The 72,089-nt window shown below is 35.3% G+C and overlaps 7 protein-coding genes across 10 annotated transcripts in view; 3 read left to right on the top strand and 4 right to left on the bottom strand.

The window, feature by feature from the left end:
- Positions 1-4,462: 4,462 nt before the first annotated feature.
- On the bottom strand, positions 4,463-6,056 carry LOC109022002 (trans-resveratrol di-O-methyltransferase-like). Its single transcript, XM_019004768.2, has 2 exons — positions 5,273-6,056; positions 4,463-4,844 (listed from the first exon to the last, which is right to left on the bottom strand). Exons 1-2 carry the CDS (start codon positions 6,050-6,052, stop codon positions 4,536-4,538), a joined length of 1,089 nt encoding a protein of 362 aa, XP_018860313.1. The 5' UTR covers positions 6,053-6,056; the 3' UTR covers positions 4,463-4,535.
- Positions 6,057-31,529: 25,473 nt separating this feature from the next.
- On the top strand, positions 31,530-35,542 carry LOC109022006 (transcription factor VOZ1-like). Of its 4 annotated transcripts, none has more exons than XM_019004771.2 (5): positions 31,530-31,771; positions 32,421-32,683; positions 32,874-33,023; positions 33,849-34,371; positions 34,500-35,542. In XM_019004771.2, the coding sequence occupies exons 2-5, from the start codon at positions 32,456-32,458 to the stop codon at positions 35,042-35,044; spliced, it is 1,446 nt and encodes a 481-aa protein (XP_018860316.1). In that variant the 5' UTR covers positions 31,530-31,771; positions 32,421-32,455; the 3' UTR covers positions 35,045-35,542. The 4 variants fall into 4 exon arrangements, with proteins under 4 accessions (XP_018860316.1, XP_018860317.1, XP_018860319.1 ...); XM_019004772.2 differs by lacking the exon at positions 31,530-31,771 and adding an exon at positions 31,851-32,073; XM_019004774.2 differs by lacking the exon at positions 31,530-31,771 and adding an exon at positions 31,861-31,919.
- A 6,367-nt stretch (positions 35,543-41,909) lies between these two features.
- Positions 41,910-43,729, top strand: LOC109022005. The gene is made up of 2 exons (XM_019004770.2): positions 41,910-42,508; positions 43,323-43,729. Exon 1 carries the CDS (start codon positions 42,138-42,140, stop codon positions 42,501-42,503), a length of 366 nt encoding a protein of 121 aa, XP_018860315.1. The 5' UTR covers positions 41,910-42,137; the 3' UTR covers positions 42,504-42,508; positions 43,323-43,729.
- Positions 43,730-44,216: 487 nt separating this feature from the next.
- On the bottom strand, positions 44,217-47,229 carry LOC109022004 (ras-related protein RABA1f-like). The gene is made up of 2 exons (XM_019004769.2): positions 46,751-47,229; positions 44,217-44,994 (listed from the first exon to the last, which is right to left on the bottom strand). Exons 1-2 carry the CDS (start codon positions 46,969-46,971, stop codon positions 44,562-44,564), a joined length of 654 nt encoding a protein of 217 aa, XP_018860314.1. The 5' UTR covers positions 46,972-47,229; the 3' UTR covers positions 44,217-44,561.
- An 8,605-nt stretch (positions 47,230-55,834) lies between these two features.
- LOC109000923 (WUSCHEL-related homeobox 9-like) lies at positions 55,835-58,195 on the bottom strand. The gene is made up of 3 exons (XM_018977986.2): positions 57,919-58,195; positions 56,687-57,499; positions 55,835-56,201 (listed from the first exon to the last, which is right to left on the bottom strand). Exons 1-3 carry the CDS (start codon positions 58,028-58,030, stop codon positions 55,963-55,965), a joined length of 1,164 nt encoding a protein of 387 aa, XP_018833531.2. The 5' UTR covers positions 58,031-58,195; the 3' UTR covers positions 55,835-55,962.
- Positions 58,196-62,626: 4,431 nt separating this feature from the next.
- On the bottom strand, positions 62,627-64,480 carry LOC109000924 (rac-like GTP-binding protein RAC13). Its single transcript, XM_018977987.2, has 7 exons — positions 64,218-64,480; positions 64,049-64,136; positions 63,850-63,959; positions 63,686-63,749; positions 63,234-63,298; positions 63,076-63,141; positions 62,627-62,856 (listed from the first exon to the last, which is right to left on the bottom strand). Exons 1-7 carry the CDS (start codon positions 64,314-64,316, stop codon positions 62,758-62,760), a joined length of 591 nt encoding a protein of 196 aa, XP_018833532.1. The 5' UTR covers positions 64,317-64,480; the 3' UTR covers positions 62,627-62,757.
- A 4,279-nt stretch (positions 64,481-68,759) lies between these two features.
- Positions 68,760-72,089, top strand: part of LOC118348232 (glycerol-3-phosphate acyltransferase RAM2-like) — a 7,001-nt gene continuing 3,671 nt past the window's right edge. Inside the window, exon 1 of the mRNA XM_035689287.1 lies at positions 68,760-68,801. Coding sequence (XP_035545180.1) covers positions 68,760-68,801 — 42 coding nt within the window. The remainder of the gene's footprint in view (positions 68,802-72,089) is intronic.

Genomic DNA, 72,089 nt, shown 5'->3' with positions numbered 1-72,089 from the left:
ATCCGTTGTTCTAATTCATGGATAATGACATTAGTTTTGCCAAAAACACACTCATTCCACTCCCTCAAAGCCACCTTAGCCCTCTTTCAATTTAAAAGACAACTCATGAATCCTAAAGCCAATACACTCCTGCTTCCACACTCCCTCCATAAAATTAAGAAAATCCATATGATATGTCCACATGAACTGAAATCTAAAGGGGCTAGGTCCATACCTGAACGGGTCGTCTCCCATTTGTATCAGCAAAAAAGAGAATGATATGAAGTAATGCACGCTAAAACTTTATAAAAAAAAAATTTAGAAAACGAGTAAAAAAGTTAGAATCAATAAAGTATCTATTTAACCTTGCCCAGCTTCTAGCCAAATTGCCTTGGCCATTACACCAAGTCATCCTTGGTCCTTTAGAACACATCTCCATCAAGCTGCAATTCTGAATACAGAAATTAAAATCTTCTATCGCAACAAATTGACAAGGATTTCCACATCTTCTCTCGGAGTCATATTTAATGACGTTAAAGTCACCACAAATAATCCATGGCATATTAACATTGCCACTCGCCTCCAAATCCTCCTAAAGGACTTTCCACTCTAGTTGACTCCACTTAGCATAAACAATAGTGAGAATGAACACGTGGCCATTCTCCTTTGCTTGCACAGTCACAAACTAATTAGAACCTGCCACCCAAAGCACTGATACTGTCGAGTCCCACAAAAGCCTTATTTTACCACCACACGCTTCATTTGTGAGGAAAGAATCACAAGAAGATTTTCTCAAACAACTAGGAATTCTGTCCTCCAGCAGGAAGGGCTTAGCCAAAGCTAAAATATTCGGCTTGTACTTAGAAATGATATTTTTCAACCGCAATTGAAAAGTTCCGACTCCCCTTATATTCTAAAATATTATAGGACTAATCATAAGTTGAATTTTGAAGGACGAATCACCGACCCTTGTGGAACTCCTTTTCAAAAACTTGCCATATGACTTTTTTGGAATTTTTGAATCTGTACTGTAGTCTTTTTGCATATCGTCCCTAATCTTATATGTCTCGACTTTATATTCTGAGTGAATATCTTCCTGAGCCACATCACTAACACCCTCCAAAGCACTATTCTCACTACCATTGGCTTGTGTATTACCCATATCAGAGTAATCTTCAGACCCTAGATGCACACTTCCTGACCCATCCTCACCCACTCCCTTAACATTTTTCAAACCTCCATTTCCTCCAGACCCCTCTTGCTGAGTAACACACATCATGACTAACCTTTCTAAGTGACACGTTCCCCTCTTGCCTCTGCAGATCCTTCAAACACTGGCCACGATCCCCACCCGATAAAGTTCCCATTACTTCACGGACATCACCTGCAACACTTGCTTCACCGATCTCCTACATGTCATGTGCATGGTCCCCACCCAAAACAGGTTTTACAGTTTCACGATCAATACATGCACATGTCAGAAATTCTTGCCTATAACTGTTGGGCACAACAAACTTGTCTCTACTTTCCTGCACATTATCACATAAATCCTTAGCCTTCTCCACTTCACGGACATAAGGTTCCTATTGAACCCCGAAAGAAGTCAGAAATTCTTGCATGCAACAGTTGGGCACATCTGACTTATCTCTACTTCCCTGCGCAGGATCACATACGTCCTTATCCTTCTCCACTTCTATTATAATTTCATGGCTACCAACCCGCACTATTTGATCTTCTGCAATATTTTTTCCCAGCACATCATCACCAACCTGTGACACGTTCAAGGGCCCCTACTCTATCAACAACTGCTCAAAACCTTCTTTGCACTCTTCACCCGTCACCACCTTTTCCCTTTTCTTCACCCACACCTACTTTCCCTTCAAAATTTTTTTTTTTTCAGATTTTCAGTCCCCATTCTGCATGTTTGCTGATTATGTCTCTGCATTTTACAGTTATGGAAATATGCAGGAAGGGTCTCATAGAACACCTCTTGTCGCCTACTACGTTGCAATCCAGGTCTCCCTATCCAAAAATGTGTAACTGATTCTTTAGAAACATCAACCTCATAGCAGACACAGGCTCCATTCGTTCTCGTCGCACAAAGGTAGGATTATCCCTATGGATGAACCTACCATTCGGCGTCGTCAAACTTTTGAGAATTGAATTATGATAGAAGTTAGGAGGCAAACCTGGCAAAAACACCCACATCGGCACTCGTGTAGCTTCATATTCTTCATCGAAATCCAGCGTCCAAGCAAAGGCCTGATACGGCACACCATGCACCTCACAAGACTCTCTGGACAGAGCCTTTTTAAAATCCATCTCATTTGACGACCTTTTAAAGACATTCCTCAGATGTCTCATGGTTGAAACCACAGAAAATCGAAATGGCTGTGCCATTTTTTCTATTTCTTCTGTAAAGAACGTAAAATAGAGTTCTCCATCAATTAATTTCGGTGCTCAGAAGGCCACGTCCATCTCTAGCAAAGGCTGCGGCACCGCTGAAACCAGATCAATGAATGACCATTGAAGGCCTGCCGTGGACGGCAAAGCCTCGCTGGCCACCATGCAAACGAGAAACCTAATAGGAGGAAAAAACTACAAAATCTAGCAGAGTGTATGTTATTTTGGAAAGTTGAAAATATACATATACTATATAAAATAATATAATATATATAAAATAACATAATATATATAAAAAATATTTTAAAAATATATATACTAATTCGGTTGGTTCCGGTCTGGTCCAGTCCGATCCATAAATCACAGGCCTCGGGACCAGACAAAAACCCATTTGTTCCACCATCTGTGGGACTGAAACCGACCACTCACATTTTCGATCCTAATTGCCATGCCTATCGAAAACGGTGTCCCTAAGTGTACCGATCAATGTATTTATATATTTTTTAGCATTTGTGTGTGTGTGTGTGTTTTTTTTTAGGTATACAAGATTCGAACAACTAAGCATTATCCATTTCTTAATTAATGCAAGTCCTCAGGACTGCATATAGGCTTGCTCTATCTTTAAATCCAAGTTTTTGTTTCCTAATGGTTGTTGTCGAAAGACCCATCACTGTGCTTTCACAGATGGTGTGACCTCCATAGCCCATATATTAAAGTATAACTTTAATTGCTAATTAAACAAAGAGCCTTCCTATTAGAGGTTACCCACGAGCTGCAGTAGAAACACTCTTCTTCTCTTTTCATTGTTAATAGTAGTAATATACTTGAAAACCTAGATCCATGACCAATTATTCCTAATCTTGAAAGCATTATTTAAGAGCATTGTTAGAATGGTAGCTTGATTTCCTATTAAAAACACAATTCCAGAGACTTGGCATGACTGTGGCTCGACCTTGCCTCAAACAAACTTTGGCTCAACCTTAGCTCTAGCGAATTTCAGACAAATTGCTCCCTTGAAATCTGCTCAACAATCCACTTGAGTGAACTTTAGACAGATTTTCCACTCGACAATCCACTTGAACAAATATTCAGAAAACCTAGTTCCTGTGTCGTTTTATATATAAACATATTTTTGTAAATAGAAAAAGGGTGAGTTGCAGCCAGAAAGAGAGAGAACTCCTTTTGTGAGATTTTGAGAGCTCATTTGGTGCATTAGGGCTTTTGAGATTGAGGAGTGATTTGTGATTGCTCTCTTGTACTCCATCTTTGTGATAGTGAATTCATTGAGATCGATTCTGCCAGTGGATGTAGGCTATTGTTCAAGCCAAATCAATTAAATCTTGGTATTCTTTGTGTGATTGTTGAATATTTGTTATTTACTTATGCTAATCTATTTCAAAGTAGTCTCTAGATATTTAGTTAATCCTAACAAGCATCAAACTAGAAGACTTTGTTCAACAGTGATCTTGCGCTTTGACATTAAGAGTGACAATTTGTCTTTGCGGGTCGTGTTCGTGTTATATTTAGTCATAGACATTCAATTATATGGGTCAACCTAAACATGACCCGTTAAGTTAAGCGAGTCAAACCTTTAAACCTTAATACGATCTATTTAAATAACGGGTGACATGACACGAATCGTTTTGACCTATTTAATAGTTAATAAAAAATTGTTCAACATGACACAACCTATTTCAACCCGTTTTATGTAATTGGGTTGAACAAACCCGATAACTCATTCAATCTAATTAATATAATCTCATATAAAAGTTAAAATATATATTTATTAATGGCCACGATATTTAAAAAAACAATAATACTATCTACTAACAAAAAGTACAAATATTCTTCATATTTTAATTTATAATAAAATCAATATTACAAACAACAATAGCAAATATGAGCATAGGTCTAAAATTACAATCTCAATAATAAAAATATAAGCATATTGAAAAATACCAATATTACAACACAACAATAATAAAATTTAAAAGGGTTATTGCGAGTTTATTTCGGGTTAAGTAGGTTGACTCGTTTATTAATATTTTCTTAGTAGGTTAACCCATTTTGACCCGAACTCGTATCACATGTTGTCATCCCTAGTTATTTGACATACATATATAATTTGGTAATCACGAGTACCAGTTTATGATCTATGAATTAGGATAAACCTCGATCAGGGACTTCAAGCCATATGGTGCCACTATTTTGTAGTGGCTAAAGCCAGCATCCAAGAAGAGCTTTTCCCACTCTTTCTTGGTTCTCTCTTTTCCAGTGACCAAAATCATCATCAGTGCGTCCAAGAAAAGCTTTGCTTTTGTAATATCATGTTGTTCCTCCTCCTCATTTATCACTACGTCTATGATAATTATCTTTCCGTCCTTACCTTTGCTCCTAATAGCCTCTTTGCATCTCTTTAGTATTTCGACACATTCCTCATCGCTCCAATCATGCAAGATCCACTGCATGTCAAATTATATAACATATATATCAGAATCAGTACATGCAGATCATGCCTTAAAATATGTAACTTCAAACCCAGCTAATTAATTTTGAGCTCTGGCCACTTGGGAATTATAAAAGGATCAGACACCGTGATAGTTGTCTTTAATTTACTGATCGTGTAAGTTCGCATAAATATTCTTATATATGTTCAATTTTGGTTTCAGATCCCTTAAAATACAAACACACGAAGTAGGTCCATAATATTATTGAGCTTTGCTGGAAAAAATACACTCAAGCAAGTACGACCAACACGAATGGCGAAAACAAACGTACGGCATGTAGCATATCCAGCTAAGAAAAATAAAACATAAAATTAGATAGAATATTTTTTGTCTGAATTGAAAACAAAATCGTGGACCATTAGGCAAAGAAATATTTTGCACACCTTCATTAGAATGGCATCTGCAGCAGGGATGGACTGAAACATATCTCCACCGACGTATTTCAAGTTTTTATCATCTGGCAAATTAGCAACCACATGTGGGAGGTCAAACACCGTGCATTTGATGTGAGGGAATGCCTCAGAAATGATCCTCGACACTGTCCCACTTCCACCTCCAACATCAACCAACGAATCCAAACCGTCAAAAATGGTCTTGTAGTCCTTGATCACCTTGCTCATTAGTCGGGAATCGCTGGCCATCCCTTCATCAAAAGCGACACCGTATTCTGGGTTTTGGTTGCAGTAGTCAAAGATGCCCATCCCGTGCGCTTTCACAAAAGGTGTGAGCTCAGTGCCTCGAAACCAATCTCCCAAGGAATACCATGAGTTTACAACAGCAGGGTCAAGTATTGCTTGAACCAACGGTGACAGGCCAGTGACCTTATCTACGAGGACGACCCTAGAAGAAGCTGTGAGAGCATAAGCTTCTTCTTCTTCTTGATCTTCATGAACTACTGGGGCCGTTTTAGTAATGAAACCGGAGTGTACCAGCAAACGCATCAGCCTGTGCATGCATCTGGTTTTTTGTGGGTGGATTCGAAGCTTAGAAGCCAGCTGTTTAAGAGTAATGGGTTGGCCATGGTTATGGATGATTTCAGGGATACCTAGCTGAATTGCACAATAGAGTGACATGGAATCTGTGAAGCTTAGTATATTTTTGTACAGATGAGACTGAAGTCGAGACAACTCATCACTTGCTCCCTGGCCATTGACGAGATCCATCTTAATTTGGTGCAGATATGCCTCTTGTACATCTTGCGTCCAGCATCAGCTTCTTATATAGATGTTCCTGGAGGGTGCCCAATCCATTACAGGACAAACGAAAATATAATGGGATTCGGGACTTCGATTTAGGGACGTGGCCGACCCCAAAGTCGGTAACGTGTGACTCTAGGGGGATAGGGGCCCAAAGTTGTCCTGTGACAGTATAAAGGAAAGAAAAATGCTGAAGACAGTCGCCCGTGGTAGACGCCGCGCAAGCGGCTGCTGATGTGGAATCAGTGTTTCAAAATGCACCGTCTCAGTCTTTCGAACAGTTATTCAAAATTTTGGTCCTCATCGAAACGCACCGTTTACATCAAGCTCCTCCCTCTTCATTTTTTCCTTTCCCATTCCCTCCCTCTGCGATTCCACTTTCCTCTGCGATTCCACTTGAAGTCAAAGCAGGAGATGACGATTCCATCCCTCATACACATGAAACAAGGGCAAATAAAAAACATAACTTTACCATTGTACACAAGTTTCAATTTTTTACTGGGAATACTTGAAGAAAATACTCGCACAGCTCCACTTGAAGATTTGAAGACCACGAAATGAATTGAAGACTACGGTAAATTCAGGGAACAAATAGCCACACTTATTTGAGACATTTCATGGAACTTTGCACTGATATGAAGTCGAAGACCCACACAAGGAAAATGACCCACGCAGATAGGTGAGCACATATTCACTTGAAGACCACAACGATGTGTAAAAATTCAATACCTTTACAGAGAGTCAACGCACCGTTTTGCTGGACGTCTTGATGTGGTGAAGTCGAAGACCCACACAGAAGATGACCCAGGCAACACGGAAGATTACCCAGAGCACCACGCAAGCTCAGAACTTCTACGTACAGTCGATGGAAGCTATCTCAAAAACCAGAATACTAAACCAAAGCCAGATGCTATGTTTTTCGTTTTTTTTTAATAATAAATAAAAACTGACATGGCATTATTATATATGCCATTTACGCCCCGTTTGCACGGGGCGACTGTACGTAGAAGTTCTGTTAAGGAAATTGTGAAAGAGGCAATGAGACCATATGCTAAAGAGAAGCTTATTTTAAGGGATAGCTTGGTTGATTATGGGAATCTTGATCCGTGATTATAGGAGAATGTTATGCGGTGTATATTGTACATATTTTGTACAGCTTTGATTTTGTCCATATTTTTACAGCTTTGATTCACAGTGTATAGGACTGTACTATTTATCTATAGAAAAATATTATTTTATCGATTCAATTGGTTTCTTATTTTGATATCTCATATATTTTAATTTTTTTTTTTACTTAATAGTTAAGAAAGTGACTATTAGTATATTGATATAGTTTTATATTTTTTTAAAAATATTTTAAAATGATAAAAAAATAAAAATAAAAAAGTTGAAAAAAATAAAAATAACCAACTTAACTTAACGGTCACTTGAAGTGGTGCGACTCAACTTATATTTATAAAGAAAACACACGCAGAACATTTCCATCATCTTGTTAATTAACTTTTATAGACAGCAACCATACCGAGGAAAACTATAGAATATTTTGAAGTAGTTTCTTTAATAAGAGATAGATCATACATGAATTGTTGAATAACGAAGCCTCATGTATTTCTTCAGATCATGAGTACTTGACTCCTTGCATGCAAGACCTAGCTGAGTACTTCTAGTCAAGACGTGGTGAACAGGCCGGGTTGGCCAGTTTATGGGAGTATCAATTCATCCTATACAAAATTATTACGAGTTATTATTATTATTATTATTATTATTCATTCTAAACTTTACCATTTAAACTCACATCAATTGGCGCGACACATGATTTTAAACTGTATAAATCAACTACTTAAATTAAAAAGTTATGCGACAGCTCATAAAATATTATGAACTAATTATATTTTAAGATAATCGAATTCAGAATTAAAATCAAGATTAATGCTGTATTAATAAATGAACATTAACCCAGGCCTGCATGGCGCAGTAGCTAGGCGCGCGTTGATCAATGAATTATATATATATATATATTATTTATATATAAACCCCACCTCTCTCGTAAAATCAACTTATTAATTGTAATTTCTTTCTTTCCTGATTGCGAAGACCGAAGATTGATGGAGACTCGAGATCGAGCATATAAAACACGTTTAAGAAAAGTAATTAGATTCGTATAATTAAATACCTGATCCACTCATCTTAACCTAATAGCCAAATTAAATTAGAGGAAACATGATATTGATCCATTAATCCCGTATCTAGTTAGTGCATGGTCGATCAGCAAACCGGCCCGCCCCACTTTGAATATTGTTTATTAATTATTTTTATATCTTTTATATAATATAAATTATCCTCCTCCACGTTTCCAATGACTTTATAACGTGAATATTCCTATCATAAATATTAATGGCTCATGCTGCATGCTCACGTCAATATCTTTAATTCTTTGTATTAATTTACTCATTTTGACGGCCACCATGCCTAGCTAGCTAGCTGCCATTCAAGACCTAGCTACCATGCATATTGATCACGTGATGATCAATGCCCCTAATTTGTCTCAAATATGTATAGGATACAACATCGATGTAGTCCAAGAAAATTTGATTATGTGATGACGTCGTGTTTCGCGGACCTGGACAACTCCTCACTTTCGGTACGCAAGCTCGATCCTACACAATCAAAAACGGAGAGAGGACCTCGTGGTCCATTAATCTTCCAAAACTTGAGTTAGTACTCAGAGAGATAAAACTAGAGAGAGAGAGTTAAGAAGAGAGAGAGAGAGTATCTTTTCATCACCTTTTTCGTTATTGGGTCGCCCCCTATTTATAGTTACCTTTTAGAACCCCCTGTGGTTGGATTTTGTGTCACGCGAGACAATTTGCCCCACGAGCCGTGTTGCCGAGCAGCTTATGCGTTATTTCCTCACCGAGCGGCGATTAAGCCTAACTTTTTCTATGTATCGTTCTGGTCTTGGGTCGCATTTAATGCCCCACGAGCCGTGTTACCGAGCAGCTTATGCGTTATTTCCTCACCGAGCGGCGATTAAGCCTAACTTTTTCTATGTACCGTTCTGGTCTTGGGTCGCATTTAATGCCCCACGCCCCGCACTCTTGAAGGCATTTAATGCGACGTGACCTCTGTTCTGAGCTGCGTTAAATAGGATTTGGCCTCTGTTTGACGTCCCATTTGTTTGGCGATGTCGGCCATAGTCCTTCTTTCTTCATTTCCTAGTTTTTGAACCCCTGCCTTGGTGTTGGTTAAGGCCTCGTCTGGGTTTTGGTGACCGAGTTGGGCTCTGTGGCTAGCCCAACCCCTGCAACAAACCCTTTCTACTTTCTTGAGCCTAAGGTAATGATTTTCTTCTCATCACAGTATACAAAGAGAAATATAAAATATTTGAGACAAGTAGTATTTTTTAAAAACATCGCAGAGAAATTTTATGTACAATTAATATAGTCAATTTTGACGTGTGTGAAATCCAATTTTAACATGTTGTATACCATGAGCATGGATTATGTTGAACATGAGCATGTAGAGTTTTAAATTATATATTAAAGTTTTAAAATTTAAATTATGTTTATGGCCACATAGTTAAAGTTGCAGTATATTTACTCTATTATAATAAGTGATTATCTAACTGTAAATAGTAATTTTTGTTATTTTTTCATTAAGTCTTGTTTTACCAAAAGGTCGTTAAAACTCTTGATCAATTGACATTTAGCTCTATTATAGAATTTAATGAATGACCCTGTTTTATCAAAATGTTCTTAAAACCTTTGATCATTTGACGTATAGCTCTCTTGTAGAATTTAATGAATGATCATGTTTTATAAAAAAATCCTTAATAGCCCCACGACTCACATGAATTGACGTCTTTTTTCATGTCCTTTTTGTTCTGACAGTATAGTACTCATTTTCTTTTCTTTTTGTTTCAATTTTTTTAAAATAAAAAATTAATAATATTTTATAATCATATAGAGAGTAAATAGATAATCTAATATGGATGCAGATCAATGCTCATATTTTGTTGAAATTTAGATTTTTTTTTAATTTAGATTTTTTAATCTTTTTTTTAACCTTGTATACATTTTCTTTTTCCAGATAAATGAGTTATTGACTTTTTTATTTTTTTTATTTAAATCATTTTGTCAAGTGTATTCCGAGGCTAACGCACCTGGGGCCGTTTTCTAGTATTTTAAAATTCGTATATTATATCCATTATAAAAATAAAAAAATTCTAAGAATATTATTTTTTATTATTATTTCTTACTATTCAATATTCTATTATTATTATTTTTATTATTATTCATAGAATATCTAAGAATACTTCATTATGCAAACGCAACTAGATTATACGTGTCCCGCAATTAACCAAAAAAAGACAGATTATTACACTAAGAACAGGAAAAAAATATTTCTGATTCATTTTTCGATCATTATTTTTTATAGTTTTTTAATAATTATTATAATTAGAAGAGGAATATATATATTACGTAGACTTTATTATATATTCAATATTTTAGAAGTGAAATGAGAATTTTTAATTTTAGATAAAAGTTTAAAATACTATTATTGTTTTGAAGTTTTAAAAATTTGAATTGAGATTTAAAAATGTTAAATTATTTATTATATTTTATGCGACAGTTTAAAAAAATTATAATAATGAGATAAAATATTATGAAAATTTTGCACCTCATCTCCCAAACATATCCAAAATCGTTTAACCGTTGATGACAGCCGTTGTTGTCTTAAATCAGATGAATTTTTCCAATAACAAAAAAAAAAAGTTAAAAGTTAATTTGTCAAATTGACTAACCTCGACTTTTGAGGGCTTCATAATTATAGTCCCCTATCTATCTATCTATCTATAAAGTGCGAATCCAAGAAGAACAATATATTCATCTAACATTTTTTTCCCATTTTATCTCTGCTTTGTAGACGTTATTACGTTTTTGCCGGTTCCTTTTGCTGCTGCAAACTATAGTGGAATTTTCCCTTTGTATTTTTAATTAACAAAACAGCCTCTAAACAGACTGTGGGCCTAGCCTGGAAGAGATACTAAACAAGACTTTTTATGAAAATTGGTTTTGCTAATAATTATTTTAAAGTACAATAATTTTATATTAAAAAAAAAACCGACATCTTAAACTCTAATTATTTTATTCTATTTGCAAATAGATAAACATCCATAGCATACGGTTCATTATTTTTATCTTTAAAATTTAATAAAAAAATATATTTTTTCTAAATTTAAAATCTTCTTATTCATAACTTTACATTAAATTAATTATTAGAATCATCAAAATAATAATATAATATTATTTTTTTAATAATATTTTTAATTTATACTTTTTATATTTTACAATTACACAAATTATATGTTAATTAATAATTTAATTTGATATTTAAATTATTATTTTCTAAACTTAAATATATTATGACTCAAAATTAAATATATTATGACTCAAAATTAAAAAATAATAATTTAAGTAAATAAAATAATGGTTATAAAATGTGAATAATAAATTTTTAAATTTAAAGATACATTAGAAATCATTGTAGTTCAAAATTTTAAATTTTAATATTTAATAAGTTTAATACAATAATTTTAAATATAAATTTATCAAATTTTAAAAATTGAGTTCATTTAATAAATTCAATATCAATACTTAGACATCGTTCAATAAATGAGGTGGGATGATTGGTTGTAGCATTGGGAGAAGAGAAAAAGGGGATGCATGCTTGTTACTTTGGTGGGTTATTTTAAAGCAGCCGACAAATGTCGGCTAAGTCTTGATAAATATATTTACGTTTGGCTACTAAACACCTCCTGTTTCCAATATCCAAAAACATTTCTTTAATTTTGGAGTGAATTTTGGAGTATTGTTTTTCTTTTAATTTACCAACTTTTCAATAAAAGGGATCGAATAAAGATAAATAAAGAAAGTAATTTTTTATTAAATTATATTTTGATCTGCTTTAATAATTTACAGACCAATAATAATAGTTAAGATTGCAATTTCCTGACATTACTCAACTTAAGAGGATAAGAAAATAAAACAAAGATATATCACATGATAAATAGTGAATATATATTTTATCGACGACAAGTATAAAAAATAAAAAGATATTTTCTCTACTTTAATTTCTCTTCTCCCAATGCCAACAACCCACAATAAAATATTTTTTATTGTTATAAATAAAATCTTTCATGGATTTTTTTTCTATTTTTTAAAATATATTATTACTTTTTTATTTTATATATTAATTTTTACAATATATTATATATTATATATTAATTAATTAATTTTTTCTTTGTATTACTCATTTTGACGTCCACCATGCCCAGCTAGCTAGCTTCCATTCCAGATCTAGTTACCATTCATATTGATCACGTGATGATCAATGCCCCTAATTTGTCTCAAATATATATAGGATACAACATCGATGCAGTAGCTAGGCGCGCGATGATCAATGATTTATATATATAAATATATATAAAGTACCCCACCTCTCTCGTAAAATCAACTTATTAACTGTTTCTTTCTTTCCTGATTGCGAAGATCACCGACAACTGATGGAGACTCGAGATCGAGCATATAATAAAACACGTTTAAGCTAGAAAAGTAATTAGATTCGTATCAATATCTCCACTCATATATATAATATAGAAGTCTTGATTTCTCATATTTCAAATATGACAAATACCAATCGATAATTCATACGTGGAGCATTCTCATCATGTTTCTTGTTTACATGGTGGAATTAATTAAGTATGAAAAAGGCACATGCAGTACCATATGTTTACGTGATGAAGAGTCGACCATGTAGATCATCCCTTAAACAATGCGTACGTGATGAAGAGTCGACCATGTAGATCATCCTGGGTATGTTTGGCAAGTGAGAGTACTATTCACTACTATTCTTTACTGTATTATTACTTTTTACCTACATTTTTACTATTCATTACTTTTCACCTACTTTTTACTACTATTTAATATTTTATTATTATTTTTTCATTATTTTTTTACTACTATTCACAAACATTCTCAACACTTCTCACTATCCAAACATACCTTAGTCTCTAAAAAATCAACAATTTCATTTATTCTAGGAATTAGCCTAATTTGCTCACTTACCATATGTGTATGTTTCTATACCTGTCTCTTGTAAGTCTATTTATTTGTAACTCTATACACATAAATATGTACACATTCAATACAAATAATTCTCTTCTCTTAATTTTAACATGGTATCAGCCTAATTTATCCCTAAACCCTACCCATATGGCCACCAACTCCAATCCATCTGTCTCCTCACCCTATGTCTTTCACACCACTCCATCCGAAAGCCTAGCCATGTCTGTTTGCACTCCTGGACGCCCAAAATTAGTCTTCAAGTGCACGGTCTGCAGGAAGGAGGGTCATACTCGCGAATGCTGCTAGACTGTCTTTGGTTACCCACTTGGCCGCAAACTGCGCTCCAAGCCGCGACCTTTGATCTTAATAACCCTCTGACATAACCAAGCTACCACCACCACCTTGGCGTTGAGTCCTGTCCTTGGTCTCTCACTGGAGCTCTATCAGAAATTGCTCTCCTTGCTAGTACTGGAAATTTCTTCCCCTTCGATTTCATCCTTTTGCATTTGCTGCACAACCCATCGTTAATAAGACCTTATGGCATCAACGTCTAGGTTATCCTTTCAGTTTTACTATTTCTAGTCTTTTTTAATTCTCCTTATATTATTTTTTATTGCGACATTTGTACTCGTTCTAAGCAGATTAGATTGTCGTTTTCTCTTCCTACTAATAAAAGTGTTTTTCCTTTTAATCGTATTTTTTGTTATATTTGGGGTGGCTATCATACTTCTTCTTTGTGCGGGGCTCATTATCTTCTCACAATTATTGATGATTTTTCCCGCACTAATTAGATATATCTTGTGCGTTTTAAATCCGAAGCTTATACCCATTTAACGCATTTTTTTTGCTCTTGTCCAAAATCAATTTAACCACTATTAAAATCATTCGAACTGATAATGGACAAGAGTTTCTCTCTCATAAATTTCAAACTTATCTTTGAGATCACGGCATCATTCATGAATGTACCTGCGTTGAAACTCCTCAACAAAATGGCGTTGCAGAGCGTAAACACCAACACCTTCTAAATGTTGCTCGTATTCTCAGATTTCAAGCACACCTACCTTTAAAATTTTAGGGTGATTGTGTTCTCACTGCTGCATATCTCATCAATCGCACTCCCAGTCGTATTCTAAAAAAGAAATCCCCATTTGAGACACTTTTTGATAAAATACCAAACTATAATCACCTTCGTGTGTTTGGGTATCTTTGTTATGCTCAAACTCTTCGTGCTCACCATGACAAATTTTCTCCTCATGCTACCAAATGTGTGTTTCTAGGCTACCCAAGTACTCATAAAGCATACAAGCTCTACAATATTGACACTCAGTACATTTTCTTTTACCATGATGTCACATTTCATGAGCAGCAATTTCCTTTCCAATATATTCCTGATTCTTCCTCCCCCTATAATTCCCTCATCCCTCTCCCTATACCAGAACCCATTGTGTCTTCTCCTTCATCCTTTGGCTCTCTTGCCACCTCATCTCCATCACCTTCTTCACCTCCACCACCTACTTCCCCTCCATCCCCCTGTCCCTCATCCTTGTCGCACAATTACTCGACCTACATATCTTCACGACTATGTCTATCCGATCTTACATACGGAGTCCACGACACTCTCACCTGCTCCACTGGCCTCAGGTACTCTTCACCCTTTATATGTTTTTCTTTCATATTCCTGTTTTTATTCCTCTCATATCTCTTATTTAACTGCTGTTATCACTTGTATTGATCCCTCATGTTATTCTGAGGCTATCTACCACTCTCATTGGCATGAGGTCATGTCCTCTGAAATTCGTGTCTTAGAGGACAATTCGAATTGGACACTTGAGCCACTTCCTCCTGGTAAGAAATCCATTGATTGCAAATGAGTTTTCAAAACCAAGCTCAAGGTCGACGGTTCCATCGAGAGGTACAAAGCTCGACTAGTTGCCAAGGGCTATACACAGGTTGAAGGCCTTGACTATCATGAGACATTTGCTCCGGTTGCAAAAATGACCACTGTACAATGCTTGTTAGCAATTGCCACCACCAAACATTGGCTCATTCATCAACTTGACATCAACAATGTCTTATTGCATGGAGATCTTGATGAATAAGTTTACATGACCCCACCATCTGGATATTGCACTAAGGGGGAGATCCGTGCTTGTCGCCTCAGAAAATCCAGTTATGACCTCAAACAAGCGTCTCGAAACTGGTTTTTTAAACTAACCACTGTGCTTCTTAATGCAGGTTTTCATCAGTCTCAGACAGATCATTATTTGTTCACTCTTGTCATCCGCACCAGCATCACTATTGTTCTTGTTTATGTTGATGATATGTTGGTATAAAATAGTTTTAACATGATCAGTAAGTACCCGAAAGGTTTTTATGATCTTTAATTTGATATAAACTAACCTTTTTTCCATACCACCAAATTAAAATTAACTTAATGTTTTCATATTATTTCTGGCTATTTTCTGATATATAAACCTCTAAAACCATTATCTTATTGTTGTTTCATATATAATATATAGTGCAGTTTTTCTCCAATGTAGTTCTTTTCATTGGAGGCTTATAACTGCTTTGGAAGATTGAACACACTCATGGCATATGTAGGTATGGCTTGAATCACTGCTTTGATAAGGATCTCTTTACTAGCTTGGGTGAGAAAATTGTCCTTCTAGTTATGCACTTTGCTCCACACTTTCTCCTTTATTCCCCTAAAGGCTTTATATCTTAACTTCCCAACCATTGATGGCAGCCCTAAATACTTCTTAGAATCCCTACTCACCCTAGCTCCTTACTTTCTTATAATCTGATTCTTGATATCCTGCTTGATGTTTTTCTTGAAGAAGTTGTTAGTTTTTTGCATATTGAGACTTTGGCCAGAAGCTTGTTTATACTAATCCAACATATCTACTACGTTCCTCCATTCCTTCATGATGGCTATGCAAAATAGAATGCAATCATCTGCAAAGAGGAGATGATTAATCCTTGTTCCTCCTTTTACTATTGTTATACCACTAACAGCACCTCTAGCTTATGAGAACTTTATCATAGAGCTAACTCAGCTAAGCTCCCATACACAAATAAGGAAAAGGTAAGGTGATAAATGATCACCTTGCCTTAATCCCTTTGTAGATACAATCACTTCACCTGGCTAACCATTAACTAATAGTAATATTGAACTATTGACACACACTGCATTATCAAGCTCACTCATCTTTATCCAAAGCCCATTTTCTGCATAATTCCTTCCAAATATACCCTTTCAACCCTATTATAGGCTTTGGAGATATCTAATTTAATGGCCATGCATCCTTCTTTGCCTTTTTTTTTTTCACGGAGTGTAAAGCTTCATATGCCACTAATATATTATCTATTAAGCCGGTTTAGATTGCAAGGTGAGTTGAGATCATCTCAATTCATCTCACTATTATTCATAAATTTTAACTCACAAATCTCATTATTATTCACAAACCATTTCAACTCATCTCATCTTATCTCTCAATCCAAACGGGGCTCTACCAAGAATGAAGGCACTTTGAAACAAAGAAATCACATCAGGCAGCACTTTTTTCAATCTGTTTTCAATAGTTTTAGTAATGATTTTGTACAAAACATTGCACAAACTTATGGGCTTAAATTCACCAACAAACTTAGGATTTTGCACCTTAGGGATCAAAGTTATATAAGTGGATTTTATATCAATACATAAAGGCTCACTATTTAAGAAGATACGAACAACTGAACTAACTTCATCACCCAACACTCCCCAATAGGATTGATAGAAACAGGCCCCAAACCCATCAGGACTTGGGGATTTTAAAGGGGCCATTTGAAAGAGTGCTGCTTCAACTTCCAGCCTAGTAAAATCCTTCTGCAGCTCCTTGTTCATCTCTATTGTTACTCTTGCATCCACATGCTGTAAGCAATTATCAACATTTGCTTTGGAATGATTCATTGTTTGAAAAACCTCTTTATAGTAATGCTGGAAAGCTTGTTGTATCCCTTCTTGATTTGTTCTAAGCACTGCTTGAGAGTTAAGAACCTGAGCAATCTGATTCTTCTTCCTCCTTTGGGTAGCACATGCATGAAAATATTTTGTATTTCTATCACCTAGCTGGTACTTGTTATTTTTAGCCCTTTGTCTCCACCTTAAGTATTGCTGCTCTAACAAAAAGCCTACCTCCCTTTGTAGATTCTTAATCGAATCTACATTCTAAGCCCCCTCTATTGCTTGCAATCTGCTAATAAGTTCACACTTTTCATTTAGAACCTTCTCACTGCATATACTCCTCTGTTTATTCCATTTGAAAAGAAAACTGCTACATTTGTTAAGGGCAGCATGAACTCTCTTCAGAGGAAGGTTAGGTAAGACACCAGAGTTCCACTATTTCTTTATAATGTTTGCACACTCCCCCTCTTTGATCCACTTTGCTTCAAACCCGAAGGCCTTCATTGTTCTGTATTGCCTGTTAAAGCCCCTCTTAAAGGATACTAATAAAAGTTTGTGATCTGAGCTAACTGCTGGTAAACCCTCTATCCTTACTTCTTTATATAGTTCTTTCCACAAATTATTGGCCACTATCGTGTCCAATCCCTCCTTTGTAACACTCACATCTGCATGTTTATTACTCCTCATATACATATCTCCAACAAAATTCAAATCATACAGATTATTTTCTTCAAGAGCTAATCAGAACCTTTCCATCTAAGCTTCTGATCTTGCTCTTCCCCGTTTTTCTCAAATTGAAAAAGGATTTCATTAAAATCTCCCACCACACACCAGGCTTTATTAGTTGGCTTAAGTCTCTTCAAAAGATCCCAAGACTCATTCCTCGTACTCACGTCTGGATGACCATAAAAACCAGTAAGAAGCCACTTAGTTTTTACCCTGTCATCATAGACCCAAACACTAATATGCCTCAATGAGTAATTGAAGACTTTCACTTCCACTTCCACCTCTAACTTCCAGAGTATTGCAAGTCCCCCACTCCTACCTACTGGGTCAACTACAAAACAGTTATCATATCCCAATTTCTTTTCAACCTCTCCAATTTTGGTGACTTCAAAATTGTTTCCATTAAATACAGCACCCTAGGCTTTCCCTTTGCCAAAAAGTAAAGGTCTTGAGCTGTCCAAGGGTTTCCAAGCTCTCGGTAGTTCCAACTAATTATATTCATTGGTCCCGGCAGGGCTAACTAGCAGCCTCCGTCGATGCCAAATCATTTAGGAAAGCCTCTGATCCATTAACAACCATTGATTTCTTCCCACCCTTCCCAATGTTATCATCTTCTATCTACCCCAAACATGGTCATTTAGTAAGATAGGATAAGGTGGTGGACTCACCTATACCACCGATACCCCCCGCCCACCATTTTCAGCTCCTCCTCTTCCCTTCCTCTGAATTTCCATCTTGCTTCTCATAGTGTTCTAATCCCAAACCAACTCCATTCAACTAATCAACACTAACGAGAGAAGAGACGATGGACGGCAATACCTTAACGGGCCCTTGTTCACTAAAAACAACGTCTGGGCTTTGAAGTGTGGACACCTTTAAGCCCATATTTGCTTTCACCTCTACTAGCCTTTCTTCACTTCCCTTATCCAATTCATCAGTCAACCTCCCACTAATCTCCTGAACTGTCTCCCATACGACCTTATCATAATTACTAGATAAGCCTTGATTTAAACCCTGCGTTATCATCTCTCTTCTTTTTGAATTCTCCATTATCCCTCCCATACCGTCGTAATTCTCTCTAATGAACATTGGCTCCATTGACCCACTGTGGTCTCGTCTGCAACCAACGTGCCTGGGTTTTTAACTTGATTCAGATGGACTATCTTCCATCGCTTTTGATGTTTGGGGATGTTCACTGCTTTCCTTTAAGCCTTCCACTCTACGCCGACTGCCATTATCCGCCCAAAACCATAGCCCAAATTGGCTGCCTTTGTCTATACCAAATCTCGTACTTTGATCACCGATCAAACATCCTTTATCACCATGAAGATTTTTTCCACACCTAAAGCATATCTTAGGGAGCTTCTCATATCGAATCGGCACCCACATTCTTTGTGAATTAATGTTGATTGTACGCCGACGAGCCACAACCTTTCTCAAATCCATCTCTACTTTTACTCTCAGAAAACTACCCCATCCAACATCGTCATTAGGCACATCCACTTTCAGAACCCTTCCAATTGTTGATCCTATCTATTCTCCTATATCTCGGTTCATACAAAACATAGGAAGATCATACAAATGAACCCATAATTGTTCCTAATTGAATTCCATCAGATGTGGTTGAATTGTACCTTTAAAATGCTTCAGTACAAACAAGTGGTTGTCAAACAACCAAGGGCATCCTTCCATAACTCGGTCTCTGTCCACTTCATTTGCAAATGTTATAACAAAAGTGTTCGATCGAATCTCCTTGAAAACAACATTGTCAACCTTCCACAACTTTAGCATTATTGATCGAATTACTTCTTTACTTATACGACGTTCTATACAAATTTGACCAATCAAGCTGCGGTTCTACTTAATACTACCCAATCCACCAAAATTAATTTCAATTTCTGTTTGTTCTTCATCATTGAGCCTCAACTTATCCCACTTCACTCCCAATTCTTCCATAATAGCTCCGCCACAATCCCCCACTCAGTGAAGGAAAAAAAACTCTACTACTGAGGAATAGACAGTGACTACCTCTTCTCCTCCGACGTCACCAAAGAAATGAAAGTGAGAAGACTTTTATGACACTAACTCATGTCAAATTAGTGGTAAGTTTATCATCTCTCGTCTACAAATAATGTTAGATACAAATTAGTTACAAAATCTTTTAAAGTATTTTTAGTGAGTTTTTTTTTTGTTTTTTGAAAAAAGGTTGAATTTGACAAGATTTGTACTCCTCGAACTTACACAAATAGTTTTTTCTAATCCTAATCATACTTTGAACTCTTAGTAGGGAGAAAATAAATTCATAGTAGATGTCCACATTTTTCTTCGTCGCATGATCTAATTTCACGTAACCATTGATTAATTGCAAGCCTAATTCTCTAGTGCCTTGGGTGTGTCTTTTCTTTGACACCCTCGTCTGCCCTCTTTCATCAAGAAACGGAACCTCTCTGATCCAGTCCAACAAGTAACAAACAACAATACCAACATTGGCCACAACCCTTTTTATATCCCACCTATTTTTAGTCAATCATTTTCGAAGCTCCCATTTCCTTAATTGGGTTCAATTATATAGGCCATATATCAAGCATTTGGTGCTCGTCTATTACTATGGTACTCCCCCTATTAAGCTAGGGACGCTGGTCTTGAAGACTCTCAACAAACCCGTGGCCAGCAGACTTAAGCAATAGGCTGCGTTTCATCCGAAGTTCCACCAGGTCATCGTTGACATCGCCCAGGTACTAGATTACTCGACATCACTCGCTTACCCGTTACAAATGCATATTTTTAATCTCCCTCCATCAAGAACCGGTCATTGTACGTAATTGAATTGAATAGCATTCTAGACATGAGTAAATTGTGCACTTATGGCCATGACCCATCTAATTATTTCATAGTTGTTGTTTTGATATTAGTGTTTGTGGTTGGTATATTAGAGAAAAAATGAGAAGTCCTACTGCACTATAAAATTCATTGTTTTCACCTATGATGATTGGAACCAGGCAAACCATCAATTCTCAACTCAAATGCAAAGACGCATATATGGTCATGCAACCGATGTTGAGATTCGCCCTTTGAATGAAGAGAAAGCTGTTCAAGCTGCTGTAGACCTCATTGGGGAGCTCTTTGTCTTCTCGGTACTGTTTATTTACTTGTTTTCTGTTATATTTAATATAGATTGTGATATTAAATATGTGAATTTATTGAGTATGAGTTATTATGTATTTACGTGAACCATTATCTCAAAGAGATGCATTAGTTCAGTGGTAATTGTATGTTGTTTCAAATGAAATGGTAGGAGTTCGAAACTCCACAAGTGCAATTTGATTTATAATTTTGTGAAGTGCTGGACTTGGACAGACACAATGCTTGGGCCAACCAAGCCTTGCACGTAGGCCAAAGAGTCACAACACTTGGGTGTTTGCACATGGGCTGAATAGGCACTTTGATAGGGTGCAATGTTTCAAAAATCAATTTAATTGAAAAGACACTTCTGGAGACTCGAACCAATGCCCTTCCTTTCCCAAGTGAGGCGCCTGCTGATCACTAGGCTAGGTCATACCCTTTGGTCTTTAAATGAAATATCATGACTTTTAAACCAGTAACTGCCAGTTGAAAAGTCACAAATTAAGAGTTGTGATCTTTCACATGGTGTCACTTCATTCTCTATAAATAGGGGATGAGACCCACGAATTTGATATTCTATTTCTCTCATATTTTCAGTCACTTGCACAATTTTGTAGAGAAACTCTAAAGGAAAAGCTTCAGAATTGCTATCTGCAGTTGGTGACTTTGTTGTATCCTAGAGGTGAATTGCTTGTAACCCGGTAGCAAACTCTTTCGAGTGGGGGCAATTATTACCTTAAAGATAGTGATCAACACGCCTCAAAGTCACATTTATTTTTCAGATTACTGTATCCGCACAATTGTCTTTAACAATTTTAAGGTGATAATCGCAATGAGATCAGAATCTGATATGACGACTTTCAAGACGATGAATCAAGACTTTGTCAAACTAGATAGGTTTGATGGAACAAATTTTAATCGTTGGAAAGACAAGTTGATGTTTATTCTAACTACATTGAAGATTGCGTATGTTTTGGATTTGAACTTGCCAGTACTTCCAGAACCCAAACCTGACGATAATGATCAAATCAAGGCAGAATGCAAGAAGCGCAAAGAAGATGAAGTGGTATGTAGATGACACATTCTAAATATACTTTCCGATCGTCTCTACGACTTATTTACATCAATCAAGTCACTAAAAGAGATTTGGGATACATTGGAATTAAAATATAGAATTGAAAAGTAAGGTACGGATAAATTCCTTATTATGAAATATTTTGAATTTACAATGAATGATAATACTTCGTTGATGGATCAAGTTCATCAATTGTAAGTTTTTGTGAATAAACTTCGAGATCTTAATGTTGAAGTTTCTGAACCTTTGCAAGTTGGGGCTATTATTGCCAAACTTCCTCCAGGTTGGAATAATTATAGAAAGAAACTTATGCACACAACATGAGATTTCACTATAGAGCAAATTCAAAAACATTTACGAATTGAAGAGGAAACTTGAATTCGTGATAAGAAATTATTTTTTCAAAATGACTCTAAAGTGAACTTTGTTGATGAGAAAAATAAGTTTCAAGGTAATTTTGGAGGAAACAAGAGAAAATTTAATGATTTTTCCAACAATGGTGACAAGTCCAAGAAAATAAAAACTTGTTACAATTGCGGAAAAAAGGGGCACTTTAAACGTGAATGCAAGTACAAGAAGAAATACAAGAAAGAAAATAGCAATCTCAATAGTGCAAATCTGATCGAAAAGGAGACTTCGGAAATTGTGGCCATGGTCTCTGAAATGCACATTAGTATGATTACAAAGTTAAATATGGTTACAACAACCGAGTCTTCTGATTGGTGGTATGATTCAGGCGCTACCGTTCATGTTTGCAATCATAGATCTCAATTAAAAAATTATGAAGATGCAGCAGATGGACATGTAGTACTAATGAGAAATCACAACTCTGCAAAAGTTGTGGGAAAAGGAACTGTGGAAAATTCAGTTCACTTATGGGAAGAAACTTATTCTTGTTAATGTTCTTATTGTTCCAGAAATAAAGAAAAATCTTGTATTAGCAAATTTGCTTTGTAAGAATGGTGTCAAGACCGTAATCGAGTCTGATAATGTAATTCTTTCCAAATGGGGAGTGTTTGTTGGTACTCTTGTGATGAAATGTATAAATTAAGTATAAATAAAATAAGTTCTGATTTTGCTTATATTGTTGAGTCTTCTACTTTGTGGCATAATCGTTTAGCACATTTGAACTTTAAATTTTTAAAGTTTATGTCTAAACATAGTTTAATTCTATATAATTATGGACATGATGCTAAATGTGAAATTTGCATTCAAGCAAAATTGACAAAGAAACATTTTCCTAAAACAGACAGAAATACATAATTATTAGAACTTGTGCATTATGATATTTGTGAATTAAATGGTATTTTAACTAGAGGAGGCAATAGATATTTTATTACTTTTATTGATGATTTCTCAAAATATACATATGTATATTTAATGAAAAGTAAGGATGAAGCCTTCAATATGTTTAAATCTTATAAGTCTGTTGTTGAAAATCAAAAGGAAAAGAAAATTAAGATTCTTCGCAGTGACAGATGCGGTGAATATTTTCCTACTGAATTTTCTTTGTACTGCGAGGAGAATGACATAATATATCAAACTAGTGCACCCTATATCCCACAACAAAATAGTTTAGCGGAAAGAAAAAATAGGACACTAGTTGATATGGTAAATGCTATGATTTTGAATGCAAAATTGTCTTTAAATTTATGGGGAGAAGCATTGCTCATGACATGTTATTTGCATAATATAATACCTTCTATGAAATTCAAAATTTCATCATATGAATTGTGGAAAGGTAGGAAATCAAATCTGGAATACCTAAGGGTATGGGGCTGTTTAGCCTTTTATAGAGTTCCGGACCCAAAAAGAACAAAATTAGATCCAAGGGCAATCAAGAGTGTTTTTGTAGGATATGCTGAGAATTCAAAAGCATATAAACTTTTGGATTTGGATTCTAACGTTATAGTAGAATCAAAGTATGTGGAATTTATTGAAGATAAATTCTATAATGATTCTAAAGCAGTATCAGATCTTACTCAAACACTAGAATCTAACTTGAGTCGGAAAATGAATTGTATAATTCCTGACACATTGACTGAACCGAGAAGAAGTCAAAGAGTTAGAAAAGAGAAAAACTTGGATCCAGATTTTGTGTCATCTTAGGCTATTGTTTTCCTTTTGGAAGGAAATAGAGATGATGTTTTAAATAAGATACCCATTCTATTAAATATAGAAGAAGATCAAAAAATATTTAAAAAAGCTATGACTTCTAGAGATGTTTCATTTTGGAAAGAGGCAATAAATGATGAAATAGACTCAATATTGTCAAACAATACTTGGGTTTTAGTAGACTTGCCTCCTGGATCAAAACCTATTGGTTGTAAGTGGGTATTTAGGAGAAAATACAATACAGATGGGTCTCTTCAAACTTTTAAAGCCAGATTAGTAGTCAAAGATTTTAAACAAAAAGAGGGCACATACTATTTTGATACGTATGCCCCAGTGGCTAGATTTACATCCATTAGAGTCCTTATGGCACTAGCTTCAATATATAACTTATATGTACACCAAATGGATGTTAAAACTACTTTCCTAAATGGTGAATTGGATTAAGAGGTGTACATGGAACAACCAGAAGGATTTGTTATGCATGGGCAAGAAAAGAAAGTTTGCAAATTAATTAAGTCATTGTATGGATTAAAGCAAGCACCAAAACAATGGCATGACAAATTTGACTCGGTAATTTTATCTCATGGATTTAGGCATAATAATGCTGATAAGTGTATTTATTCTAAATTCACGGATTGTTATGGTGTTATAATATGTCTTTATGTGGATGACTTACTTATATTTGGAACAGATATGGAAGGAATATCTGAAACTAAGAAGTATTTATCTTCAAAGTTCAAAATGAAGGATCTTAATGAAGTTGACACTATTTTGGGTGTCAAAGTAAAGAAACATAGTGGAGGTTATGCTTTATGTCAATCTCATTATGTTGAGAAAATACTTCTTAAATTTCAACACTTAGGAATTAAAGAAGCAAATACTCCATACGACTCTTCATTTAAATTAACTGAGAATGCTGGGAGAGCGGTTGCTCAGTTAGAATATGCTAGTCCAATTGGCAGTTTAATGTATGCAATGCATTGCACTAGGCCAGATATTTCCTTTGCAGTATGTAAACTTTCTAGATATACGGGTAATCCTAGTACGGAGCATTGAAAAACAATTGGTGGATTCCTTGGGTACCTTAAAAGAACTAGTTCGTTGGGACTGTATTATATCAATTTTCCTGCTGTACTAGAAGGATATTGTGATGCTAGTTGGATTACTAGTAAAAGTGATAATAAGGCTACGTCTGGTTGGATTTTCACCCTTGGTAGTGGAGCTGTTTCATGGGCTTCTAAGAAACAGACATGTATTTCACATTCTACAATAGAATCTGAATTTGTAGCCTTGGCGGCAGAGGGCAAAGAGGCAGAATGGCTGAGGAATTTGTTATTTGACATAAAATTGTGGCCACAACCGATGTCAGCCATTTCTTTGTACTGTGATAGTGAAGCTACTATGTCTAGGGCTTATAGCAAGGTCTATAATGGAAAATCTAGACATATTAGTTTGAGACATGAATATGTCAAACAATTAATAAGTGATGGTATTATCATTATTGTATATGTGCGGTCAAGTAAAAACTTGGTGGATCCTTTCACAAAGGGACTCTCGAGAGATATGGTGAATAGTACATCTAGTGGAATGGGTTTGAAGCCTTTCTTTTAAAAGTCACCTGTAATAGGAACCCAACCTTACACTATTAATAAATAGTCTAAGGTTTAATGGGTAATAACAAGTTACAGGTATGTGGTTGGGATAGTACTGAAATTTAATTTAATATGAGAAACCCTTCTAGGATGGTCAGTGCTGGCAGTTACGCTAAATGTAGGATGGATATTATACTCTTAATGAAGTTCAATAGTTGTATAAATGTCTGAAGTAACAGAGATACAGAAAGAAACTTTACTTATGTGAACATAAGAGGTGGGGACAACTTCTAGCAAAAGTTTAAGGTTTACTTTTGTGAATGTTCATGAATGCCAGGATGGAGCACGTGAATTAGTGTAAATAATTGGTGAGTTATCTCGCTAAAATTGGATAGGATCATGTGTGTGGTATTTTCGTTCTTAGCGTATAGAGTCTTGGTTTAAGCCTAGGCCACCATTGACTTTGTTAAGAATTTGAGATACTTACACTAATTAAAGGTTTAAGTCGAGAGATACCTTCTTGTATGCATGAGGATATCAGTATTTGACTGAAAATTTAATATCGCAATCTAAGTGGGGGATTGTTATATTTAATATAGATTGTGATATTAAATATGTGAATTTATTGAGTATGAGTTATTATGTATTTACTTGAACCATTATCTCAAAGAGATGCATTGGTTCAGTGGTAATGGTATGTTGTTTCAAATGAAAGGGTAGGAGTTCAAACTCCACAAGTGCAATTTGATTTATAATTTTGTGAAGTGTTGGACTTGGACAGACACAATGCTTGGGCCAACCAAGCCTTGTACGTGGGCCAAAGAGTCACAACACTTGGGTGTTTGCACATGGGTCGAATATGCACTTTGAATCAATTTAATTGAAAAGACACTTCTAGAGACTTGAACCAATGCCCTCCCTTTCCCAAGTGAGGCGTCTGCTAACCACTAGGCTAAGTCATACCCTTTGGTTTTTAAATGAAACATCATGACCTTTAAACCAATAAATGCCAGTTGAAAAGTCACAAATTAAGAGTTGTGATCTTTCACATGGTGTCACTTCATTCTCTATAAATAGGGGATGAGACCCACGAATTTGATATTCTATTTCTCTCATATTTTCAGTCACTTGCACAATTTTGTAGAGAAACTCTGAAGGAAAAACTTCAAAATTGCTATCTGCAGTTAGTGACTTTGTTGTATCATGGAGGTGAATTGCTTGTAACCCGGTAGCAAACTCTTTCAAGTGAGGGCAATTATCACCTTAAAGATAGTGATCAACACGCCTCAAAGTCGCATTTATTTTTCAGATTACTGTATCCGCACAATTGTCTTTAACAATGTTTTCATAATTTTTCAAATCTACTTTGTCTTCGTATATCTGAATTTTTTTATACATATTTATGTCCAGATATATACATACATACATATATACACAAACACACCAAAGTACTTGCTTACCACACTAAATACCAATTCTTCCTACATATATAGGTTGCAGGAGTTGCTGTGATCTTTGAGGTGCAAAGGAGTGCTAGATCAGAAGCCAGAAAGGAGGAATTACGCAAGCAAGAATTTGAGTTGAAAGGCATTAACCAACCATCTGTGTTAGTCATACTTAGGCCCTTGTGTTTATTTCTTTTACCCATCAAAGTGCGACCTAGTTGTCAATGGGTGGGCTTGAGCTGAACTGTAGACTTCAATTTCACATTAGGAGTTCCTTTGGATTACCTAATACATGGTTCTTGCAGGTGGTGTCGTGTATCTCTGTGGTTTACTCCCCAGGGGTTAGTCCAAAGGGTTCTACATTGATAAGGTTCCACATCATTAAAAAAAATGGATATCTTTCCAGACAAAGCAGTAGCCATAGTGTCATACGCCAAAAACTCTTGACAAGCGCATGCTTTTTGTGTGTCTTTGAATGTGTCTAAGTTCTGCATACATTATACACCATAGTTAGGGAACAAAGACTAGTAAACATTAAACCTCCTCTTTGCTTCTATTTGCTAATATTTTCATCAACAAGTTAGTTTCTTCACCGTGAATTATTGGGGCTAAGTAAACAAAAGTGATCCAATTTTGCGAAATTATCAAGTATGTGATTGCTTGAATATCGGGTCTAGGTATGTGATAAGATTGTTCAAATCCAGATGGAGTATGTTTGTCTTGCCCACAGCACGTGGTTGTTTTAGTACAGATTGCTGCCATATTTACAGGGGGAAAAGGGGCTTCACTTTGGAAGCCCAATTGAAAAGTGGGCTACCTCTTTGGACTGATTTGTGAATCTCATCTTACAAACGAAACCAACGAAGCATTTTTTAGAGGAGCTGTATTGAGGTTGTGATAAGCCAATATAAATGAAACTCATGATGGGATATAAATAAAGGTGTTAGAAATATTGGATTGATTCTTACTTATCAAAAAAACAGAGAGAAATATTGGATATGGAATTTTTAGTCTTCAGTCTTTCTGATGGAATCGATTCCTTTATTGTTTATTCTCCACTACTTTTAGAATACCCATCACAAATTAAACTATTATTGCATTAAGAATGCACAAAGTTTTGAGATAATGGATCGTATTTTTAAAAAGTTTACTATAGGATGCTTAAATAAAAAGTTCTCTTTGTTATAAAAAATTTTCTTTTTTTGTAAGAAAATGTGTGTCTCTCTCTTTTGGCTTGAAAGGACTTGAGCTAATATATTTAACAATGTGTTGTTGAAGACAACAATCCGAAGGCAGACATGTCAATGGTTGTTACCACCAGGAGCTGGTGGATGATACATTACATAAGCCATTTGTTAAAGAAGATGGGTTTTTTAGAATATTTTTGCTTCATTTTGTTTGATATTTAGAAGAGAAAAATAGAAAATAATATTAACAGACGCCTTCTATGAGTCTGACTATAGTTTTTTGATTCTCAGAAAGATTCAGTATAAATACTTTTTAAGTGCCCTTAACGCACCAGCCCTGTTGATCGCCTTTTACTAGGCAATGAGGCAAAGAGATGACGACTTGGCAAAAGAGGTGGAACTTCTCAGGCAAAAACTTGAGGAACTGGAGCAGCTCGCCAAGAGACGAGGACTGGTAGGTTTGGAGGGTGAGATGAGAATTTTGTATTTTGTTTTGAAGTTTAAAATATTAAATTTTAATATTATTACTATTTTGGGATTTGAAAAATGTATATTGAGATTTAAAAAAGTTGAATTGTTTATTATATTTTGTATGGAGATTTGAAAAATGTGTAATGATGAGATGAGATGAGAATTTTATGTTTTGTTTGATGTTCCAAACCTGCCTTAGAGATATTTTCAACATCATACATAAGAATACAGAAGCTTTAAAGGTAGCCAAGCCAGCTTAATCTGAACACAGGTTTCTTCAAATAAATCAAGTTTTGCAACACAAATTCTGATTCATCGAATAGTTTCCCTCATGTAAGAGGCAGCCCTTTTTCCACCATTCTTTAGACCCCCAATCATCTTTCGAGATTGAATTCTGGCTTCACCTATCTTAATTGTAAATGAATACTATCGAAAATTGGAAATAGGGGTCCTGTTTTCAATGCTGGAAAATAAAATGAAGTTGAGTTATACAGAGGCTGTCGATTGAGACAAGTGATATATCATAGCAATCAGACAAGATTTTCTATAATTCGACCAGCTGCCAGCCTTGGTTAATTTATAAATGCCATCACTTTTCCCCTTGAAAACTACACTCCCCCTCTCAGTTTCTCCTCTCTCACACACGCAGACTGTCTATATGCCCATGTTCATGTATGCATGCAGAAGTTGGAGAGGTGTTATAATCATATTTTTTGTTATGATGAGTGCCAAGTCTTATGAACTGCTCATTTCATCCATATGCATTAATTCCTTTTCCTATTAGTCAATAGACCTTATCCGCTTCGTTCTTTGATTTGATCCTACTACATAGCTCAAATCCGTATACATTTAGACTTGGTGACAGTATGCTCCACTTCTTAACTACGTTTGTCCCCCAACAGTAAATTTCAGCATACTGATTCCAAATAGCAGAGCTAAGACCTGTAATTTTCAAATGATTTGTCTTTTCTATTTTGGATAAAATTATGGAATGGACATTGCTAATTATCATTAGCAGATATCCCATTTTAACTGTAATTTATTCTGTGAATTTTTCTTTTGAGGATAACAATCTGCTTAATTTGCCGTTCTTTAAAATTTTTAGAAACAGGAAGGGCATCAAAACAGGAATCCGATGGACGGTAGTGGAAGTGCCCTTTATACCTTTCTTGCTCTACTCACCTTTCTCTTTTCTCACCTGCAATCTATTTTATTTTTGAGCTCGACTATACATCAGCCGTCACTCTCCACACATCGTGATTTTTTTATTATTATTATTATTATTTTTTATAACTCAACACACTAAATGTGTTGAAGATGTAGTCAACAGTAAGCTGATATAAATAATTTCTCTTTATTTTTTGGCAAGAAAAAATGATTTGCCTAGTTGAGTTTTTGCTTCTCTCAAATCAAGCAGCTGCTTGTTTTTTGTGAATCGGGAAAACTCGTTTTTTCTGCTGAAGGTTTGCTTTTTCACCGAGCAAAGGCATCATTGACAGTTGTCACAAAATGCATATTTCTTAGATCCAGGAGGAGTGGCGATTACAAATGTTCTCTCTCAGACAGCACAATCCTCGCAAATATGAAACGCCAAAAACACCTCATAAATGAATGTCGCAGCCTCATCGACAACCATACAAATTACAAAGGGATTTATCCTTTTCAAACAATATAAATATTCTATACGATTTTAAATTCTTTAGTTATTCGATTTATCCATTATTAGTTTTTTTTCCCTTAGCAAATATAAGAAACATTAACGTACATGAATATTACAAATTAGTGAAAATAATAAAGAGAGTGTGCACAAATCCCGCTCAATTGTTTTGAAAAAAAAAAAGTGAGATCTATTATTAAAAAATTAATTTTTTTTACGTGAATCTCTATTTATTCATTTTTTAAAAAAAATTATACGATATTTGTACATTCTATTACTGTAAATATTATTTTCTTTTTTATTATTCTAAAAGTCATTATTAGTATTAAATGCTTGATCATTTAAAATTATGGCTGCTACATAAAATTATTTGGTATGGAAAAGTAAAAGATTTCAGTGCTCGAGAATGGAGAGCATGAAATGAAATCATGACTCATACCATACACCTAACTAAATTGTCAATGTTTGACACAATTTGTGCTCGTACAAATTCAATGCCAACTTGTAACTCAGCACCAACTTAAATGATTATGATTTAGTATTAAAAAAAAAAATACTATCTTTATTTATAGTTTTACACGCCTGACAATATGTGCTGTAGCTATTAAATTTATATTATCTAATTTAGGTCAAAATAAATTATCTTGATTAAAAAAAATTATTTAACATGTAAATCCGCAATGGACTTATGTAACTTGTACAACATAAAATAATGATTTTCTCAAATTATGATTATTAATATTGATTTGAAATGAATTTAGATTATTGATAATTGATATAATTTAAATGAAGTAAAAAAAAATTATGTTCATGATTAAAATGGGCTCTATAAATTTATATTAAAGGGAATAAATGAGTTAAAATTAGCAGTATTTGAGTCCGTCCAAAAAGATCTTCGTAATAATTATTAATTTCTCAGAATTTTGGAAGGGCAAAATTTGAAGACCAGTCACCAACCACTTTCTCTACGTTACAGTAAAGCATCCCTCTTTCTTTCAAGCTTTTATTTTGCCGCGTCCACGTTGCTCCCAGTGTCACACAGAGAGAGAGAGAGAGAGAGAGAGGGAGGAGCAGCAGCAAGAGGAGTGGACTAATCAGAATCAGCCAAGGACGAGAAGCCCAAACTCTCTCGCAGTCGCAGTTTCTCTTGGATAAAGCTTTTTATTTTATTTTTTCTTATATCAAGGAAAATAGTTATCAGGAAAGAAAGCAAAAAAGTTCGGAGGTGAGCATCTCTTTTTCGATCGCTCTAGCCTCGAATAATTTTTTTTTTGTTCTCTCTCTCTCTCTCTCTCCACCATTTCCTGCCACTTTTTTGTTTTCTAAAAAGATCTTTAGTAGGGTATAGATAGAAAGAGCTACTCTCTCTGTAGGTTCGATCTCTTCTGAGTTTAGGTTGTGGATTCACAATTTTTCTAATTATCCTGATCTTTGATTGCTATCCCCTGAATATTTGTATCTTTTTCTGGAAATTTTGTTACACCCCCCCGGGGCTGTTTGGTTCATATATGGTTCATATATTGTGAGGTATCATTTTCATAATTATTGGTGTATTTTCAGTGTATCTCTGTAGATTTTGTCGGTTTAGTCTCAAAATTCAATTTCATTCGTTCAATTTTATTTTGGGTTGGCTTTAATCTATCAGCATCTTCTATGCTAAAATACTAACTCTTCTATTCTTAGTAGCAAAGTTCTGCTAATCTCATAAAGTATCTGATTCTTTTTCTTTGGGTTTAATTACGTTTTTTTTTTTTTTTTTTTTTTGTGGAAGGTTTAGTTGTGGCGGGGAGGTTACATACAAAATGGTTGTAATTTGTTACTCTTACGTTGGTTTCGACCTGAAAATTAGGTTTGTTTGCTTTTCTGGATTGCAGCGTTTTATAAAGAACTAAGGTTGGGTGGTTCTCTGATGGGGAAGGGTTCGAAGAGCAATTGCAAGTCTGCATCACACAGGCTCTTCAAGGATAAAGCAAAGAACCGGGTCGACGACCTCCAAGGCATGTTCATGGACCTGCAGTTTGCCCGGAAGGAGAGCCGCTCGGTCGACGTTGCTGTTCTTGAAGAGCAAGTCCATCAGATGCTTAGGGAGTGGAAAGCCGAGCTCAACGAGCCCTCTCCAGCTTCATCTCTGCAACAAGTTAGCGTCGTATCGTACCCATATCTTTTCGAGAGCATATCTTGGAGCATATGTTTAAATTCTGTATAGATACCTATATCATATGTGTATGTGCATTGCAAAGAAGGCATTGCGCCTGAAATGTTATAGTAACGGTTGATATTTGGATAGGGATGATTCTGAACTTTTGTCTTTATGGGTGACTATATAGGGTGGCAGCCTTGGGTCCTTCTCCTCGGATATATGTCGGTTATTGCAGCTTTGTGAGGAGGAAGATGATGCCACTAGTCCATTAGCTGCACCAAAGCCCGAGCCTAATGATCAAAGTGTGCAAGTCAGAGATAGTGTGATGTTTCTAGAGGTGGGGCTTCTAATCTTCTTATTACTTACCGTTATAATTTGTTTGTCTCATGTGTGTTTTGTTAATTAATATTAGCTTAGATTTTATTATTGAATGAAACATAAGATCCTTCGAATTTATCTTACCTCCAATGTTAGCTACGGTTGTAATCTTGTGTCAATGGAAGCTGATATCAGTCTGCTATGCCAAATTTAGATTTTAGATGAGACACAAGTAGAAAAGTGAAACAAACCAAGTCAACCGCACACATAAGATCAAGTTCTTACTTGCTGATAAAAAAAAAACCACACACATAAGACCTAAAATTTCTGTTCAGTACTTCCACAAGTAAAGACAATCATACTGAAATTTCATGAACATAAGATGGATTACAATGTTGCTGAGCGATGCTCAAATACAAGTTATGAGAATTAGCCAACAAGACTGCATTATGGAAAATACATTAATAATTAAAGATGGGGGAAAATAAATTTGATTCTTACTTAATACCAAGTGCTTGAATTATTTCTTTTGGAAGCTCTGTTTGCTGTTGTTTTTCATTTAGCCTTTACAAATTATACATTCAATTGTGCTTTGATAAATGGGATTTCCCAGGGTATGCTGGCCTTTGTTTTTTTTTTTTTTTTTTTTTTGGGGAGATATCTGTAGATCTATTTAAAAGGATGTGCCCCCAGGGCATGGATTCTGGCTTCATTCACCACATTGGCAAGTTTGACCTTCATATAGTACTATCTATCATGGTGTGATTGAGGCAGTTACAATTCTTTTGCAATGTCATGTTAATTAAATGGGCATTCACTGCTAATTAGAATTGATATGTTGCAGGGATTTAGTGTGAATCAGGGGCAACAGGACCATGGTTTTCCTCCGATTGGTGAATGCAAAAACCTGTCTCCAGAAGTCCGGGATGTGGCAATTAATAACTTGGAAGGGTCTACGCATTTGGACTTCCATCAGTTTGATTTGCATCAAGACTTTGAGCACAACTTCTACTCCGGTTTTAGTGGTACCAGTTTGTCTGGGGAGGATACTGTGCCTCATGTTTCTAGCTATCTCCCAAGCATATGCCCACCACCTTCTGCTTTCTTAGGCCCAAAATGTGCCCTTTGGGATTGCCCAAGGCCTGCTCAAGGCTTGGACTGGTGTCAAGACTATTGCAATAGCTATCACGCAGCTTTAGCATTGAATGAAGGTCCACCTGGCATGGGTCCAGTTCTAAGACCTGGAGGCATTGGCCTGAAGGATGCTCTGCTTTTTGCTGCACTTGGTGCAAAGGCACAGGGAAAAGATGTTGGTATCCCAGAATGCGAGGGAGCTGCAACTGCAAAGTCTCCATGGAATGCACCTGGTAAGTTTTATTTTTGGCTTTCCATTTTTTATGTGCCAGGTGATTTTTGTTCGTTGGAAATGAATGTATTCTGAACTTTGATGACATCATTTTTATGCTGATCGGTTGATTTTGCTATATGATTGCAGAACTCTTTGATCTTTTAGTTCTGGAAGGTGAAACAATTAGGGAATGGCTCTTTTTTGATAAGCCTCGGAGGGCATTTGAGAGTGGGAACAGAAAGCAGAGGTCTTTGCCAGATTACAGTGGGCGTGGTTGGCATGAGTCAAGGAAGCAGGTGATGAATGAATATGGAGGCCTGAAGAGATCATACTATATGGATCCACAACCACTTAACCATTTTGAGTGGCACCTCTATGAATATGAGATCAATAAGTGTGATGCTTGTGCTTTGTATAGATTGGAACTGAAGCTTGTTGATGGGAAGAAGAATTCCAAGGGGAAAATAACCAATGATTCAGTTGTTGATCTGCAGAAGCAGATGGGAAGGCTCTCTGCTGAGTTTCCATCTGATGATAAGCGCTCTGTGAAGTGGAGGGCCAAAGTTAATACAAAGGTTGGTGTGTACCCTGTTCCAAATCGAGTGACACCAACAAATGGAACATTTGAGTACGGGGTAAATGCACCATATGATTATCCTGTCGAGAATATAGGTGACTATTACCTGACGTAGTTATAGAAGTTTGAATGGATGTTGAACATGCTGGATGTTGTTAGTTTAGTACATTAGCAGCAGTGGGTTGTCTTTTTTCTTGTCACTTGTTCGGTTTCTGCAATTTCGCCTTCAATAACAGGAAGTGAAGCTCATTTTTTCTCCACTTTGGAGAATTGTGAATAGCTCATTCTCACATGAAGTATTAGACTGTCCCGATACTGGAGCTTGTTTCTAACTTGGAAAGATGGTGACAAACAGAGAAAATGGGTGTTTTTTGTTCGGTCCATTCTTAGAACTAATTGTGATGTTTTGAACATTGTATACCAGTTACTTCCACCAAAACTGGAATAGGTGGGTGAATACTGTTGCTATACTTTATCCTTCATCTTTTCTGTTTTCAAATTATGCCAATGATGTAGGCCATTGGCAAGTTAATGACAGTCTGCAATATGTACTGTGGCTGCTAGTATATAATGTTACCTATTTACTTGATGTTGAAGTATCTCTTTTTGGTTATCATACCATGATAAATCAAGAATTTGCAGATCAATATTGTTTTTGAGTTTTAACTGTTGGCGTCTGCGATGCTTGGTGTGGAGCCATGGAGGTTTGCCTCTTAGGAGTGAAGTCAAGAACCATCTGGCTCTTGCAGTTTCGTGGTGCTCTTGGGTAAGAACTTCACTCTACCATGGAATCCATTGCAGTAGTCTTGGATCAAGTTCGTATAAGCAAGCAACATGATGGTTGCAACTCATTGCATTATTGAGGAGATCAATTAGCTGTTGTGAGAGACTCTGAAACCAAGCTCTAGGAGCTTGTTTAAGACCATAGAGTGATTTATGTAGGCGGCAGACATGATCTGGAAAGTTGTCATCTACATAGCCCTTCGGCTGTTCCATATACACCTCTTCATCCAAAATGCCATGGAGAAAGGCAATAAAAACATCCAACTGCTTAATATTCCATTTTAAAGAGACAGCAAGAGCCAAAACTAATCGTATAGTAGCAGGCTTCACTACTGGAGAAAAAGTGTCATAGTAGTCAATACCAGAAATTTGATCAAACCCTTAGCTACAAGTCTTGCTTTACAGCGTTCGATATTTTCATCAAGACTTCTTTTAATCTTATAAATCCATTTGTTTCGAACGACACGTTTATTCAATGGTCTTGGACAAAGAGACCACGTCCCATTAGCCATCAATGCATCAAATTCACAGCCCATTGCTGCTCGCCATTTTGGTTTAGTCACTATCTTTGTAAAACAAGTAGGTTCAGATTCGATAATAATGTTGGGCAAAACACACAGAGGGTGGTGAGTAGCAAAGAATGTTTTAAAACCAGGAAATTCTTTAGGCTCGAGTTTATCTGTTTTAGACCTGGTAACAATTTCTCTAGGTGGAATAGGAGATGGCCCATGGTGAGTTTCGGGAGGATTGTTTGTATGAAGAGTATTTGATGGCGGGGAGGAAGATGCAGGTAACTTAGTTTCTGTTGTAGAGGTGGAGCTTGGTGTAGCAGGTGTTGGTAAGCTTGGACTCTCGGGTAGGACAACTGTTTGATGTATGAAGTCTGAGTGTGTAACACTTGGAAGAGTATTTAAGTTTTGAACATTTTTTTATTTTTATTTTTATGAAGAGCCGAAAGTCACATGTCCAATTGTGACTCCGTCCCAAATTTTATTAATCAACCCTCACTTGTGGCGGAGGAAAACCGAGGTTACAACCCAAGGCCTGGGGGCTACAAATAATATAATAAAACCAAAACCCAAGCCTAAAAACCAAAAAAACTCAACCACTACACAAAAACCTCCAAAAAAAACCTTCAAAGAACAACCTGCAAAAACAAAATCTGCACGAACATAAAGTAAGAAATAAATGATTAAATGCAAAAAAATACATACCTCTCAAACAACCAGCTCACAAATTTTTTAATCAACTGCTTCGGATTCTACGTAAGTAAGGGAGACCCCCTCTATCCAGCCTAATGTTACCTCTAATAGCATGAGGCAACTCAGGAAGAGACAACCATGATCCCGAAATACCATTAGCACCCATTTTAGCTAAACCATCCGCAACCGAATTACATTCTCTATAACAATGAACAAATGAAACATTAATACCAGCTATACGACTCTGAATTTCATCCCAATAGTCTTCCATATACCATAAGCCACATCTCTGATTCTTCAACCAATTTAGAACTATCAAGGAATCTAGTTCAATTTCCACAAATAGAAAACCCATCAAACCAATAAATCGAAGCCCATGAAGTAAACCCATTAGCTCAGAATAATTGTTCGAATGATGCCCTATTGCAATAGCAAACCCACAAAGCAGATTACCTTTTTCATCTCGAATAATACCTCCCGCACCTGAAGGGCCCGGATTACCTAGAGAACAACCATCAACATTCAGCTTTACCCAACCTTGCTTAGGCTGATTCCACTTTACCGGAATAACAATCTCTTTCCTCATAACATTTAACGGCATATTAAAACATTTTGAAAGTAAAGGAAATGGAAGAGGTAGAGAAGACATACTGAGAAACTGATTGCTCGTGTGATTGGTAGAGGATTGACATCTGTCCAAGCAAGGGAATGTGTCTTCATCAAAAACCACGTCTCGAAATAAAAACTATGCCTGTGTTATAATCTAAGCAACGATACCCCTTTTGTTGATTTGAATATCCTATGAAAATACATTGTTTACTTCTAAAAGCTAATTTATGATCTTCATATGGTCTGAGATAAGGGTAATAGGCATAGCCAAAGATTCGAAGTTCAGAATAACTAGGCATCGTTTTATGAAGGACAAAGTATGGTGGTAGATTTTTAAGAACTTTGGTTGGTAAGCGATTGATCAAGTATACTGATGTCATGAAAGCATCTACCCAGTAAAAATTAGGAAGACCAGCTTTTACTAAAAGAGTTAATCCCATCTCTTGGATGTATCTATGTTTGCGTTTAGCTATACCATTTTGCAGAGATGTATAAGGGCATGTTAATCGATAAAAAATGCCATTGTTATCTAAAAACATTTGAAAATCTTTAGATAAATATTCTCTGCCATTATTAGATTGCAATTGCTGAATTGAACAAGAAAATAAATTTTCAACAAGAGTTTTATATTTTTGAAAAATTGAAAGAACATCACTTTTGAAACGCATGGGATACATCCATGTAAAATGACTGAAATCATCAATAAATAAAACATAATAGCGTCAACATCCAACCGAAGTTATAGGAGATACCCAGACATCAATGTAGATCAAAGCTAAAGGTCTTGTGGACTGTCTATGAGAGTCACTAAAAGGTAATCTTTTAGCTTTTCCTAACTGGCAAGAACAACAGACACTAGACTTGCTAGCTGACTCTTTTATTTGCAGGAAAGAAGATAAATAATCTAGAGTGGGCTTGGAAGGATGACCAAGGCGATCATGCCATTGATCCCTGGTGGCCTTTGTCCCTAAATTGGAAGTTAAACAGAGGAATTTAGCTCTTGTTCCCATTGATTGGATAGAGTCCATCCTCAACCAGCTCGTGGAGCAGCAGTCGGTCGGTTTTATTCTCCTTAACACAAAAATCAATTCCAGTAAAAATGAAATAACAGTCATTATCGAGGCAAAATTGGTTAATAGATAAAAGATTGGTTGCAGGTTGAGGACAATGAAAGACTTTATTCAACCGAAAGGAATTATGAGCTGTATTTAGAGATGAAAAGCCAGTGTTTTGGATTACCAAACTTGAACCATTGCCTACTTGGACAGTCTCAAGACCATTATAGGGCTGAAGAGTTGTTAAATTTGCCGCATTGGCAGAAATATAAGCATTAGCCCCACTGTCCGCATACCAAGTCTTCTGCTGGAAAGGTGTTATTAGCTTCAACAGCCATTGCTGCTAATTCAGAAGGTGGCCTCCTGCCTTGGAAAGAAAAATTAAAGCGCTGGAAACAATCCAAAGCAAGTGACCATGTTTTTCACAAATCTGACATTGTGGTCGTTCATGTGGAGTTGCACGATCGTTGTTGGAGTGAAATCTTGGAGGGCCACGAGGCTGTACTAATGCAGCAACTTGTTGAAATTTTGGAGCAGTACCTGCAAACTTCCTTTTTTTATAATTAGAATTCTTGGCTTCAAATGCAAAATCTTGATTTTGCATCGGATTAGGCGCTTCAACCAATGTTTCAAAACTTAAAAGTTCAGATTGAAAATCATCAATAGATAAATCTTTATCTCTGCAAACAAAATTGTAAGATGTAATAAATGGAGTAAAGGTGGCACGAAGACCACCAAGTAAAAAGGTGATGAAGTCCTAATCATCCACAGGTTGGCCTGCTACAGCAAGATGATCAGCCAATTGCTTAGCATCTTCAAGGAATGCAGAGCATGACCGATTGCCTTGAACAATTGTTTGAAGTTGTCTCTTAAGAAGAGCAATACAGGACCTTGAGGTAGCTGAAAATCGAGTCTAAAGAGAATCCCAGACTTGTTTGGAAGTTTTCACGCTAAAGACAGTAGATACTAGCTTCTCAGAAATAGAGGCTAGTAACCAACATAAAACACAATTGTCTTTCTTGAACCAAATTGCATAAGCTGGATTAGGAGAGTCATCTGAAAGAAGTTTGGATGGTGCTTCTTCAGAACCATCAATCATACCATTCAGATCATGACTCCGAAGAAAAACTTGAAATTGAACACTCCATGTTAGGTAATTTTGTCCTTCAAGTTTTTGGCTGACGGGTTGTGAAATGGATTGAATATGTTGAGTAGAGGAAAAATGTATGGAATCAGAGGAAGCCATAGTAGAAAGGGAGAGGATGAGGAAGATGTTTGTGCGGAAGCTGTTGGAAAGGATCAGGCGTTTGCCTATGTGGTGGCTCTAATACCATGTAAGATTATAAAAAAACAGAGTAAATAGAATTCTGCAGATACTCGTTTGAAGAGAATGGCTTGATGCCATTTACTTTGTATTCACTAGTATATATTGAGATTTACATTAAAAATTAATTGAGTAACTAAATGAGAATAAAATGGAGATTACAAGTGTTATTTGAATTTCAAAGTAGCTAGACTAGCGATTCTGCAGGCTGGTAGTTGCTGTAGAATCTTTGAAATTCTCTCCTGATCTGTCGGCAGTTGTTATGCCAGCTAATACTCTAACAGGAGGAAATGCGGTTCGTCCACTCCATTAAATTTGTCAAGAGTTTATAAAAAAAAAAATTTTACTTTGCAATTCACACACTGAATCATTTCACTATGTAAGAAGCAAGCTATACACTAAACATGACCTAACGTGAAATTGTAAGCAATTACTAGATTTTTTTTAATAAGAACAAAAATTATTAAATAGTTTTGAAGTATGAATGACATGGAAATTTCATCTAATTATAAAATATTATGTCATTACAATTATTTTTATAAACACAATTTTTCGTGACATGGTATGACGTAATAAGACATGAGCACCATGTGACATATTGTGTTGTATGTTGCGAACGTTGTTCCTTCAAGTGTATTATGTATACTACTAATTTTGAGCAATGATAGGAATACGAGATTTGTTTTTAATACATCGGGGGAGGGGGGTCGAATTCATGATCTCCATTTTGTAGATGTGGATCTTGTGTCATCAGATCACAAGTCGTTAGCAGGAATACGAGATTTGTGTATACGGATTTATCGTATAAACAATATTTTTATTGATCATATGAATAGTAAAAAATACTTTCCACATAAGAGTCCGAATATCCATACTCCGTATCCTAACAATTTTAAATTATTTTCTCACACTAACATGAAATTAGATGAAAATAAAGAAGGATTAGGATTATTAGAGTTTATGTTGGGTTTTGAGTAATGTCCCTGTTTGGATATAAGAATCTTTTCATCTTATCATTATAATTTTTATAAATTTTTATATAAAATATAATAAATAATTTAATTTTTTCAAATTTTAAAATAATAATAATATTAAAAAATAATATTTTTTTTAATTTTTAACTTGTATATCAATTCACTATCCAAACTACACCTTAATCAAGTCAGATAAAAATGCGAAAAAGTTACCCAAAAGTATCTCACTCCGTTTAGAAGGGAGATTAAAGTTCAATCTAAGCTTTTGGATAGGAAGAGCACATCAAAGTAGCCTCTCAAGAATTTGTTATTATTAGGAGAAAAATTATATTATTAATTTGATCTGTAGAGTAAATATACTTAATAAAATATTTAAAATAATGTTATTGAGTCATCTGAAATTTACCACTCAGATGAACCTCTTGACGTGACACTTTATGTGGTGCTAGGTGATTTATTAGAAAAAATAAAAGAAAATTAAAAACACAACATGAATGAAGAGAATTTAGAGTTTCAATCTTTATTTTTTTGTATTTTTTTATGCTTTTTGTTTTGGAGAAATTCTATTTACAGTCCTGAGTGGGAAAAGATATTATTGTTATTTAAAATTTTATTTAAACATAATTGTATGAATTTACATGAACAGTTCCTAAATAAAAATTATATGTAGACTAACTTTTTGTTTTGAATATGTTTTTTTCCTTATTTTTATTTTTTTTAATAAACTACGTAGTCACACATGGTTATACGGCAATGTGAATGATAAATTTCATATGATTCAATAGCAGGACTCAAATACTTATATGATATAATTTAATTTAAAATATATATTTTAAAATTTGAACCTTATAAATTAAATTTTACGAATAGCACGCTGCTAGATACAAGTATGAAAATTTTTCTTGTGCCATTATCTACTTTTCTTTTACAAAATTTCTGTTCTTATTTATTTTACACTTCTTTGAGATAAAATCCTAATTACTTGGAAAAGAAAGAAGAAGAGGAAAACGCAAAATCCCATGGAGTACAGTTCTGATCAAGGACTTATCCAAAGATTCCAAACAACACCTCAGGAACAGAGAGCCAAATGTCACCCAACTGAACAGGTGGCACCATTTACACTACTTCGGCTGTAACTTGCAAGCGGAGCAAACGTCCCAACACCCTCACCTTCAACAAAGCAGCACCGAGTGCAAGACGCAAGTTTCGAGTTTCGACTGTCGGAGGCAGCAGCCCACCACGAAAAAACAGAGTATCCACTATGACTGATCAACACAAGGACCCCAATCCGCCCAAAAACTCGCCCTCTTCTTCCTCTTCTTCTAATAGAATTCCCGGCAACGGCACCGACTTCTCGGGTCACAAGGTCCGATACCCGAACCCCCCGGACGCCTCGAATCCGGACCCCACAACGCTCCGAGAGCAATGGAGGTTCGCTATCAAACAGTACAGCAGGTGGTACTCCAGCGCCTGGGGCACCGCCATTCTCGCTGGCTTCTCTTTCTTCGCCCTCGGTTGGATCATCAAGGGTTCCAATCCCCTCCCTTCTTTCCGCGACAAGCACCCCGAGCCTTCCTCCTCTTCCGCTTCTTCATCTACCGATGATGCAAATGAAGCTCGCCCATGAATTCGGTGGGTTATTCTGTTATCTATGTCCCTGGGCGTGTATATAGGTTTTTTTGGGAACTTTTGCTGGGTTTCTTTTGACAGGTTCTGAGGACCTGTTTGCTACGTTTCTTTTGAGATTTGATCAATAATTAGCTATTCTGTAAATCATGATTCCAATTGTCGAGTTTTTGCTTTGGGAACGTTTCATCCCCGTTTCTAATATTTTGGATTGAATTGGTATTTGTCGAATTCTAAAGGTTGTTTTCGTGTTACTCTGAAGTGTTCAAACTTTTAGGCCTTGTGCAACACTGGAGTTCTGATTTACATAGCGCTGGCCTAGTGATTTAATTATCAATACACTGCGCAGATCAGTAGATGATGATAAAGGCATAACCTACGAATGGGAATCTTTCAGTTATGTGAATTGTGATGTCTGAGTTTAGGATTAATAGATTTGATTACTTCAGAAGTGCCTACTGAGTTTTCCTGGTGATGGTAAAATGTGGCTTTCTTGAGTGTGGACCTCTGTTGTGTCATGTTGAATACTTCATGGGGGGTTTTTTAGAGATCTAGGCAATGTTGCTTTATGGCAATTTGAGCCTAAGAGCCGAAAATAGTTTGAATTGGAAAGGGAGTTTTCTTATAGTTGGTTATCTGCTGGTTTGATAGTTTGTGTGAATTTGGTGCGTTTTCCCTAAGAGTTGGTATTATTTTGGTTGTAGCATAGTGTTTTATTGGTAGTAGCATAGCTCTTCATATGATGCAATATGATAGCTCTTCATGCTACTATATTCATATCCCTGTTATTAAGTTATTCATGGTGCAATAATGATTGCAGGTGCCTCAGCAATAAGGAAGATAGCCACTCAATCCATGGGTCTCAGAACTGAACCTTCAACTGATTTTGGTGTTCATTGTCTTGAGAGTATCATAACTTTTTTGTTTTAGATGCCAAAGGTACAATATGATGGTTCCGTCCAAATTATGGGATATGTTTGCGGGTGATTCACCATAGATGTCGTGGATAGTTTGAAGGCATGGTGTGCTGTGAAAGATTCATTGTATATTTGCAGCTGAAGGTTTTTTAAAGTTGTTTGGTAAATGATGTTCATCTTTGCCCGAGAAGTCTCTACCCCAGCTTTAGCTCGTTGCTTTTTAGTTTAGAATCAAGGAAAAGAGAGGTTATCGAAGCAGACTTGTTCTCCAAGATCCGCAAAAATTTCCAAATTCTATTGAATTCAGCAAGATTTCAACTCTACCAGTAAGCTCAAGAAAAATTTAAAAACACAGCTTCTTCTCTCTTTAATGTTTATTAGTGCAGCTGGAAACATATTTTGTAGTCTGACGTCTGACGTCCTGATGTTGTTAATTCCTAAGGAGGTAGCTTTCAGGACGACTACTCTTGACATTTCCTACCGTGGGATCGTCCAGGGGTCGTTCATGCGGCTAGCTTAGAGACTTCGAAGTTCTTTGACTTGTAGGTCAGAGTTGAGCGGGTGGATTGATGGCCCATGCACCCCCTATAACTTTGATGCAAGGGCGGGCATAAAAACATTACAATACAACATTTTGCCCCTTAATATCCAGGAGATGGGAGGGATCTTCATTTTAGCATTCATCCCAACCAGTCCTTGAACTTCATAGCCAAAACAATTCACTCAATGTAACATTGAAGTTTAGTTATTTTAGTAATACAATATGGGAAACGTGTGAACAAAGGTATTCCCAAATTGAATCAAAGAAAAGAACAAAAGTTCTGTTGCATTGTCTGAGCAAGATGTTCAAACAGTAAATATTCTGCGCATAATATTATTCTTCATTTTCAATTTTGTCATCTTGATACTTGTTAATACAACACATTTTCAGTGGCTTCAAATGCCTACCATTTAGATGGACAACCATTTAAAATGTGCTACATTAACAAGTATAACTGTGAATGATCAAACCTAAGAAAGAGCATTATTTCTCATGTTCTGTAGACAACATTTTCTTCCACTTGACTGACCTTTACAACAATATAAACAGTGCATAGAATCTCAAAGATGATGTATGGTTTAGATAGATCTCATCTCCATGCTTAAGCAGAGCAGCATCCAACTTTCTTCACTGCTGATACATCATCCTTGGTTCCGACATTGATCGTTTGTCCTTTGGGCAAGGCTGCCGGGTCTTCCCCAATATCGAGGGCCTTCCTGCTTACAACGCGATAAATTTGGGTCAGCACTTCTGTGAAGGCGTTCTCAACATTCGTGGACTCAAGGGCAGATGTTTCCATGAAAAAGGTATTCTCCCGTTCAGCAAAACCCTTGGCATCTTCAGTGGCAACTGCTCGCAGGTGTCGCAGGTCTGCTTTGTTTCCCACAAGCATGATCACAATGTTGGCATCCGTGTGATCCCGAAGCTCCTTCAGCCATCTCTCCACATTTTCAAATGTAACATGTCGGGTAACATCATAGACTAGCAAAGCACCAACAGCACCACGATAATAGGCACTCGTAATTGCTCGATACCTTCAGCAAAAATGTGAAAAAAAATGGATGAATATACTAAGGAACTATATACAATCAATTAAATATAGCACAATGCACCCAAATTGATATGAGACTCAGAAAATAAATGATGCTGCTAGCTCTAAGTATTCTTAGTTACTTTTCACTAAATTCTTTCTGCACTTTCTTATCTTCAGAGGTTCTGCAAGGCTGTATGTAAGTAATGCAGGCCATGAGTTGTAACCATATAGCCTGGGGTTTGTTTCCGAACAAATCCACTTGATTTTAGGGTTTCATGAAGCCAACAAACATCCTTACCATCAAGAACAGGACACCGTTTGAGATATATAGTGAAAATTAGATCAATTTACAGGAAGCTTTTCTTTTATTTAGATCAGTCATTTTCACTTCCTTTTTATCATCTTAACTTTATGTATTTGTATATCTCCTTTTGCCTTGTCATTTATGAATGTCCTAGTATGTGTTACATCACAGCAATATCACAAGATGAAGCACCAAACAAGAAAAGAACACAGATTTCATAAAAGGTTAATGACAGGCTTTGAAGCTAACAATAACTTCAGCAAAATTGCTCTATTGTTGGTATTAAAGGGAAAAAGATGGGGTTTGTAATTTGAACAATTTTAATTTCCTAAACTGAAACAATGTATATAAAGAGCAAAATCACAATCATATTTCCCATATTAGAGCAACAACTATAGAAACGCAGTCACATCATGAATAAAGATGTAGTTTCCTAATCTACTTCTCGCCAATAGAAAGAAACTTGGAGGAAGGTGGGGGGGGGATAGGTGGTTCCAAGAAAAAAAAAAAAAAGTCTCTAACTCAAAGGTTCCACCCGTACAACACTGCTTTCTACTCGAGGGGAAGAAGAAAAACAGCAATCTGAGCTCCTAATTTAGAGCTCTGCATGGCCTTAATAGTTTACTGGCTCAGTTGGTACAAATACTTTCACAAGATCCCCATGCCAGAGGGTGAGGAAATGGGGTGATTTTGGCAGTGAGGAGGAAGGGGTCATAGTTTTCCGCTTCTTTGGGTATAATTTTCCATTGCCCGTGAGAAAATTTTCCTCTGGCTAATACTTTTCAGTTGCATCAAATGCAGAGAAATCCGAAAACAATTCATTAAGTCAAAACATACAGAACCCTGGTATTTTTTTCCCCTTTGATAAGTAAAAAAGCTTTTATCAAACACAATACAATAGGCGCAATCCAAGTACACTCACGTCATTCATACAAAAAAAAAAAAAGATAAAAAAAGAAGGAAATGCCAAAAGAACAAGAACAAGAAATTAATGCAACAAAGCCACCAGCTAAATGTAATCTCAAACATAGCACTGAAACCAATTTCCATGGCAAGCAAGTATTCAACTCGTAATAAGAGAGAATGACATGACATGATCCGGCTTTCGTTTGTTTTGAAAAGGCTCTATATCGGTTTCCATATAGAAAACTCGGACACCAAATTAATTCATGCACGATCATACAGCTGAATTAGGTTAAAATTGTATTTTTCACAGCAAAATCCAATTGCCATTTCTGAATTTGTTTACCTTAATTTTATCCGCAACCAAACAAAGTGTCAAGGAAGGAAAATTGCAAGGCTAACAACCAATATAACCACACGTAACAAAACAAGAGACAATTCCGAGATCCATGAAATACCCAAAATTCAAGACGAATGCAGTTTCAAGATCCAAAATAGACCCAATTCATATAAGGGTATTTGAAACACAAAATTGGTAAGAAGTAAGAACCTTTCTTGGCCAGCGGTGTCCCAAATCTGGGCCTTGACGACCTTATCATCGACCCGAACACTTCTCGTGGCGAACTCGACCCCAATGGTGGACTTGGATTCCAGACTAAACTCATTCCTTGTAAACCTCGACAACAGGTTTGATTTGCCCACACCCGAGTCCCCGATCAGCACCACCTTGAACAAGTAATCGTAATCATCGTCCGCTCGGTACGCCCCCATCTCATACACAACTCTCTTTCAAGCCGTTTGGTAAGAAAGAAAATAAGATATAAAACTGCGGTTTCGGCGTCAAAGAAACATGATGTTTTGTGTTAGAATTACGGATTCGTGGGAAAAGAGGTTGAAACTTGAGAGAATGAGAGAGGAGAGAGCTGGAAGTATGGAGTTTCTCAGTTGGCAATGGGAAAATTGCTGTCCTTGGGTTGGATTTATTCTTTTTTGGACAGAACTCCAGAAGGAGTGGGTTGGATTTGTCGATCCAATTAACGATTTCACGTGTAACAACGACCGATACCTTTAACGGTTTGGACTCTATAATTAACGTCTCCTTGAATCTCGTTCATTGGAAAATTCTACGCATCTTCTTTACATCACTAACTGCACGGATGATCTATAACAGTAGAGATAACGGCACAAAGTATCTAGTAGAACTCCAATGTCAAAGTTAGAGAAAAGTACTCTCAATACAAGTATACGAATGAATGCCAAATATATTATCTTTATGTGCTATTTATAGGAGTATTAAGGTGATAAAACTGACTAACTTCAAAATCTATCTTAGATAACTCTCGAATAAATTGATAGGATAACCTTCTTGATCAAGCGGATGCGTTATCTGTTTACTATATTATTCAACACATGTCCTTGGGTTCAATACCTGGGCTTGCAAACTAACCCCGATTCTTGAAGCCTCAAATTTGGGCTCTCCAACACATGGGTTTATCCCTCCGAGGCCCTAAATATCCCTTCCAGAGTGGGTTGGATTTGTCGATCCAATTAACAATTTCACATGTAATAACGACCGATACATTTAGTGGTTTGGATTCTATAATTAACGTCTCATTCGAATCTCATGCATTGGAAAATTATACTCATTATCTTCACACCACACACAACTTAATACCTATGATTTTTTTAAATTTTTTCTTTCCCTTACCAAATGTGTATGGATGATCAGTAGAATAACTCAATTAGTTTAGGAGAAATTAAATCAAAAAAATTAAAAAATAAATAAAAATAAGTGTGTTGTATGAGATGATGAGTAGTAAAGCTCCTTGGCCATTACATATGACAGAGTAATCAATCATCGATAGGCTATACATCGATAAAGATAAATGATTTATACAAAGAAAAATTATAATCATCATTCCTATACTACACACCACACATAATTTTTTTTTCTCTTATCAAATATGTGGTGTATGGATGATGAGTAGAAGATCTAGAATTTATTTAGTTTAACAAGAATAAAAAATAAATAAATAAAAATCATGTGTGGTGTATGGTATATGGATGATGAGTAAAATAACCATTACACAAATCTCAAATAGATAAATTCTGCACAATCCATTTGTTAAAAAAGTAGACCGCATCTTAAAAGAAGTGTAAAAAAATACTAATTATTTTTTAATGGAATCTATGCTTTTTATAAACTATTCTTATAAAATTTATTTATTTCAAACTTGTACATTAATACAGTCTATAAAATGTCATGTCTTTGATTCGTGTTTGTTGAGGAATACTTTCTTCTTAAGGTCCGGGAATTGTATGCCCGACACCGGTAAAGCCTTTGCAAAAAAGCCCATCACAAGTACGAAAAAGTCTCAAATACAAAGGTAACTCCTCCCGTTAAAATAAGATCCATTCGCACCTGAAAGGGCCTCATCATAATCATCTAATTAAGATTTTGTATATCCAAGGAGTTTATATAATCCAAGGGGTATCAAGGAATGATTGATCGGAAAAATGTATTCATATAAGGACAATGCTAGGGTCGTCCATGTATCGCTGAATGTGTCTCTAATGTATTTTTATTTTTTTTTCTTTTAATATTTTTTAATTATATTCAGAAATATTTTTAAAAAATAAACTCTTTCAATATTAATTTTTTTTAATATTAAAAAAATTAAAAATTAAATTAAAATACACCAACAGTCAAAGGACAAAATCAGAAAATTACTTAACATTTTCCTTTATATAAAGCCTGGCATTGTGTTCTGCCGCCCAAGAGCTTAATGACTAGGCCCAAAGCTTCACCCAAATCATTTGGGTTAATGACTTACTGCACGACATGGACTTCGGTCTGTAGATTTTTGGGCTCCAAGGATTTAGTAAACTTCAAAGGATCTCGTTTATTTTTTTGAGTATTGAGATGAGATGAAATAATTTGAGATTAAAATTAAAAAATTTAATAAAATATTATTAAAATATATTTTTTAATATTATTTTTATTTTAAAATTTAAAAAAATTGAATTGCTTATTTTATTTTGTATTAGAATTTAATAAAATTGTAATAATAAGATGAGAGGTTTTTAAATTTTTAAAAATTTTGAATTTTAGTCTTGAAAATAAACTACAACTAGGTATGTATAATGCCTAAAAAAAATTTTATTAGAGGTTCATTTATTGACACATTCACAATATCTCTGACGTCGATTTCCGTATAAACTATCATAAAAAATTATTTTATTATTTTTTAAAAACTGTAAGGAACTCCATAACATGTGTATACGTGTACTTTATCTATATAAGTTTTGAAGGGGCAAGTCACTGATCTCATGAAATAATGTCAAATGGTAAAAGAAATTCATTATCACGTCTTGAGACCCACATACGGCTTGTGGTCTCAAGCTGCACACGATAAGATGGAGGAGGAATGATGGTGGTGGAGAATATCACTAAGGGGATGGCATGGGATGGTATGCCGGCATTTTGGGACGGCTAAAAATGGCCAGATCTATATATAGCGAAGAAGAAGAAGAAAAAAAAAAAAGTAAAAGAAGGCTGACATCCCCTTCTCCGGATTGCCATCGAGTCTCAACAGGGCAAGGCCAGGAACAAGCTCCCGTTGTGTGCCAAGGACTTGGGAGGAGGAACTGAAAATGATTCGTTCAAGAAAACTGAACAGAAACGGTGTCAAAAGGCCAGAGAAAAAAGTCAAGGTTGCACGGAAGAGCCAGCGTTGATGTGTGTGTGTGTCTCTGGCCATAATACAAGTACCGATGTTAATTTCAGGTGTGATGTGATCACTATCACAGACACTTTTTTCCTGTAAGCGTACCTCAATATTGTACGTAACTTTGTAATTATATCCAGCTTGCTTCTATTGCCATTTGCACCTACGCAGTAGTACTCTACTTAAGGTCTCTCACATCAAATTTATTATTTTAATATATATATATATAAAATACTGTTTTACCTTCTACTTTGACCGCTCAAAAAAAGAGAAAGAATCAAAGATCAAGAACAATCCCATCAAGATCATGACTGTCCCAAAAACTAATCCCTCGGTCGGAAACACAGACGAAAATACACCCAATGAACGTATGCCACACGAAACTATTTCCAGTACTCCAAACAGACATCCCCACGTCTTTAGCTGAAACTCTATTCTCAGGCCGGGAATCCCAAACACCTCTGGTAAAAGTTGTTGAGAGATCATCAGGGATTTTCAGTTTTGGTAATTGGGTCATGATTATGATCATATATAGGTGACGATGCATGCATGGTTTATGCAAAACACTGCAACGCACAGTATGCGCACAGTGAATTAGAACTGAGGGATTCTTGACAGACATCCCTCTGATATATCCAAATCGCTCAGCCTCAATCAAATCCGAGTCATGTAGTAGAGAACTATACAAGTAGTACTGTTGGCACCGTTGTGCACGTAAATAAATATATAATCCATGATCATGGTCTGCAGTTCCACTAAAACAAAGTTATCCATTTGTGACCAATTACAATTTACAACCACTCCTTTCTGATCGTATATTTTTCAGATCAGCAGAAAACATAGGTTAATTTCTCATTTAACGTACGTACTCGATCGGTTTCAGATCACAACTGTTCATAATAACTTTTTTATTTTTATTTTTTTAAAATATCTTAATTTTATTGATAGCTCTCGTATTCATGATAATCTTGAAAATTATTAATATATAGTACTCTACTTGCAGTCATGACTAGCTAACTACGTCTAATTATTATAAGACAAAACCCTATCCGATGTATTTTCATGTAGACGACATGAGTATATTCCAAGTGAAATCTTATGAACGCATAAAGTATGCGAGACAAAATCAAGTGAAAGTGTTACTATATATGCACTAATAATAAGACAACGTCTTAATAATGCATTGGGCATTTTGTTCAAGCATTAGTTATGGAGCAGATCATCACAACTGGCCATATCCATATATAATTATAAATTTAATCTTCAATCCCCTCCAAATTAGTAGAGGTGTAGATCAGTCTGGTCTGAGGTGATGGCATTTTTTCGGATTGGACCGAACATCTATAGCTAGGGACCAGTCCGTTCGGTCAGGTTCATTATTATTTTTATTATGTTTCATTTTTTTTTGCAAATAAATTAATAAAAAAATTATTTAAATTACTAAAATTTAAAATTAAATTAATTATTAATGTAAATTATGTAACTAACTCATTAAAAAAATATTTAACTATAATTATATTTATGATGTTGATAGTTACTATTTACTAATTTAGACTTTACTCTTTAGACTGCATAATTATTAATAATGTCATACATTTTATATTTGATTAATAAATATCAAATAATTTAATTGTATATAGATTATTCATACTTGCTTGAAACTTAAATATTTAAAAGTTGTTACCAAATTAATTTAATATGTACACCTCTATGAATTAAACATGCATGCACGTTGACATTGAGGTTAGCTAGCGAGCACTTGCATTGGACTAGCCAAATGCCAGCCAAGTCTAAATTTTGATTAAATTTTTCCAAAATTAGATGCATTGGATTAACCAAATCACTTCAAGTCAAGTTATGAGTTACAGTAAATGGAAAACTAAAATCATATTTGGTGAGTTACTATTTGCCAATCAAAATAATATTTTATTAAAAAGTATTCACTTTCTCTTCCTTTATTCTTCATGTTAATTAAACAATTTGTTTGGACAGTAAAAATTAAATTATTAATTAATATATGGAATGTCTTTGTAAAATATTAAAAAAATTATTAAAATTATTAATAATTTGGACTTTGCTCTAAGCTATGGCCTGTAATGCCTTCGGTCACTTCATTTCTTGCTTTTACAGCTTGTCTTACTATATCCATCACTCGCTTCCTACAAAGCATGCACTTAATTGACAGACAAAATGTAGAGTTACTATATTTTAACTTTCTAAAGAATTGATCTATGCAATTGAGATTTTTTTTTTCCTGTTATTTTTGGCAAACTTACATTTTTGACAGATAAAAATGTTATTTTTGTAATTGAGATTTTATTCTGTTAATATTATTACCTTACGTTGGAGTTTTCATTCACATGTGGATTATTTCAATAATATTCTTTTTTACCATTGTGTAGGAGTCAATATAAAAAACTAACTTAAAGAGTCATGAATGATATGCATAGCCGTCAAATCATACATTTGTACTCGAAACTCATTGAAGACTTGAACTCTCAAGATTAGTTCGAATTTGTAACAAAATCATACCAACTTGCTTGGAAGTGGATAGCTTTTTCTTTCGTTACTAACAATTTTAACACGAGTTTTTTCTTTTTCTTTTTCGTTTCAAACGCTTTAGAAAAAAAAAATATTTATGACGAGTTATTTATATTAAAAATAATTATTTGTGACAACAATTAATTTATTTTAACAAAAAATAATTATTTTGATAGAATTAATAAACAGTTTTGAATGAATATTTCATGTACACGGTACATGCCAACATGATATAATTAAGAAGTACAGTACGAAGAGACAGATCACATGTTAGCTTTTTACCATGGTAATTAACTAGTCTATTCCCAGCTGATTACTTGGCCTCTACCAACGAAAATATTTCATTCTACCTAATTTGGAGTCAGAATTCACGGGGATGTTAACATTTAATTAGCTTACAAGAATTCGCAATCGTATTTTGGATGAATTTGAACACGAGTAAGTAATATCTTATTCGGTCATGTGGAAAATTTCACTACAAGAGATTAGGTTTTTTGAGACATTATTTTGTCTCAAAAAATCCAATTTTCATCCCTAATTGTTTTTGGAAACGAAAAAATTTCATCTCTATTTTTTCTCAAAAAGACTGTTTCAAAAAGTTTTTAATTTTCATCTTAAAAAATAATTTTTAGGGACAAAATTGGGGCAGAACCAATTGAACCTGTTCGAACGGGTATTTTTTTTAAGACAACAAATTTTTGTCTCAATAATACATTTGAATGGAATAATATCAGTGCGAACCGACACTTACTGTTCTAACTATAAGAAATGTTCATTCGAACAAATGACTATATTTGATCTTGTTTGAACGGATTGAGTATTCAAACATATTTTATGCGTTCAAACCAATAAAGTTTTCAAATGACTTGTGTTCGAACATAAATTATGTCCGTTCGAACAAAATGTTTATTTTTGAAATTATTTCCGTTCGAACGAGATTTTGCATATTAATATTGTTCGAATAAATATTTTATTGTTCGAATGGATGTACGGACTGTATTTCTCGGTTGTCATTCAAATGTGTTATTTCGTGTTTAAATGAGTCTGTTTTTGTTCGAATAGATTCATAAATGGTAACTGACTATTCGAACAGGTTATTTACTATTCAAGCGGTATTAATCATGCAGTACAAAATTTAATAAAAAATACTATACTAATATTACAGAAATTGTAATTCAAACATCACAATTGTTCAAATGTTTTGGAACATCATAATAGAAAGACAATTAAAGAAAAAAATAAATTTTAAGATTGTGGTGGTAATATAGAGTTTTGGGACATCATGATTGACTATAAATGTTCAAAGATTTTTTGGTTATTCAATTGCAGTCTCTCTTCTAATCTCGCATCTAAATCCGCTGCTTGATCTAATTGAGTTGGTAACTCTTTTTCATTAGACCTCAATCGTTCTATCTCAAGTGTTGCTTCTTCTAATTATTAGTCTTGTTGTCATTCGATCTGGCTCTAGAAGAGGATGATGATATTGATGATGGCTTCACGCAACGTCCTAAGCCCCTCAAACTATACGTTTGAATGCATAAATGTGGTGTTCGAATATGTTCAAACTAAATATGTGTCGTTTGAACGATCTTGAAACCTTCCCGCCAGATTTTGCCACCAAATCTATACTGTTCGAACCAAACAATTTAAGTTCAAAAGGTTTTGAACTTTCCCCAGCAAAATAAAGTATTTCTTGGCCAAGATTTGTCTGTTCGAACAGATTTTTTGACCATTCAAACGGTTTGGACTTTTTCAGACAATCTTATTCATCACAGAAGATTCAGTTCGAACGGATATATATTTAGACATTCGAACGAATTTGTCAAGTCATCAATGTTTTGAGAAGAAATTTAGGGATCAATAATTACTTTTAGGGATGAAATTCAGTTCGTCCATAAAACTAAAATTTGTTGTAGTGTCTATAGATGCTTAATTATTAGAGATCTTACAATTCTGACAAGAAAATGAAGAATGTCTGATCACGTTATGTTAATTTTCTATAGATAATAAGAACTTGTGGTGCATGGGTAATTCGATCGCAATAGCTATATGGTATTTATGATCAATTGCATCCAAATTATATGCATATTTGCATAGCAGAGGAACATTCCATTTAACTTACATATATAATGTATATAGTACTTGTTTTTATAAACTATGCATAAAAATATATATAATTGGATCAATCAGTCAGTCTAGTATATATATTATATTATATATGAAACAATCATCCTTATTACATTTCTTAAGATCACTCTCAAATAAGTTCCAATCCTATTAAGTTTTTTTCCTCATTAATGTTGCATAGTTCAGATCGATTAAGACACTTTTAATGTGGGTTAAATTTGTATTTATGCTTACGTGTGTGTGTGTATTACGTTCTCTTAATTATTGAAATGCAATTTTTTTACACTTTAAAAGTTAAAAACTAAATAATAATATTCATCTAAAAAATAAAATATTTTCACTTCAAAAGATAGTCCACAAATGACAAACCCCCTGCTTCAAAAACTTAAAAACCAGTTTGAAGTCTTCAAGATTAATAGAAAAATAAGTTCAAATCGATTGCATGCACCCATCCATGTTATATGTACGCGGTGTGGATACATATATATAAGGTTGTATGTGTATCATTTTTCGATAAAATTATATGCTGGCCTACGCCCTATATATATATATGGAATATCACTACAAGAAAATTATTTATTTATGGCCATTTAATTCCTGCGAAATGACTATTTACAGTTAAAATGAGTTTGTTTTGATCACAAATAACATTTTCATCGCAATTAAACGATCACAAAAGCTTATTTTTCTTGTAGTGTATTGAGATTAATTATATCCAGTAAGTGTAATTTCAATGATTACAACATTAAATGTCGATCATTAACAGTACTTCCCAAAAGTAGTCTCAAAATATATAAGAGCTGCATGGATCAAATTATAGGGACATAGGATGCACAAATTATATAGTAAGGAGTAGAAGTTCCACCTGTTTACTGTTCATTAATTTGTAATCTCATGATTACCTTACGTGTGTTAAAAAAGAACATATGTATTCCATTTATATTGTTTTGAAAAAGAAGCATCACACGGTACTGGTCCACAAATTTCATGTTATCCAAAGACCCCTAATGCTCAGACTTCTCACAAATGCCTAATTTCAAAACTCATAAATAAAGAAAAGAGAAGCGCTTCTTCTTTAGACAACGCAGGAAGTCAGGAACCATAGCTAGCCATAACAGCCAGTCCATATTTTCAGCTTCCATACTTCTAAATCTGCAACCCAATAAAAAGATTTTGATACCAAAATAAAAAGCTTTTACAGTTCACATGCACAAGGAAGGTACGTAACACACAAGCTGATCACAAGCTTCAACATGGCGTTGTCAGGCAACTATATTCTTTTATTGTCGAACCTCAACAACATTCTGATCAAGTACCAATCAAACAAGTTTCACACACGCACTTAACCAAGCTAGCAGCTTCTTAGTTAATTGAAATCGAAGGCGCGCACCAGATAGTAAAATGCGCCGTCCAGAAGTGGCTGGAGGGTGACACCCCACTCGTTAGTGATGAGGGGCTGACCCGAGGAGTGAATCAGCACCGCATCATCGCCAAAAGCCTCTCGCACGTTGAAGGGCCCCGTGGCCACCTCGAAGGCCACCTCGTTAATGAACACCGTCGATTTAGCCGGACCACCAGTGCCAACTGCACCCGATTCCCAAACACCTGCCAGCACCGAATCCTCTTCTCAAATTCGTATGTATAAAACTGACGCAGTAGGTCAACCAAGAGAGACTGCTGCCAAGCCATGCATAAGTCTGTCTAGACACAGATCGTAAATCCCGGATCCAAAACACGAAATTTGTAGTCCTAACTAATATGACAAACATGTCCTTCACCGTGTGTGTATCAATTAAACTTTCATACGTCAATCATGTCCAATATCTAATGTCAGTGGAATTAGTGGTATATCATATATGTTTTTATATTAATTATATATAATTAATTAACAAGGTTAACAAGGGCATGAAAAATATCTTGCAACGCGCCTGGTTTTCTTTGAACTTTTCTGTTAATCGAGTTATGCCATTTGAAAAATACTTCATTTTTCACTGATCCCATTGTGGAAATGGTAATTCAGTGAGGAGGGAAACTTGTGTGTATAATCATGCAATATCCAAACAGATTGAAGTTTTTAACTTTTTACGTACCTTGAACTTGATCGATGGGGGATGAAACAGTACCAGTATAATTAGTAGCTGTAGTAGAGGGAGAGACCGCAGTTGTGTGAGTAATTGGATGAGTGGTCACAGCGTAATTCTGCTGATGATGGAAAAACTTCATGGCTTTCTCATCTTCTAGACTTTTCTCTGAATCCCCATGGTTCATTATCTCACTGATCAAGAGACTCGTGCAAGGCCCAACAGTGTCATGTCCAGGTACCTGAACGGCATTTGATAGTTCAGGAAAGCAAAACCCTTGAGTGAAACTAGCTGTTCCTACGTTATGGTGCACCTGATCTCCTGTGATCTGTTGCACCGGGAAGAAGAAAGGTTCGGGTAAATTTTCTCCGCGGGACTGAAAAAAGGTATGGTTAACCGAGGCTGTTGGAGAATTCGAAGCGTCCGTAACATTTGGAAAGGCGCGCTTGGAGGTGGTCATCATTTGGGGTGCTTTAGGAGATGATTTTTCGGAAGAGAATGATGAGGATGAAGGTGCGTTTATGGCGGCAGCAAGAGAATTAATTGGAAGATTGTTTTGGGTATGCTGGGACTGGTTTTTTGAGTTTTGGAGATGGCGGAGCTTGTGCTTACTTCTTGATTTCCGGTTCTGGAACCAGTAGAAAACGTTGGCATCACCTACTTGACCATACTCTTGCAATTGAGCTCTGATCTTTCGTATCTCGTCCCTTGAAGGGTTCACCATGCCAGAGTTGAAAATTGCTTCTAGTATGCGAATTTGCTCTGGTTTTGGATTCCATCTAGGCTTTGGCTCCGGACTCCGCTCTTGCTCACACCCAGGAACTATTCAAAAAAAAAATTAATGCAGACAACTGAGCTCCTAAATCCATGAGAGCTTCCTCAACTTTTGGGGTTATATTGTAATTGTAATAAATCATCCCCAGGTGAACAGGTCATATCGATCGGTATATAGAACACGATGCGTCCTTCCATCCCAAGATAAATAAATCATTTTTTGTTGTCTTCATCAATTAGATGAAAATCTTAAAATTTAAAGGTATTGGCTAATATTTAACTTCTCATATTACCCCCAAATTCTCAAAAATGAGAACGTGTTTTGCCAATTAGTTGTAGTGAACTTCCATTAAAAATTATTAGCTTCCGAGATCTACACTGGAAAAATGTTAAGGAGCAAGAAAACAGATGGAAAGTGTATAACTTTGAACGAATGATGGTTTAGCCAAATCCGAATTTTGTTATACCTGAAGTGTTAGGACCTCGGTCACATGAGTTGATGTCATGCTGCCATTGGTGGTGGGTGTTGCAGGGCTTTGACTTGAACATGCTAGGCCAGTGTCTGTTCGATGAAGCCATGACGACGACGGTGATGATAATTATTATGACGATCGGCAAAATGAAAGCCAGTTAGCTAATTAAGCAGCCAACCAAAAGAGAAACAACAAGAAGTAGCCCTTTGTAGCTCTTGTTTTTGGCAGTGAGTCCTCAAAGCAAACATGATTTCTTTTATAGACTCCGCACCTACCACAATAGAGATCAGTACTATAAGTAAATTAGAATATATTTTTATTAACAAAGTAAGTTAATTAGTACGGTATTGGAAGCTAATAAACAGTCGTTCCGTCTCCCAAAGAAAATATGAGGACATGCACAGAAGATAGTTGAATATAAAATAGGCAAAACCCGAAACAGGAATCGCCTGCGCAGAGAAATACAAGACAGGAAACCCCAATAAATTAAATAAAAAGGGGAAGGAAGATAAGAGAGAGTACCATGTCCCCCATCACTTCCTCACACTTTTGCATTAAAACCGAAATACTTGTGCACTACTCAAAGGGACAAGCCAAATTCCCCCCCGAGTAGAAGCAAAAGGAACATGGGAAGGAATACGTGCTGGGTGCTTATTTAGAATCTCCCTCAGAGATGACAGAGAAGCTCTTATTAATGCAAAGTTTTTTTTATAGCTTTAGAGAAGTGGGGGAGGTGGTTCTGTAGTCTCTGATCGGTTCCAGATTTCTATGTAGAGGATTCTCTGGGTCATTTGGGTTGCTCTCGCAGGCTATATTAATTGGATGTTGAAGGCCGGGTAGAAATAAGTGTGGGATTATTCTAATGGAAGAGGTTGTTGCAGGAATAAATAGGGGGTGGGGGTGTTTGAAAATATTCAAGAAGGGCTTCGTAGAGTTCTTCAATTGGATTAATGTGGTGGTGGGAGAGTAATTGCTAGTCTAGGTTACTTTGGGCAAAGAAGCTGGGCTTTGGATTGACTCGAGGGCCATTATTTATTGTACGTGGATGTATCTTCGAGTACTGTTTGCTTCTCAATAATAATCTCCTCATTTCAGATCTTCAAAAGATCAGGGTGGAATGAATGGTCTACACGATCTTATAACTAGTTGCATGAAGTACTTTACAGCCAGATCGTACCATAATTAATAGTCGTGAGGGCAGTCGCAAAACATGCACCAATCTTATATTATTGGAGACAGTCCAAAAAAGATGGTGAAAAAAATGGGAGGTTAATGCCATGGCAAGGTAGCAAATTAAGCCTAAGGGTTTGGGCCAAAAATACCTATTTCTTCCCCTTAACAACAATGGTAAGAGGGGCTAGAGGTTGATATAAATTCTTTTTTGGGTTGTAACAATCATACGGCATGCTATGATCTGTTGAATTACTTGTTTTAAGGAGTGTGACGCGTGCAAACTCAAGAATCTACGTACCCACGGAAGATGGATCGAACTAATATAATGTGAGTACTTTAGATGCACCAAAAAGATGGAGTTCAAAAAGGAGTTTAACGGTCTAGTTTGAATAGATGTGATGAGATGATATGTAAATAGTAGTGAAATGGTTTGAATTAATATGTTTTATGGGGAAAACCTTTTATACACTACATGCACTACCATTCCACTTTCATTCAATTATGTAAAATGTGATATATTTATCACCATTAGCTGATCATTTGCAATTGGATGATTCTTTATTATTCAATAGTGATAAATGTACTACATCTTACAAAATTGTATGAGATGAAATTAGTGGGATGTAAATGTGGTATATAACATTACTTTTTGTATATTATTTTTGTTTTAGAATTTGAAAAATTTGAGTTCTATTTTGTGTTTTGTTTGAAAGTTTACAAAAATTCTAATGATTACATAATGACTAGATGAAAATATTGAAGATTTGAAATTAACAAATATTTATATTTGTAGTGTTTAGATATTGAGATGAGATCATGAGATGAGATGAAATAAGATAGAATGAATTGAGAGGATTTTAGTATCCAAACCAGGCTTTATATATATGATATCCTTTAATTTCAAATATGAAAATTAGAATCCATAATCATCCCAAACACCAAAACCTCGCAAAAGTAAGATTTACAACTTTAGCCAGTGGTGAAGAAATATGAAACACAATTCTGGTACTTGACGTGGCTAGTAGGTGTCGGTCTGATTCTGACATGCAAAGCTAGCTAGCTTACACAGAGATTGAAGTGCATGCCATCTAATCACTTACCTCGTGTGTTTGCCTAAATAAAATAAATAACATAAGATAAAATATTGTTAAATAAAATTAAAATTAAAATTAAAAGTTAAATAAAATATTATTATAAGATATATATTTAATATTATTTTTATTTTGAGATTTAAAAATTTTAAATTTTTTATTTTATTTTATGTAAAAATTATAATAATTAAATAGGATAAAATGAATTGAGAGATATGAAAAAACAAACTATGCCTTACTCAATACTGATCTACACCCTTTCTGTCTCTCACACTGATCACAAGCAGATAAAGGTTTGGGATTTTTGCTAATAAAGGTATTAATTAATGGAAAGTTAATGAAGGTAGTTAGTTTTGTCATTTAATTTTGAAAGAGCTACCTGATCCATCGTTTTTTAATAGCACACAAATGGATCAGGTTCTATGGTTGGACTTGAACGAGGATCCACATGGACTATGTGAATTATGTAAATGTACTGGTATATGTGGCCTTGGAATTGGCACGCCACAATATGAATGTAAATGCCCTGGTGTGTGTGCGCGCGCGCGCATGTATATATATATATATAGTTTTTTTCTATCAGCTTGCCAGACATGGAACCAGGGATCGATGCTGATTCTGCATTTCTGCTGCGCCCGCGCTAGCTAGCTATATACTTCTGCATGCACATGATGTCAATGGTTAATCATTCTATTCGATCCAGTTTAGATTTTTTATTTTTTATTTTAATATGTAGCTAAATGGGAATTATTGTCCTTAACATGAAGAAATGAAACCAATTAAGTTATCCACGTTGTTTATTGTTAGACTCAAGACAAAGATGCGTACTCTTTAGATCAGTCGTCACTATCTACATAGTAATCCTCTACTAAACTAATTAATTAGCTAAGCATGCAGGCAACTTGGGAATTAATGATTACCAAGGAAAACTGATCTGAACATACAAGACCTTTTCTTTCTTTAAATGTTGAACGTCCCGCACATGATAACAATAAATGATGATATTAATCTAATGCAAACAGGAACTGGGTATGTGTGTCTTAGCAAAAATTGCGCCAACAGCTAGCATTGACTAAATGAGAACGTGCAAGCAGTAAATGCACAACATGCTGCAATTAAAATGCTGGAATTTGGTGCACAATGCACATGCAAACTAAATAAGGTCCAAATATAGTATGTACAGTATATCGTTGAAGTTTTGCAAACTAAATAAGGTACAAATACGAATTCACTAATAGTCATTTTCCTTAATCATTAATTAAAAAAAATAAAAAAATTCAATCCATCGGCTTGCACGAGCCTATCTATTTGGGATTAGAATTACTTATCCAATATTGTAATTCCCCCCTTCTACAAGAAAAACTGCATTTTGTGACTAATTTATTGCAATCAAAATATTTTTCGCAACCAATTTTAGTTGTAAATAGTCATTTCGTTGGAATTAACTGGTCACAAATAAGTAGTTTGCAATTAATGGAAACAACTTTTTATCATTTATATTTCGAGCAATATATATATGTGTGTGTATGTATCATGTCCCTGATGATGAAATAGTTCTGCATCGAATCACTCTTATTAAGAGCTAATTAGTTTACAATATCCTTTACTCCCAATATTATAAATAAATCCAAGTTCGAAAGACTACATTATATTATTGTGTCGGGATCATATATACCAAGGCAAACCGAATCGAAAGTTGAATGATAGGAAGGTTAGCTCTTAGGAAAAGAACAAATAAAATCGAAAGAATGTCAACCGTTCGCACTGTATTGGGAATGGCTTGAGATCCATTGCCGGTATATAGAGAATTATGTGTGTGTGTGTGTGTGTGTGTGTGTGTGTTAGAAGAAATACTTGGTGTTAAATAATACTTGGTGGTTGAGAAATCTAGATAACGACTTAAACAGATATCGATCATATAATTAAAAATGCCTGTTCAAATTTTATGCTTTGGACAGATCAGCTAGCCTAGATTTATAAGATGATATTATTAAAACTTGAGAATGATTTATTCATTTGATTTACCTATTTTTGGTTAGGGGATAGGTACATGAGTACCCTTCATTACCCTATAATATTATATACATATTGCATGTGGTGGCTCCATTAATTGATAATTAAGGATGAAGCTAAAAGATCAATGACGATCGAAAAAAGTTTTCTAAATGAGTTAGGAACCGGCCAATCAATATTTATAAAAATTGCCTGGTTGGCATAACTCTCAGCTTTCTAAATGGAAGTCTGGATTTCGACACCTAAATATATTCGTAGAAATCAGTATTGGTCTCGTACAATATAAGTATATAAGCAAAGTCAGGAATTATTTTGCCATTAACAAAAAGAATGATCAACTTAATACTGCTTATGCTAATTTCATATGGCATATAAAACAATGTGGATATATATATATATATATATATATATATATTGATCGGAAACGTCCTCCCAAAAAATGTCCCATTGCTCCAGACTGAGCTTATACGTATTAGAAAAGTATATAACAATTAAGAGAAACAAAAATATAGATTACAAGTCATGACATTAATCATGATCGATTTCGTATTGGCCGCTAGAGGAAAGCACACGTTCTTTGCTTGCGTGGTTTCTTCTTTGTTTTCGGTGGCCTCAAAGCAACCTTTATGGCGCCATCAAACACGGCCTTCACATTCTGAAAAATCCAGAAACGATCAGAGAGACTTTAAAATTAGCAAGATCTGTAAAAGTTGTCGTTCAAGCAATATTTTTACCAGAAACAAACAGAGGTCAGTCTTATTTATGTAACTTCGCATTGGGATTCTTGAAGTTCTGATTGATACTGCTCTGGTAAATATTTTAGCCATTTTAATCATACTTATTTGGGCAGATTATTCAGGAAATAGGTTTGTACCTGCTGAGTTTTGGAACTGCACTCTATGTAGAAGACTGCGCCGATCATTTTCTTCAAGTCCTCACCCTAATCATGATCAAATATCTCATGTTAAACCAACAGATATCTTACTAAAATGACTGTAAAAAAATAGCTTTAATGAAATGATTTGCGCATACCTGAGCAGTTGTTATCGGTGTTGCTCCAGGATGATCAGACAAGAACTGCTTGTCTTCTCGTAAATCTGCAGATATACGTTGTCTAATAAGCACTTGATATATATTTAGAGTTGAAAAAATTAGATGATCAGGATCAAAGGAAAAGTAAAAATTACGACGAAATGGAAAGTCCTGCTAAGTTTTTAACGATTTTAATTACTGGCCGGTTGTAAAAAATAGAAAAGGTATGATTTGCATTCCAAATGTACTACTTGGAGTACTAAAAGAACCGACGGAGAATCGATGACTAGAAGCTCCTAAGGCAGAGGAAGCACGAAATTTGGATAACAATTTTCGGATCAAATTATCAGAATTTCGAATAATCAACAGAGAAGACATGGAGATGTAACCAATATGGAACAGTACTTTGTCATATGAAAATAACTTATGGTTCTAAAATTACATTGTCTTACCAAGTTTGGTGCCCACAAGTATAATTGGCACGTTGGGGGCATAATGCTTGAGCTCAGGGATCCACTGCAAGACACGAATCCAATTATCATTTCAATGTCGACTCACAAATTGGAGAGAGATCTTGGGTAGAAGAAAACATGAAAAAACAGACAAAAACCAAAACCTTTTTGGAGATGTTCTCGTAGCTGGCCTTGCTGACGAGAGAGAAGGCCAACAGAAACACATCAGCTCCTCTATAACTTAGAGGCCTTAGCCTATTGTAATCTTCCTGTCCTGTAATGCACAAAATTATGTATACTAACTCAGATCAGAGACCATTCAATTCCTTATAAAGTAGCATTTGAGAGAGGTGGAATCATGACCTGCAGTATCCCATAGGCCAAGGTTCACAATACTACCATCCACGACAACATTGGCACTGAAGTTGTCGAATACCGTTGGAACATAATCCTACAAAAAAGAAAGAAAGAACATGATAAGCACGTACTGCTTTCTACGGTGAGAGCCAGAAATGATGAAGATCAATCATACCGTCGGAAAGGTGTTGCTGGTATAGGAAATGAGCATGCACGTCTTTCCCACTGCGCCATCCCCCACAGTCACACACTTGATAAATCTGGCTGTGGTCATTTCCGTAGGCCTTTAATTACTGTTTTTTCTAATTCCTTACAGCCAAGAAGAAGCATGCAAAACGCCTTCCACTTATAACCGAGTGGAGATCGACTAGAGGAGAAAATGAAGAGTTTTTTCTAGTATTCAAAGGAATGAAAGGGAAAGGCAGGAACTTAACTACCTAGAAGCATAGCTTCACCCACCTTAGTTGAAACTTTCATCCAGTTTAAAATGATTGCTCTTGGGCTTTTCTTTCCTTTAGGTGCAAGGCCAGAGCCAGAGAGGTTAGCAAAGTAGGTTTGGTGGGAGTGTTAGTTGGTTAAGTGTATGACAAGGGATAGGGGAAAGCATAATGCAGAGATCAGATGAAATGCTTAATTAATTGGTTAGCAAATGCACCATGATGAGATTTGGATTGACCTAACCTAATGGAGTTAAAAGTGGTTATGACCTAAAAGTGTTCTGTTGGGTCTCACCATTATTATTGCTCGATCGGCTTTGTGCTTATCTCAGCGAGCCAACTAAAAGCTTGCACCCATTGATATTCACAAAAGAGCAATGTTAGTTTTCCTTTTAGATATATATTGTCAATCACTTAAAATGATAATTACTTTAATTAATCTTGTCATCCTGTGTCATACTTGATGTGACAAATTTTAAGACACTCTCATTTAATTAGTGGTTAATAGATCAATTGGCCACTTGAAATATTTTACTTCAACGAGTACTATGACTAAAAATATTAATATATATTATTAATATACATATTAATATATATTAATATGTTCGGCTTTGGGTTTCCCGTAAAAGGTTATCTGTTTTAGTAAAAGCCCAAATTCGAGAATTCAACGTATGAGAGAGTATGGCTGCCATCTGCCTAAGGTTTTTTTTTTTTTTTTTGAATCATCCTTCTGCCTAAGGTTAAATTGTTAATTATAACAGAATCTGCCAACACTTATTTACTGAGACATTATCCAGTTGCTTGAAATTAGGGATTACATCGGCGTTGGGTAGATGGCCTCCTCTCCTTGTGCATAGTCCGCACTGGATCCACCTGCATGAGACAGCTGGGCCCAGCACCTATCCTCTTAGTGGGCTATCGAATTCGGCCACAAAGAGGGAAGCTGCATGGCCCAGATACTGGGAATCAAATGAAAAAGGGAATTTTTTGAGCTCTAATCAAGGTGGATATAAAATATAGAAATATTTGGTGTATAAAAAAAATTATATAAAAATAAATTTATAAATTGATATAGTTTTATATTGTATATCAGATTATAAAATTATTTTTCTTGTAAAATAGATTTGACCTTTTATATCGAACTGCAACAATTTCTAAATTTGTTTTCGAAAGATCTTGTAGAACAAGCACTTCTCGATGAAATATTTGTCAAGTATTTTTATAATATTGAATAAAGCATTAATTTATTCCTATGCATAGTTATATGTGGTGATGATAGAGTCGTTATTTCATTAATGATTCCAATCTAATTAATCCAGCACGATCTTTAATAACCCGACACCAGCTACCACTCCGGATGGTTTTTTTTTTTTGCTGCAAACTCATGACGGACAAATTTTTCTTTCAATCTGGGTTAGAGAAAATTTCCTTCGACTCATTTAAAAAATTGTTACATGTTCATACGGTGCGGGTAGCCCCTCCTCGCCTCACGCCTCGTATGAGTCGGGGGTGGGGTTTTCCCTGCCCTCCGTCCTTGCATTCCGAGGGTAGAGTACCTCGCCCTGCATGCCAAGGGCTGGGATAGACTCCCAATCCGTCCTGCTTCTCGTCCATTTCAATAATAGACTATAGTTTATTAAGGTAAAAAAAATTTTATGGATTCTAAAGTGATCAAAAATACAATTTTGGACCCAAATTGTAATTTTAAATTTGTAAATATGACTATAATTTAAAAATTATGTATTTTTTGAATTTGTTAATGTATATTTATATAATTTGTAGTGTAGTAGGGTAACCTTTTTATAGATTACCTTCACAATACAAGTCTTATACTTAAACAATGTGATACTCTTGTATTGTCTTGACAATTTATAAAAGTGTCACCTTATTACACTATAACTTACACAAAATATTAAGTAAAAGTTATACTTAATACATATTACTATATATATAATACAAATAATAAACATTTATAAATATATATTTATATAATAAAATATATAAGTGCCGCCCCTGCCCTTGCTAGGGGGGCTAGAAGCGGAGCAGGGCGAACGGGCCCCGCTGCCCACCCTTCTGAGGAGTAGATTTTTTTAACAAAATGACATATGACTAATTTAACTTAAAACGTTTAAAAAAGCATGTTCTTTCCACATGCAAGGCTTACTTTTTTTTAATTGATGTGTTGGAGGAATTTTGTTCCAAGAAAAAATTTATTCATCATTTTAACATCTCATGATGTGGTATTAGATGATATGTTCACAAATAAAATATAATAAATAATCTCTAATCATCTAATGTCATATCATGAGATAATGGGAGGATGATGAAAATTGAGATGATGATTAGCATTACTCTTGTTCCAAACCAATTTGGAAAACTCATTCCACCCAAAAATCATGCATTGAACCGCCGGGCATTGATATATCAATGCGACCAACCTATTATGAAAAACAGACTAAAATCTTTCCAATACCAAACTTCTGCCCAAATTAAAAGTTAATTACTTCTCAGTTGTTACTTAAAAATATACCATTCAGCATATATCGTCACTTGAAAAAAAAAAAAGGTCACTCAAAACCTAACCAATCTTCGACATGTTGTCAAATTCAAGTCGTGTCACACAGCAGCTAAAGGGGAGTTAGAGTTAATTAAAGTGAAGTGATGAGTTGAAAAGGAACTAAAGTGAATGTCGTGAGGAGTGAAGAAGGGTTGTGGGCCGGTTGTGGGCCATGGGCTTTAGCACGCGTGGGCCTAACAAAGGAAAGGATAGTTAGTAAATGAGTCTTGGAGTTTAGCCATTGGGTCATAGCATTATTGGATGTGCTAAATCCAAATATTATTTTATTAATTGTATTTCTGATTTCAATAGTATTTTACTTCTAATTTCCAATTGGCTTGGAGCCATCTAGTGGAGTAGCGTCTGGTTTGGTTATAGTTCACAGCAGAAGGTTGTTAGAGGGTATTAGAATATTTTAAATTGTTCTTTCGTGTTTACCTAAATGTGCCCTCTTTGAAGAGAGCTGTGTTCATACCTGGGACATTAATTCCATAACTTTTCACATTTCCTATTAATTTTTGTCTACTTTTCAACTTAATTACTACTCCACATTATCTGGGTAACTGAGTTTATTACAATTTATTACAAGTTTTTCTGATTTTTTTTTTTTTTTATTGGATTTCGACATAGAACTTGGATGGAATACGTATGTTTGATTGTGACATGATCTCTGGTCTCGTGGATCGTGGTATTTTTTTTCCATTCAAACACGTGAATTCCCAGTCTTCAATTCGGACCCTCTCGCTTTCACACACCAAACAATTATTCCGTTGGATTCAATCTTAAGATAGGATTAGTTAAAATAAAAATTGAAAGTTTAATAAAATATTATTATTATTTTAAAATTTTAAAAAATTATATTTTGTGTGAAGGGTAGTGATATACCATATCACTATCTATTTATTACTACTTATAGTTCATTTTAAATTTTTTATTTATTTATTATTTTTTTAAGTATTTTTTTAACATCTTTAACTATTAAAAAATATTAAAAATATATATATATAATTTTACTAATAGTCACTTCCTTAACTATTAAATAAAATAAAAAAATCAAATATAAAATAAATAGTAAAAAGATAATAATTCTATCATTTTTCTTATATAAAAATTTTAAAAAAATTATAATAATAAAATAAAATAAATTGATATCATTTCTCAACCTAAACCAAATCAAAACCGGGAATTGGGACTCTTTTTTGGGCCTCTCTCTCTCTCTCTCAAATAATTGAAGGCATTTTAATTTAAACGGTGGCCGAAGGGAGGTTACAAGCGTCAGGAGCTTAGACTGGGGGAGAAATTCCAACTTGGATTGAATACGTACGTTGGATTGTGACATGATCTCTGGTCTCGTGAATCGTGGTATTTTTTTCCAAGGACGTGGGTCCATTGGTACAAAGAAACATCTAAAACATCTCTTCAAACATCTCTTCACATGTATGTGACTGGCCCGTTGTCGACCACCATGCCCACGAGTCCACGACACCCACCATTTGCGTTATTCTACCTAAATTTCCAACTTATGTTCTACTCCACGAGATTACATCATACATACTTTTCAAATGCCGATCCATAATTTTCGAGTACGTTTTCTTTTCCCTTGATCTTCATCTCAAGTTCCAATATTTCTATGGTGTTTAAGTTTCCATATTACTCACATCATGGAAATTATAACGTAATATATATATATATATATATATATATTCGTTGTCATGATATTGGTATGCGCAAGATTGAGGCAGAAATGTTTGTGTTATCCGACATAGTTAGCTTTTATTAAGAATTTATTTCAATAATTAGTACTCATTTTGGGACCATGAATTTATTTATTTATTTTTTGAAAGCACCAACTTACAAATCTTGAGAGTCTAAAGGTCTAAACTCAATTATAACCACTTCAACCAATAATTTTTAAAAGCTTAAAAGTTATAGATAGCCGTTTTGCGTAGATTATTTCTCTTTCATAATTTAATTTAATTCTAATCTTAACAATTTGTAAAGATTTGTATTTGACACATCGACTTCGAAACATGCAAAATAACGTGATTTTATTTTTTTTTTAAAAATAATATTTATAATTTTAAGACGTAAGTGTAAATCACGCACACTTCTTTTAAAAAAATAAATCATAGATCGTATCTATATATACAAGATATACAAACGTGTACATATATATATATATATGTAATTTTGTGATAACATAACCACGTAACATGAAATTGGTTCGAAACTTTAAATTAAACTTCTGCTTTTTATTTTTCAGGCGGTCAATAATTCGAACATTGAAGTTTCAAAGTATATTTTTCTTTCAGAATATTAATGAATGTAAATATATTTGGTATGTTATTTTCAAGCACGTGCGTGAGAGAAAGAGAGACATGTTAAGAAGAAATTATAGTTTTTACAAAATTTTCCACGTACTACTCTTACAGACAGAAATTTGATTAGTAGTGCTTATATATATTATCTTAAAAAGGAAAAATGATTTGTACAACTCTCAAATAGATAAGTCTCATGCAAGTCCTTATAAAAAATTGGATCACACCTTAAAAAAATGTAATTTTTTTTTTTTTAATAGAAGTCATAAATTCATTCATTAATGGAAAACAAACCAATCATAGACAATCATCACTATAACACAATTGCTTTTTAGTGACGGTTGGGAAATTGTGACAGTCCCTAGACCGTCACTAAAAGGCATTTTCTGTGACAGTTTTTGGAAACCGTCACTAAAGATAGAATGAGATTTTTTTACATTCGAACGTATGAGAAATATGCGTTCAAACGTCACATATACGTTCGAACGTTATGTTTGTTTACGTTGGAACGTAAAATGTTTTGGCGCAACCGTTCGAATGTTATTAATTTTACGTTCGAACGTAAAATGTTTGCACCAATGTTCGAACGTTAAGTAATAACATTCGAACGTTCATTGTAAATTTAAATTAAATGACTTTAATTTAAAAATTATGTGATTTTTATTGTACATAATTTGTGAACAAGTCTAAAAAATTGAATTGTATATATTTATATATACACACTTTGTAATATATAAATATATATTATTGATTTATATATATTTGAAATGCAGTGATTTAGTATTAAAGTTGAAAATTATAACATCAAAGAAGATTAAAAATTGAAATGAAAAAACGATAAAAATATTCCATAATATTTTTCGTTACAAATATTAAAAATAAAATACAAAAATTGATAGAACGTAGTAAACAACAGTCAGATGATAACGTTATCCGCAAAAGTCGAACTCCGTACTTCCTCAGTCAAGGTATCAACCTTGTCGTTGAGGATAGTTACACGATGGGTGAGTTCGGCAACAGACGCCGATATAGCCTCGAGCGATCGATCGATCTTATGATCAATATGCGCAGTCAGCTGTGAGATGACCGCATCAACCCAAGCAGGCCGCACATCTCCTGCAGATGTACTCGGCGTATGCTGACTACTACTCCCGACATGACCTGGCTCAGGCTGCGTCGGAGGAACTAGATCCTCTACAGGGGGTGGCTGACGTCCCCTCGCCTGTCCAATGCTACGCCGATGCGTGGTCATGTCGAGGGGGCTCATCTGATCTTTGACCCGCTCCTCTGGCTGGGTCGGCACTCCCCGTGCAAGTAATAGTCGGCTGATGAGGACACCATATGGGAGATTATCCGTGGAGACGATGCTCGCCTCGTAACGGATCCTCTCAAAAATGTGCAGTGGCAAATCTATAGGATCTCCACGTGCCACTCGTATCAAAAATTGTGCCCGAAGCCGACTAAATGTGGTTTTATGAGCCACAGGATCGACATTTGTTGCAACAATAAGGTGCAACATGCGGAAGAAATGCAGCAGATGGTTCTGGTTGAAGGCGTTCTTCCGCTCGATCTGCATGCGATCCCTCCCGGTGAGGATGTAGAAATCCTCGTCTCGGTCATCATCCCGAGCCTCGACGCCAGTATCCTCAGCCTCTGACTGGCCTGCATCATCGGCTGATGCTGGCTCACATCCCCGGCCAGTAGATGATGCAGAAGTGCCTACATCCTCACGGGGTGTTGAGTGTGTAAATGTCTGAGCACCTCGATGAATCCCGAGGTGCTCGCCGATGACATCTGCCGATACCTCAATGGAAACACCGCGTACAGTCACGGTGTGAGAGGATGCATCCGGAGGCATGTCACACATCCCCATATAGAATTCTTGAACCATTGAGGGGTATACCTTCCCCCTCAATGTGCAGATATTTCCCCAGCCTCTACTGAGGAAAACATCTCTTAGGTTCGTCTGCTGCCAACAGAGTTCGTCGAACTCATTAATTAAGACCTCTCTCTCTACCATAACAGTACGAGCTCCGATACGGGCAGTGTCCGACGTGGCTCCTTCCCTCCCTCGTTTTCGTGTATGCAGTGGAAGAGCCATATCCTGAAAATAGAAAAGGAAAAAAAAATTATTTACAATAATGCATTTTTTTGTATTAATTTTAAGATGCTCTGCATTAACGTTCGAACGTTTTATCTTTAACGTTCGAACGTTTTATCTTTAACGTTCGAACGTTAAAGATAAAAACGTTCGGACGTTAATTTATACGTTCGCACGTAAAATAATGTAAATAAATTTACGTTCAAACGTAAAACAAATACGTTCGAATGTACAGATGTACGTTCGAACATAAGCAGTAAACAAATACGTTCGAATTTAAGTTCGAACGTATTTGTTTTACGTGTGAACGTAAATATGAACGTCCGAACGTCGAAGCATGAATAATGTAGAAAATCACTACGTTCGGATGTTATAATTAAACGTCCGACCGTATGTGATTTACGTGCGAAAGTAAATATTCACGTTCGAACGTATGTTGTTTAATAATATTCACGTCCGAATGTAAGACGATTAACGTTCGAACGTGGAAGCCGTAACGGCTCGGTAATTTAAACGTCGTACGTTCGAATGTCTTGGTGAAACGTTCGAACGTTTCGACGCAGAATGGCTGAGTCGACTCAGCCATTATTGAAATCTCGAAAATTTCTCTACAAGGGTCTAAATGCCGAAATGT

This window comes from Juglans regia, chromosome 4 (assembly GCF_001411555.2).
Source record: "Juglans regia cultivar Chandler chromosome 4, Walnut 2.0, whole genome shotgun sequence".
Classification (NCBI taxonomy): Eukaryota; Viridiplantae; Streptophyta; class Magnoliopsida; order Fagales; family Juglandaceae; genus Juglans; species Juglans regia.
The sequence above is the reverse complement of the archived record's forward strand: the minus strand, read 5'-3'. Positions and strand labels throughout refer to the sequence as shown.

Coding starts and splice junctions, on each gene's coding strand:
- LOC109022006 (XM_019004771.2), top strand. CDS start 32,456: ATGGGGAAGGGTTCGAAGAGCAATTGCAAGTCTGCATCACACAGGCTC. Junction 32,684..32,873: donor CAGCTTCATCTCTGCAACAA/GTTAGCGTCGTA, acceptor GTGACTATATAG/GGTGGCAGCCTTGGGTCCTT. Junction 34,372..34,499: donor GTCTCCATGGAATGCACCTG/GTAAGTTTTATT, acceptor ATATGATTGCAG/AACTCTTTGATCTTTTAGTT.
- LOC109000923 (XM_018977986.2), bottom strand. CDS start 58,030: ATGGCTTCATCGAACAGACACTGGCCTAGCATGTTCAAGTCAAAGCCC. Junction 57,500..57,918: donor CCGAGGTCCTAACACTTCAG/GTATAACAAAAT, acceptor TTTTTTGAATAG/TTCCTGGGTGTGAGCAAGAG. Junction 56,202..56,686: donor CCCCATCGATCAAGTTCAAG/GTACGTAAAAAG, acceptor CGGTGCTGGCAG/GTGTTTGGGAATCGGGTGCA.
- LOC109022002 (XM_019004768.2), bottom strand. CDS start 6,052: ATGGATCTCGTCAATGGCCAGGGAGCAAGTGATGAGTTGTCTCGACTT. Junction 4,845..5,272: donor CAGATGCCATTCTAATGAAG/GTGTGCAAAATA, acceptor TTTGACATGCAG/TGGATCTTGCATGATTGGAG.
- LOC109022005 (XM_019004770.2), top strand. CDS start 42,138: ATGACTGATCAACACAAGGACCCCAATCCGCCCAAAAACTCGCCCTCT.
- LOC109000924 (XM_018977987.2), bottom strand. CDS start 64,316: ATGACCACAGCCAGATTTATCAAGTGTGTGACTGTGGGGGATGGCGCA. Junction 63,960..64,048: donor TGGCCTATGGGATACTGCAG/GTCATGATTCCA, acceptor TGTGCATTACAG/GACAGGAAGATTACAATAGG. Junction 63,299..63,685: donor ACTTGTGGGCACCAAACTTG/GTAAGACAATGT, acceptor GTATATCTGCAG/ATTTACGAGAAGACAAGCAG.
- LOC109022004 (XM_019004769.2), bottom strand. CDS start 46,971: ATGGGGGCGTACCGAGCGGACGATGATTACGATTACTTGTTCAAGGTG. Junction 44,995..46,750: donor GACACCGCTGGCCAAGAAAG/GTTCTTACTTCT, acceptor TTTTTGCTGAAG/GTATCGAGCAATTACGAGTG.